A 72,089-nucleotide genomic window follows, 5' to 3' on the forward strand; every position below is an offset into this window, starting at 1 on the left:
TTTGTGAATCCCTTCTTCCTTAATAAATCAAAGTCAGTTGGATGAAGTAAGAACGATAGAAATTGCCTAAATTTTAAGCTTACTGTGAAACCCTCTTAAAGGTAAGTTATAAGCCTAGAGTAGAACACTTTCTACTAAACACTTAAAAATTAAGAGTGGCTGCCATTGATGCTAAAGGAAAAATGACACAGAAAGTAAGGACTAAAGGCAATAGGGATAACCATTTTGAGCTTAATTCTTTCGAACTCGCTGAACCTGCCTCATTGGAAAGGCACCCCTTAGTGAACTCTTTGGGCCTGTACTAAACTGTATCCATTTTTTGGAACCTTTAGCCTTCATGCCATGTGAACAAGGGGGCAGGGATGAAGTAGCTCGATGGCAGAGGATAGAAGAAGAAAATTGGGAATCAAGGGAAGTATGAAAAATAGAAGATGATAAACGGAAAAGGAAAGTTGTAACTTGACCCAAGAAAAAAAGTTAGAATATGGGCAGAAAAAAATATATACATGTTATCAGGCCCAAGAAAAAAGAAGAAGAAAATGGGCAGGAACAGTTGTTACCTGACCCAAGAAAAAAATACAGATATATGTATATAAAAAGAAAAAGAAAAGAAAAGAAGGGGCATAAAAAGTTTTATGACCCAATGGAAATAAAATAAGGCTAAGTAGCCAGGAAACATCTCCATAAGGTTGGGAAAGATAAAATCATACACGGGAGTTTGTTGCTAAGTTTTGTCCCTAAGTTCACATGTCCGCATCATGCCTTTACTTATATTTATTAACTTAGGTCCCTTAGGATTCTCATAGATATACACTATAATCCCCTTAGCTCCATTACAACCCATTGGAAGACCTTAAGGAACTATTTTGTGGTATCAATCTTAAGGCATCAATGGTATGGCAAAATGAAGAGTGAATTATTCCTTACGTCCCTGGTGAGAAATTAGCGATCGAGCGAATCCAACAAGAAGTAAAATTTTAGGCTATCTTGACGAACTGACAGCTCGACTAGATAGAAGAAGAGAGGGGGAAGAATCTGAGGCTGTAAATGCTTGGATTGACCTTAAACTTGTGGGGATGGCTGCTAATAAAAAAAATATACGAGTTTATGCACTTATGTATTTTCTCTTCTTTGTCTTGTGATTTCTGTGTGTTTCGTTTTTTTTTGTCTAGGTCTAGGAATTTACATTTTTTAGGACGGTTAAAAGGGGAGGATGCATCGAAACTTGCCTTATTTCATTTCTTTCTCTTGTCTTTCATACTTGGGGACAAGTATGGTTTAAGTGTGAGTAGTTTGATAAGACTCGTTTCATGCATCTATTTAGATATAATTCTGTGTTTTCTACAGTGCTAACGCGCATTTATAAGTCCAGGTGCGTGAAAAATCTGCTAGACCCAGGAAGGAAGAGCAATGACCAGGAGAGCAATCACAAGGGCAGATGAAATAGAAGAGAAAAAGTGAAGAAAAAGAGTGAAATCCTGATGGGCACAATTGTCAATTCACGAAGTCTGTTGCCCTAGGGATTTGAGCCACGTCTATAAATATAAGGAAGCTTGCGATAAGAAGGAGGCTCTTAGTTAGAAAATTTCCTTGGGTATTTCGGCCCGCTCTCTGAATTTACACACTTAGCTCGCGCACTTGGTTCCATAGGAGATCTGGGGTAGTATAGTGTGGTGTTTTGTTCAGCTTGGAAGTGTAACACCGCTCCGATAAGAAGCGAAGAAACAATTTACTTTTCGCACGTACTCTCTCTCGCCGATTTCCTTGCCGGAAATTCGGCGACTGTTTTGTGACTTGATTTGCAGTTTATGGTTAATCTAGTTTCGTTTTTAGTTTAGTTTTGGATCTGATGCTTACTGTTCTGTTTACTGAGTTGGATGCTTTTCGCAATTGAATTGTTGATCGAAGTTGAGATCGGAGTTGATCTATTGAATTGAGGTTGAATCGGAGTCAGAATGGTATAGAACGTTGTGGATCTAGTTTAGTTGGAGATGAATCTGATAGATCTAGCTTAGATTTTCTTCTGATTGTTCGAATCTGAGTACGTGAGTTTGGATCTACATGGAAATCTCTGTTGTTGCTGATTAACTTGGTCCAGTTGATTAGATCTAATAGTTCTTAGTTTAATCTTAGCGTTCATTGTTTGATTTGAAGTATGCTCTATTTTTATCTTCTGTTTTGTTCATTTCATGCCTGCTTGTTGAAGAAGATGAAGTCGATTAGTAGTTATAGTCGAGTTTGCTTTAGTTTGTTAATTGCAGCTTTCTGTCAGTACCCAGTTAGGGAAATATGTTTTGTCATTACTTTTGCATGTCTTGTGCCTAGCTATTTTAGGAAACTCATTTACTTGACCCAGGAAGTTTGGTGAATATTCTAAGTTGAATTTTGTTCAGAACCATGCATGCATATATATTCTACGTATTTTCAATTCTCCAGATCTGGTAGTTAGAATAGATTAGATTTAATTTCCCAGGCCTAGTAGTTAAAACTCAACTCTCATGTTGCGTGGCAGCATCCCAACCATCCAAAAGTTCCCTCAATGCATTCTAACCCTTTCGTCCTCGTGGATTCGATCCCGACTTCCCTATACTAGCCAATAGTGTAGAGGGTTGAGGTTTTGAAGCGAGGGTTGCTTCGACAACGACTGCATTCTGAAAGTTCATGATCTCCTAGACCCTGTGCTCTATCAAATCCTCTGGACCTAGGAATTTACCATCAAAAGAATCATACAGTCAGCAACACTCCGGACCCTTCAAGAACACATAGACAAAGTAGAACAAAAACTAGATATGCAAAACATACTATGTCAATAAAAACTTCTCACACTTAGACTATGCAATTGGCTAAGTGAGAGAACAACATTCAAGCACATAAATCATGCTCCCATGAAACAAAACATGCAAAAACATACTATATATAAAAAACTTCTCACACTTAGACTATGACATAGGCTAAGTGGGAGAAGGTATAGGACTCACAGACATAAATCACAATACAAAGACAAATTCTAAATATTCTAAACACATATAAACGTTGTAAAGCCCCATCTTCTCACACTTAGACTATGGAATAGGCTAAGTGTTATGAATTGGGTATACGCATGCTAAACACAAAACAATGGAACAACACAACTAAAAATAACTAAGTTTAATGAAAATAAAGAGAAAGCTGACTGGTTAGTTGGTAGGATCGGTCATATTCTCCTCTGGATCCTCCTTGGTCCGGAGCCTTGTGCAGTTTCCTTCTCGGGTTCATTTGTTAGTACATCATCAGGGGTGCCACTCTCCTCTTCTTATGATTCTTGAAAGTCCCCATGATTTTTCTCTTTTCCAAGGCCGCAGATGATGGTTGCAGGGACCCTTGCTCCCGATAAGATTGGGCACTCGTCCCAGCTTCCTGATGATAACGGCCGTTAAGACCACCCTGGGATTTTTGGTCTCCTTCTTTTGCTTTGCTACCCCCTTGCCTTTCCTCTTTCTTTCTTGGTTGTATCTTCTGTCTTTGTCTTGCTTTTCCTGTACGTCGGTTTCTGGTGCTGGTTTCTCTTCCTGGGCAGCAGAGGTGGAAGTAGATTGTCGATGTTAGCCTCCTGTACTGGCTCGGCAAAAGTTGCATCGGGTTCTTCCTCGGTTTTGTAGGAGAACTCCTTTCCTAGCCAGTAGGGGTTGGGGACGGATGTCCAGTAACATTAGGGATTTCTGACTTTGTTACAGCATGTTTTGGATCCTCCCCAAGTTTTGTAGGAGGTCTACTATCTTCATGGCCAACATTAGTGGCCTTGCTCTTCTTTTTGTTGTAAGCAGTCTTGTCTTCCTCGCTTGAGATCTCTACAGGATCAGAAACCTTGTTGGACCCCTTCTTCTTCTCAATCCTGCACCCGATGATTCACCTTGATGCGCGCTTCAGCCCTTGTTTTCTCTCCGCCTTCTTCTCGGCCAGTTGGTGAGCTCTAGTGGAATTTGAATTCTGACAAAACTCCTTGATAGAGTCTTCAAAACACCATCTTGGGTCACTCATCTTGGGTGGTAGCTTCTTCTGGACCGTAGCTGAAGCGTTGCCTTCTATCACAATCTTTTCTTCCTCCCTTGCCTTTCCAACTACGACCTCCTTTATATACTTACCGATTGGAGGTAGCGTTACGGCTTGGAGGCAAGGTATGGTCACTCCAAGCTTCCCAAAGATAGACATGTAGTCTATGGGTTCTTCCTTCTTCTTCTTTTGGAAAAAATGGTAAGGGAATGATTTTTCTCCCATCACACCTTCATTGGGTTCTTCAGTGGTTTCTCTTGAACTCTCCTTTGGGGCCTCATTAATTTGACGATCATTAGTCCATTATGCACAAGCCCAATCCCAATTTGAGTCCATTAGTCTCACACGGACAAAGGTCAAAGACAAGAGAATATGGCTCATGTCACAACAACTACTATACCGGGCCAAGGACCTCCCCACAGCTCAACCAAAAGTCACAAGATGAGCACCGTCAAACTCAAATAGTCAGAAACCCTAGATCTCACCGACTAACACCAGCTCCGGCCAACTCAATACATGGATAACCACCAAACTCACGGATCTTAAACTCAAAACACGGGAGCTCTCAAGAAAACTCCAAACACTGAAAAATTTAACTATAAAGTCAGACCTAACGCCAAATCTCGCAGGAAACCAAAGCGGTTACCTTAGCTCGAGAATATTATCGATTAAATCTCACTAAAGAAAAGAATAATCTGTCAGGAAAAAAGATCGGAGAAGAAGAATGGAGAAATCTCCTAAAGAGATAGTAGAGAGAAGGATGAGCGAAATTGATGGCATATAATTTTGATATTATAGACAGGAAGGAAAATGTTGCTGCACTTGCCCTCCGGCGAGTTCATAACCCTTCATAACTATGATATCCTATGTTATGATGTTACTTTAGTTTCATCTGATCTCTTTCCTAAAATAGTCCAAAGCGGGGATTTGATCTCTTTTTACAAGCCTTAATTACTCAATTGAAAAATGGTCTAGTACCCGATGAGAAATATACTTAGAATAGTGATTAGTTGAGAAGAAAAGGCATGTTGATTGTGGGGAATGAATCTACCACTGCAGTAACACATTATTAAGCTATTTCCTAACACATGTATGTGTGGACATTCTAGAATGATCACAACCGATAACAAGCTAACTTCTCTCTTTTATTGGAAAAAATATAGAAAAAAATTATAGAATATATTAGATGTTATATTATTCAAAGGTTTAAGTATGACCAAATTGCTTATCCTGATATTCTTCAGCAACTTCCAATTCCCACTAAAGCTTGGAAACAAGTCACCATGGATTTTATAGAGGGACTTCCTTTATCTGATGGGACTCGGTTATCTTTGTGGTGGTTGATAAACTCACCAAATATGCATACTTTGTTGGTATTAGGCATCCCTATATTTTTCTATCAGTTACCTAAGGCTTCATGCACTATATCTTCAAGCTGCATGGTTTACATGAGACCATTATCATTGATAATGATAGGAATACGGTTTTCTTAAGTGCTTTTTGACGGGAATTTTTCAAGTTAAAAGGAGTAGAGTTGAATTTATCCGTTGCTTACCATCCTCAATCAGATGGTCCTATTTGAGATGCGTATCTGTCACTCGCCTAAATTTGTGCAAGTAATATTCCGCAAGTATACAGAGCTGTTGTAATATTAAGCAAGCTAGAGTATCGTATTATAAGTTGTATTCTAGGCCTTGGTTACTGGTCAGTATGATGGGCATAATATATATATATATATATATATATATATATATATATATATATATAATAAACTCCTTTATGAATGAGGAAATTACAAATAAACTCCTATAGAAAGAAGGAAATAACAAATGAAGTCAAGAGGGCTCGAAACCTCATACAATAATGTCTAAGCTCCTTGCCGCTAGGACAAAGGCTCTGGACAATATATATTATGAGCAAGGAAGTTGCTGAAGTGTGCAGGAAAATGTTACAAGGCAGGATAAAAGGTGTCGAAGTAATTCAGGAAAAAAGGACGTTAGAAGGGTGCAATAGTGGTCAGGATGCATGCCATAGGGCTCGAGATGGAGAGGGAAGGATTTTCTAGGAAACGACCAACTATTTGAGGGGCAAAGATGACATTACCAACTATTTGAGGGGCAAAGATGACATTACACATAAAGAGGCAGCCCTAGAAACTAGGGCAAGCCACCCTATAAATAGAAGGTCACATGAAGAAAGTAGGGTCTCTCTCTCATTCTTGGAGGTTCTGGTGCCATACACTTGGAGACTAGCTCCACCACTTTTCGTTCCTCGCTCTCAGTCCACATCTGCCTGAAGACTTCGGCATTCTGCCGGAGGAGAGTTTATTGCCGTTCCAGTCGGCCGCTGTAGCTAAAAACAATTTGTTGTTCCATTGCTCCGAGAGCCCAAACAATCTTTACTCTTTTTGTCTTAAGTTTCCATAGCAAAACTCATTTTGTTTGAAGTTTGTTTGTTGATCGAAGTTATTTCCTTTGTTTTGAACAATTCGTGCTTGGATGTAGTGATAATGAAGTCGAAGTTGGTTCCCTTTTTGCATTTCGGTTATGAATAATTTCTTTCTGCCAAGATTAGTTAGATCTAGTAGTTTAGCATCGATTTTGTTATTTACTTGCATGGATTTCCCTTGTTAGATTAGATCTATTTTTTGAGCAATATTTTAAGTGCTCCGATCAATTGAACTCAAGGAAAATGCATGAAATCCATGGTTGTTTAGTTTCCGTCACCTTGCATGTTAGTCAGTTTGCGTAACTTAGGATTAGCATATTTAATCACTTCGGTTTAGGATTTAATTTAAGATCTAAATTGTTAGCAAGAGTAGATTCAAGCTGTTGTTCGTGGGGTTTTCATTTCTCTGCATTTTCACATACTTGTTAAGGAAGATAACATCTCCATCTGATTCGGGACAACTTTATGCTTTTAGCCACCTTTTACCTTTTGTCCTTTCTCTTTTTCAGCTTTTCTGCTGATCTGGCAGGCCGTTAGCTAGTTCAGTCTGATATTCGCTTTTGTCCGTGTTTGTCCATTTATAGTAAATTCTTACTTTCCACATGCACTCAAGCAATCTGGTTCCTATATTCACGCACACAATCACGTTTCGGTATGATAGCATCTCAACTGTCAGGATAGTATAGGTCCCCTTTCAGTTTCGTGTCTAGATAAAACTCAACCCAAGCGTGGTAGCAAACCATCCTTCCAAGATGTCACCTCAATCATATTACGCACACATCCATCTCTGTGGGATTCGACCCTTTACTCCATTATACTAGCCAGTAGAAGTAGGTTGAGGTTTTAATAACAGGTTTTAGGTTTCCGTGCCAATGACACGACTAGATCTGGGTTTCCTTCTGACTAGTTGAATATACGACCCTACTCTTTCAAATGGTGCCGCTGCAGGGGATGGATGGCGTTTTTATATATGATTATTCCATGAAAATTTGGTGTATATATTGTTAATAGTTTTTCTTTTCTTTTATTTTCCAGTTTATGAGAAGGAGCTCAACTTTCGAGCATTGGAGACCAAGGATACTCCCATGCGGAACCATACTTGTCACTACCTGTTCTGGCCTATCGACCGCATTGGCTGACCTAGGCACGAGCAGTGACGAGCACAAAGTTACACCAGAGGAGCATGAACCCGAATCACCGATCAAGTCAGAGGAATGCATAGCTAATATGGATGAACTTGTAGAAGATGACCCTGAAATCTGGTCGTTGAATGCTCATTCTGATGGCGAGCCTCCGCAAGCTATCGTTGTCACGGCCAGGCAAGCTGCATACGATGTAAAACCGCACATAATAGTCGTCTTACCCTCATTCCATTGGAAGAGTTATGAAGGCCCGTATGAGTTTATACATGAATTTTGCAAGATTTGTAAGGCGCAGAAGCGACCAACTGGGTCGAGTGAAGATGATTACCGATTGAAGGACCCCCCATTTGTTTTGAAAGGGGAGACAACACATGGTTTATAAGGCTGCCGCCCAACTCCATCAGAACGTAGGTCGATTTTAAGCTAACATTCTTGGATCAGTTCTTCCCTTCCACAAAGACAAGTGCACTAAAATACGAGATCTTAGGGGTTGCGCAAGATAATGACGAGTCCCTCAGTGAATATTGGGCAAGGTACATGAGTCTTCTAGACGCATGCCCCAACCATCGCATGTCGGAAGCTGAAATGTATAACACTTTCTATAATGGATGAACAGGAGACCAAGGATTTGGCCAATTCGTCAAGCGGAGGGGGATTCCCCCACCTACGAGTTTCCCATCTCTCGAGTGTAGATAAACATATGTGTTATTGATATGACCACAACTTCTGAGCCTCAAGAGTCGCTCGTATGCCATGAGCCATGCATAGATTGGGGTCCAAGAATGATGAAAGGCCATGACGAGGAGCTAAGATGTATCCGGAGTCTGATTCAAACAGTGATCTGGCAATTCAAACGAAGTCCAAATTCTCTTCCAAGGCTATCGATGTCTTCGTCTTTGAAAGAGCTTCGTGTGAGTACCTCACACACCTTAATTGGAGTCCGGTGGAGAGAGTTATGGCTAATTCACGAAAGTCGCGCACTGAAGAGCGGATTACTCCAGAGAGAACGCGCGGCGAGGGTTCTGAGATGCAGAAAACGCCCGGTCGGACGTTTTGGTCCGATTTTTGGAATTCACGCAGAAAGTTCGTACGGACGGGCGATTTTCCATATTCTAAAATATTCGGTCGGGCGTTGTCACTGTTTTGGCCGATTTTATCCATTTTTTAGGTTTTTCTTCGGTTTTCAACCCCAACTATATCTACTTATTTGTGAGACTTTAAACCCTAGTTGATTGATGAATGTTGAATGTTAAAAGGACTCTTATGGAGCATCTCCTTTGTGAGATTTTATCGAATTCCTACTTGTAGGTTGTTGGATTTTATCTTATAGATTATGACAAGTAAAGATATGCATTTATGGTGGCGTATCCATAAATTGCCTAGGGTTGCACTCATTTTCTTGTGGGAGGTCTTAGGTCCCTAGGAAGATTCCTCCCTCTTTACACCTTCTTTCTATTTCTATTATCTCCACCCAAATTCCTTTTTGAGTCTAGTTTTTGGGGCTAGGCCCACCCTATCTTTCATATTTTTATCAAAATTGAGGGTCAAACACGATTTGTGGCATATCTTGGGATTATAGAAGGGTTCAATCATAGGAATCCTTATCATTTGGTATCCAGAGCCTAGTTGCCTAGCAAGTGTTAGATTATTTGTCTCTATGAAATTTCTTTTTCCTTTTTTTTTTCTTGTTTTAGCCTATGTTTGTTTATTGGTATATTGTTGTTGGATTAAGCTAAATTTTGGTGTGTATGAATCTTGATATATGAACTATATACCTGCAAAATCTCAACCTAAAATTCAATCATTTGGTAGGTCAAATTAATGTGTGAAGTTGCTGCCCTGTTTTGTGCCCTAGTTGACAGATTTGGGGAAAACTTAAAACTGAGGGTCTTCTCAAAAACCTGCTATATTGGGAATATTTTTCTCTCATTCTAAACCCTTTAATCTTGTTATCTACCAAGTTTCATCAATTTTGGGGTTGGGTAGCCATATCAAAAAAAATTCTAAAGATCATCCAAGAGTTACATAAATTTTCAACTCAACTAAGTTTGTTTGCTAGCTTCCTTAGGCATTGAACCTTACTTTCACATGCTTGATTGACTTTACTTACTTGCTTATACTGCCTTCATGTATACCTTGATTGATTTTTCTTCGCACTTACATTTGGGAAGTTGGATATTAAGAATGAGTGAACCTAGCCCTCATTATATTCTAAGCTTTGTTCCAAGTGACATTGGTGAGTGATTTGGGGGTGGGAATTATCAATTGGGAAGTGAGCTCTTACTAAAATCTTCTCTTCTTGTGTGGGTGGGTGTGGATTTTACTAACCCCTAGGACTATATCCAAGTTTGTTTTATTTCTTGTTTGTAGGTACCGTTTAGAATGCCTCCTCGTATTAGATCTACGGCGATGGGGGATTCACAATTTGATGGAGATGAACCGGTTGCGAGCACGAGTCACAATATGGTGGGGGATGAGTTGACAATTTTGATGACCAAAATTATGGCGGACTTGAGGGATCTAAAAGAAGGCCAAACGACAATGCATGTCATTCAAGATGCTATGTTCGGGGACTTGAAGGAACTCAAGGAGAATCAAGTATCCCTACATGCCAACAAAAATTTTCTCCATGATGAGCTCAACACTTTGAAGACCGTGCGGCTATTAAGGTCAAACACTCCTAGGAGCAACTCCACACGTCACCATGTTTCTGATGGGAGCTAATGGAGGAATGAAAACTCATTGAGGAGTGAAAGGAGGATATCTTGTGATAAGTGGGGTCGAGGAGAGCAAGAGTTGGAGTATCAAGAAATACCTCATCAAGATTATAGGTGCTATGGAGGATATAGTAGAGAGAGGCATGATAGAGGTGATTATGGGTCAAGGGGCTATGATAATGTATTTCATAGAGGGATTAGAAGGGAACGAGTCTCAAGACTTTATGAGTAGCCTCCTCATAAAAGTAAAAATGGAAAGTATTGTAGAATTCTTGGGCTCGAGAGGGAAATTGAAGGAGAAGTTCCATGTATTGTACGGATGGGTCCTTTTGATCGACATGTGGTGGGGACATGGACCAAACATTCACCTCATCAAGTTGTAAGGGCAAATCCTCTTCTTTCCATACCCCGAAGGTGCCTCTTGGTTTATGTCCAGATGTCTCATCTTCAATGACTTTAGTTCAAAGTGGTAGAAGAAAGAATCAAGAGAGAGAGAGAGAGAGAGAAGGCTTGAGAGTGAAAGTGAGCCTAAAAAGCCAAGAGAGTTTAAAAAAAGACTCGAGTGTGAGGTGAAAAAGTCAAGAGAGAGTGGAGGGGGTGAGAGAAAAGATAAACACTAATTGAGAGAAAAAACATAAGCAAAAGTGAATGAATGGCGCTTGTTAGGTTCTAAGGCAAACCTTGGGTGGGCACTAGATAATCCTACCGACTAACACTTCTTGTATATCTTTTTACGATGATGAATTTGTAGGAAGCAAAAGTGAAGGCAAGGAAATGGAGCACCATGTTGCACTTGGCTTGGAGACTACGTTGCCGGTGATGGATCAAGAGGAACAAGGGCAAGTCGAGGAACTCATTTCCCAAGGTTCAAGGGCACTAACCTTGTCTCCTTTTGATTCCCCTTTGAATGCGGTTGGATTAGAGAAGCTTATTTGTGTTTATAGATTTGTCATTGTTGATGTGTGTGATCTGTGGCATCAAAAGCTTAAATTGTTAAATCATAAATTTATCTTTGCTTCATATGTTGATCCTTTCTTGATAAATCCAAGTATTGATAGACATGAGATTTTTCTTGTGGATTCTATATTGAATGTTGGAATGACTTCCTTTCATACTAAGATGACTAAGCTTTCGTTTGTTGGTAATTTTGTGCTTTATGAGTATGTGAATGAGAATAGTAGAACCCGAGGAGTGAAATTGTTGATGAGTTTAGAACTTGGTGTTTGCTTTGTTTTCATTGCAAAATGGTTAAACCCTTCAACGGGGTTGAAATGTTTTATGGCCGTTTTGTGAAGGATTTTTCCACTCACATGTCTCATGTGGATTGGATTGTGATTAATGGCATAACAATGTATCGTTCTCATATTTGTGCTCATGCTTTGAGATAGTTGGGGCAATTGAGTGAAATCGTTTTTGATAAAATTGGTTTGTTGATTGATATATCTTCTTGCAAGCTCGATTTGAATTGTCACGAACCTACTCTATATGTTGGACAAGAGTTTGTCAATTTGTGGAAGGGTATTCCTTATTTGAGCAAGAATGATGTGTTAATGGTTGTTGATGGTCTTCCCTTATATGATCTTGAGGTTAGAGATTTTGTGCTTAGGCTTTTCTTGGTGATATTCAACCATGCACAATATGAAGTCCCTTTCTTGTCTACCTTTAGCCCTAATGAGAAGGCCAAATCTTTTATAAAGATATTCAAGAATTTGGGCATAGATAGTGTGGGGATGATCGAGCCAAATGGAAACAAAGTGCTGGGGACATGTGTGTTTTGCCCTATTAATTTCTTTTATTGCATCTCAATCAAGCCTTTCAATGCAATTGGTATGTTTTATGGTTGTAGGGATCAGGTCACTCGGGATTCACTAATTATCGGGAACTCTTTTATTGATATTGATCTGAGATGGCTAATCTTAGAAGTACAAGCCAAGCTACAAAGGGAAATGCAAGATTACACGATTACTTTGTACAATCTATTCAAGTCAGAAACCCTAGCTACTAATCAGTCCTTAACTTAGACTAATTCTCAAGCTCTATCTGATTGTAACCTGCACACTAGGTAAAGCTGTTAGTAATCAACACAAGATCCCTTAGGATCTAAAACAAAACAGAAAGAGACTAAGGTAAAGCAAGTCAGAGAATGGCTCAGGTCGCAACAGTGACTACACCAGGCCAAGAACCTCCCCACACGCTACAATCACAAGTCACAAGGTGAGAAACCGTCGAACGCAAAATCCAGAAACCCAAGTCTCACCGACTACCACCAGTTCACAACCACAGTTCTCAAACATCACCAAACTCATAGATCTACCACAATCTACACAAGATCTCACACACCGAACACCCAAACTTGAAGGATCTCAAACCCTAGGTGAAGATCAACTCCAAACTCTTAAAGAAACCGAGAGAGTAACCTAACTCCAAAGCTTCACTGATAGAATCCACTAAAACTTAGATTCATCGGAGGAAAACTGAAGATTAGAGGAGAAAACCGGCTGTAACCGCCATGGGAGTAGTGAGAGAAAGTAGAGAGAAGGAATAGAGAAATCGCACTTCAGAGTGAGAGAGAGAATAGTGAATAGAATGAGAGAGAGATGAGGAGTCAGTTCCTCTATTATCTCACAAACAAACACAACCGCAGATCCAACGATTGTGGCTTGTGATCCGAGTGAGAAGGGACACGTGGCGGCCATCGGTGAGACAGGTATGTGACAGGCAAGAGTAAGCATTGGGCTGCCTACACATAATTGTCGGGCCTCACATTTAATTAAATTTGGATCAACCCAACATAATTAAATATATCAGTCCAAACCAATTAGTCCACAAATAATTCAACAATGGTCTTTTTGTTAAAGACTTTGTTTCTAATGGTCTTGTTTGGGATTTCATTGTTAAAGAATGTATAGGCTTATGTGCACCCACATCTTGTGCCTACTTTTTAAGATTATTTGAATATTGGCATGAAGCATATGTTGATGACTTTGTTTGGTTTTATTATGAGGATAGTAATTTGGAAAAATTCTATGGAAATCTTGTTATAGACTTTTCCCTCTATGGATTGGTTTTGGACATGAAAGAACTGATGAACTTATGCTCTCATACTTCTGGTGACTTGGTCTTAAACTTGATGGAGCATGAATTTGTTGGATTGACTTTTGGTTTTGTGCATGATCACACCCACCTTATTGGTGTGATACCATCTTTTGGAGTTTGTAGTTGTCCTAATCCCCTTCATACTATGATATTTGATTTGATCTTGCTTAATTTTATAGGTATGCGAGATCGGGATTTGAGGACAAATCATTTCCAAGGAGAGGAGGATGATATGACCACGTAGCATCAAGAGTCACTCCGACGACATGAGCCGTGGATTGATTGGGATCCAAGGATGAGAGGTAAGACACGCCCAGGATCCAACAAAGCTCGATGGCCTCCCGAGGATGTTAGGAAAGGAAAATGCTCGGATTTGAGGACAAATCCTTCTCAAGAAGGGGAGGATAATACGACCATAAGTTCTGAGCCTCAAGAGTCACTCGTACGCCATGAGCCATGCATAGATTGGGGTCCAAGAAGGATGAAAGACCATGACAAGGAGCTAAGATGTAGTTGGAGTATAATTCAAACAGTGATCTGACAATTCAAATCACTTCCAAATTCTCTTCCAATGCTACCAATGTCTTCGTCTTCGAAAGAGCTTCGCGTGAGTACCTCATACACCTCAATCGAAGTCTAGTGAGAGAGTTATGGCCAATTCACGAAAGTCTCGCACTGAAGAGTGGATGACTCCATAGAGAACGAGCGGTCGGGCGTTGTGAGATGCAGAAAATGCCTGGTCGGGCGTTTTGGTCCAATTTTTGGAATTCAGGCAGAAAGTTCGCTCGGCCGCGTAATTTTCCGTATTCTAAAATGCCCGGGCGGGCGTTGTAACTGTTTTGGCCGATTTTATCCATTTTTTAGCTTTTTTCTTCGGTTTTCAACCCTAACTTTATATACTTATTTGTGAGACTTTGAACCCTAGTCGATTGATGAATGTTGAATGTTAAAAGACTCCTAAAGAGCATCTCCTTTGTGAGATTTTATCCAATTCCTATTTGTAGGTTGCTTGATTTTATCTTATAGATTAGGTCAAGTAAATGTATGCATTTATGGTGGTGTATCCATAAATTGTGTAGCCAATGCAGTGTTTATTATGGTGAAAGTAGGCTAGGGTTGCCCTCCTTTTCTTTTGGGAGGTCTTAGGTCCGAAGGAGGATTCCTCCCTCTTTACACCTTCTTTCCGTTTCTATTATCTCCACCCAAATTCCTTTTTAAGTCTAATTTTTGTGGCTAGGTTCACCCTATCTTTCATATTTTTATCAAAACAATTGAGGGCCAAACACTATTTGTGGCATATCTTGGGATTATGGAAGGGTTCAATCATAGGAATCCTTATTAGTTGTACTCGTTTCCTTAACCATGTAAAACTAGTTATCTCTCGATTAATCTAGTTAAACTGACATAGTTCTAAAGTTGACCAGGAAAAAGAATAATAAAAGCACAAGATGAAACATAACAATCACAAGAGCTAGGTAAAAAGGTTTAGTTGCATAAATTAAAGCATAAACATGTAGTCTTCACCAAAAACCCTACGAAAGTATTTAGCTACTCGGTAGAAAACATTAAAAACATGAACAACAAGGAGAATGGATGTCATGAAGAAGAGATGGAAGGATGGGAGTCTTCTAATAGTTGATTGAAGTCTACCGGATGTCTTCCTCTTGCTCTAGGACGATTTTTGGGTGTTTTAGGCGTGAATGGTTGCGTTAGGAATCGTATTTGGTTCCCTTTTATAGGTAGAAGTTCAAAGTTGAGTTGAAATCGCCCGTGTAGGTTCCTGCGGGTCGCTGACTCGCCACTCGGTGAGTCGCCGAGATGATTCTGGAAAAACGACACTTTTCGGCGAGTCGATGAAATTGCGTTGGCTCATGCACAATCTTCGTAAAATGGATATAACTTTCTCTACCGAACTCCGATTGACACGTGCAAGGTACCCACGTGAAGATCTTTAGAAGAAGAAGAAAATGATATCCATGTGAGAGAATTTAGAGTTCATATTAGTAGTTAGATTACTATTTTCTTTCACTTGTCCACCTTGCCTTGAGTGATAAATGTGTTTTTGGCTTGTTTCACATGTTTTCTTGCATATCTCACACAAAATGGTCAAAATACTATAATATAGAGAAAGTGATATACTAATGCTCTTTTAACGGCCAAGTATATATAAATATCAATCAATTCATATCTCTAAACATATGCAAATTCCAAACTTATCAGTCTAGAGACGGTCTATTGGAGTGGAGTGAATGGCTGAACCTTGTTTAATGTAGGTGAAACACTAATCACCATTCGGCCATTGATTCTTTACCTTTTGAAGCCTTGTATGGCTATCCACCCCACTCTATATTCTACTATATTATAAAGACGATTCAATAGTGCATTTGGTTGACAACAACCTGCACTACAAAAAAACTCGCTATTTAGTGACGGATTAATCAACAAAATTTCTTCACTCACTAGGGTTAGTGAAGATTAAGTAGCAGCAGATCCGTCATTAAAAAGCTTGTCAATAAAAAAGTTTGCGCGACGAATTTATCTGTCACTAAAGTTACTAACTCACCCAATGACGGAAATCATAAGCTCTATCATGGTAAGTTCGTATTAGCGACGGACTAATCTGTCACTAATTAGTGACTGACACTTTTCAATCATTTATTCGTCACTAGTTCTTAAGCTATCGGCCACCACCACTAATTCTGTCACCAATTAACATTTTTTTGTAGAGCTAGTTGCAATAGAAGAAATGTACAAGTTCTTAATTATCATCTCCTAAGGGCTCAGAGGAGAATGGTACAGTAACACGATTCCCATCGATCTGAACGAGTTTTTTAAATTGGAGATCCTTGAGTGACCATTCAATCCAGAAACTCAGTCCTACCTGTTTTGGTCCCTTCAAGGTTTTGGATAAGAATGGAAAGGTAGGTTTTGGATAAGAATGGAAAGGTAGCATATAGATTGGTACTTCCATCTTCGGCTAAACTTCACCCGGTGTTCCATGTTTCTCAACTAAAGAAGTATGTGGGGATTGACAATCCTTCCCCTAGTTCTCTACCTATGCACTAAGGCACCAAGTGGAATTTCGGATAAATTATTACCTTTAAATAAATTGACATGACATTAAGTTAGCGATTAGATTTATATCTATTCAGACGATGAAGTGTAGCTTAGATGTAAAATGTTTCTCCTTCAACCATTAGGTTAAAAGTTCAAGTCAATAGAGAACCATTATTAATCCTTCTAAAAAAACCATCTCTATTCATCTAACCCTCACCAATAACTAGTTCTACTTACGTAGTTTCACTATATAAAATTAATTCGTCAATTCGTTCACGATCCTACGGACTTGAGGATCGTAGTCTATTTATTTGGACTTGCCATTTAATCCTCAAACGAACTTGGGCATGTCTTTGTCTCTGTTATTGTAGTTTATATCTTATTCTTTGAGAAATCTTTATTTGTTTTCAAACAAGTTATCTATTTCTTAATCTGTATATAATTATACAGAATCAAATAATCAATAGAAATCAAACAATTTAATTTGTAATATTTCAATATATTTCCCTTACCTTGCAATACTTGTATTAAAGTATATAAACCCTAAACTTGGAGCTCTCAGTAGTGTGGCTCAAGGAACCTAGCACCTTATTCTCTCCAGAGCACACTTTCCGTCCAACTTCGACCACCCTCCCTCCTTACTCTTAGCCTCATTTCAGTCACTAGAGATATGAGAATCTAAAACTGAAACGGGCGGTGTGGGACCGGTCGGTGTGTGACGTTGGTAGCACCCTGAAGCTCGCGCTAAGTCTGTCCGGCGAGGTTCACGAGTTCTTCACTGAGTTCGTGGCTGGTCTGTCCGGCGACCGCGTGTGGTGTGGCTGAATATCGCGACTGGTCTAGCCGGTGATACTCCACGATGAACAACAGCTTACGGCAGTGTGCAGTAAATTGAACAACAAACCGCGTCTGGTCTGGCCGTCGATTACATGGAGTTGCAAATAGATTATGCTGAACGGTACTTTTAAGGAATTACTTCCTGTTTTTCCGACTTTGACATGCTTTAAGATGAAACCTTGCTATTTTCATGGAACTTGAATCTGAGTATGTTGTCATAGTCATTTAGTGGTCTTCAAGTAGAATCAAACGTGCTCCTCCTTAGTGTTAAGTTCATCCTTGCATGAAGGAGCGCGTTAGATTTTTCAATTTGAAGTGTTTACATTGAAGTTGTGAGCTTGTTATCTCTTTGTTGTTGGATTTGGGTTGTTGCTGGTCTCTTAGTGTTAGCAGGGTCATTTTTAGACATAAACGGGCATTAGTTCAGTCTTTTTTTAATAATCCGGCGACCTGCTTCTGCACTATTACGGTCACCACCGAAAACGGTCACTTGAAACCTGAGCCTAGTCAACATAGATTAGTTGGGGCTGCAGCTGAGCGGAATTGTCACCATTTGGCGATTGGGATAAAAGTACACTGCACTTTCAAAAGAATCTTGGATACATTGCCAAAAATAGAACCCTCCTGCTGCATGGGTTGGTTAGATCCCTTTTCAAATCTGGCACATGTCACTCCACTTTGTTGGCTTTTGAAATTGCACAACCTGCCAAGCACTGGAGGCCATCCCCTTCCATGTTATCCAAGCACTGGAACCAACTTCGGGGGCTCTAAACCAACTGGAACAACAACTAGCTAGATTCTTCTGGGGCTCATCTATGGATAGAAAGCGCATACATTGGCTCAGCTGGGAGTAGATCTGCCTCCCAACGGCCGAGGGAGGGCTGGGAATTCGAAAACTGGAGGATGTGATTAAGGCATTTAGTCTCAAACTCTGGTGGAGGTTCCGGGAACAATCCTCCCTTTAGGCCACATACACTTTCAAAAAATACTGCAACAAGTCCTCCCCTTTAACCTCACATGTTACCAGAAGAAGCAGCCCCACTTGGAAGCGGCTCTCAAAATCCTGGCCACTGGTTCACCCCCACATTCGTTGGGTTGTGGGGAAAGGCTCCATCCTCTTTTGGGACGATATCTGGCTCGGCAATAGGGCCATCAGAGAGTTCTGCCTTGATGTTAGAGGTCCCCCCTTAGTCGCATTTCAGACTTCTGGTGTAATGGACAATGGGACGCTATTAAACTCCAAATGCTTCATATTCAAGTGGGCCTCCCTCAAGCCATCATCAATGATATCAGGAATGTTCCAATCCTTTCCGGAGAAGAGGATATCCCGAGATGGACCCTCTCTAATAATGGGAACTTCTCTCTGACCTCGGCATGGGAAGTGCAACGGACGCGGAACCAACTCATCCCCAGTCTCGAGGCCATCTGGAACAAAGGGCTTACAAACTCCATGTCGATCTTCATGTGGAGATTACTCTCAAATCGAATCCCAGTTGACGCCAAACTCCAATGGAGACTAATATCGCTGGCCTCCAAGTGTGAATGTTGTCGGACCTCACCGAGGATTGAGTCTCTCCACCATCTTTTTGTAGCGAGTGAGGCAGCCGTGGAGGTTTGGAAAGATTTTGATACCTGGTTCCCGGGGCCGCATAACCCACTTCAACCAGGGGACTCGATCCCGGATAGGATTATCGCCTGGGCCCGCTGAGTTCGACACATTGACAAGAACCACCTCAGCAACATCCTGCCAGGCCTTATCTGTTGGTTCCTTTGGACTGAAAGAAATAGTAGCAGACACAACAAAGGAGGCCTTAACCCTCAGAATGTGAAATGGCGAATCCACATGCATCTTCGGGGATTAGCAGTTAATGGCGCCCTCTAACTGCCACAGTGGATGAGTTGCTCTCCCTTGGATTTGCCTAACGTACAGGAGCAGCAGAGGAAAAAAGAACAGAGGCCAGCTCCCTTCAGATGGAAGCCACCATCAGCCTCGTGGCTAAAAATCAGCGTCTCATGTGTTTTCTCGACCCAGGATGAAAGAGCAGCAGGTGGCGGCGTGATTAGAGACCATCTCGGCAACCTCATCTTTGCATTCGGCATTCCTTACAACAATCTTCCGAGAGCAGTACCCGAAGCAACAGTTATACTTGACGGGGTACGCTCAGCCATGGGGACAGGACAACCGCTTTGGGTAGAGGTTGATGCCAAACAAATCATCTCCAATCTAACCAAAGGAAGCCTCGGAATGGCAGCTAACCGATACACAATGGCAAGCCATAAAATTCACCCATATCCCCCGGGGAGGGAACAAAGCAGCGACCTTCATGGCTCAACGAGCTCTCGACACACAGGAACCCCAATCCTTTGATGGGTTGTCTACGCCCCGACTCCTAAAGGCCTTGACACGGATGGACCAACTTGGTATCCCCAACTTCGATTGTGGAGAAGACGTCCCAGATGTTTCCTAGACTAGTTTGTGCCTCTATTTTGTTTTATTTTTGGGAGAGAGTAGGCTGGAGTCGTATCCACTGTTGGGATTCTGACCCCATGTTACTCTCTTTTTTATTGATTAAGCATGTCACTTTTGAGCATGGCTTTTATTTGTATTGATCCCTTCTTTTGATCTAAAATATAGGGATGAGGGACCCACAAACCCTCCACCGTGAAGGTGTTAAAAAAAACCTGCCAACTAGAGGAAAAAAGAACTCTTTGTCCTTGCCCCTTTAAGCAGAAATAAGTCAACCACTCCTACAGCCACGTGGAGAGAGGAGAGATTAAAAAAAGGGACGTTCCAAAGCCCAATTTGTTTGGGCCAACCCAGTGTCATTGTAAAAGAAAGTCCGTGAGATAAGCTATGTCCAATAAGACCGATGAAGGCCCATGGACACGACAATGGGCAAGAAAAGCAAGAAGCAAGCTAAGGATGAGGCAGCCTTGAAGAGAGCACAAGCCCATATGTCTGGATTCACAAGCAACAATAGAAAAGAAGGGGAGCTAAGCGAGCTTAGTGATAATGAACGCGAGGTGATACCAGACACTCCCACGGTTGACCTAATACAGCCACCAACCTCACAACAAGATTACGGCTCCCCTTGGATGAGAAGATCAAAATTCTTTAAGGAAGCACTAGAGTTTTCAGAAGGGGACCTCGCCCTCAAACGTATACCATCACTAAACTCAAGCAACGCGATCCTTGAACTAGATAAATCCGACCATGTTCCCGTCCACAAGAGTTGGGGAATCTGCATGCTTGGCATTTTTGCAGGAAGATTCCCTGGGAAGCAAGCTGTATATGATCTGATGCAACGTTGGCCGCATTAGGCTAGAGTATCGTTCCATTGGCGAGGTTGGATGGTGTTCCAGTTCGCAAACGAAGAAGATATGGAACTCGCAAGCAAAATGGCCACCATGCCATCTTTGGAATCCCACTAATCTTTGAGCCCATGTCTTCAGATTTCAACCCTAACAGAGACCCAGACATCAACATTCCGATTTGGGTACGATTGGTGGAACTTAGAGCAACATTGTGGAATGAATCGTCCATCAACAAGATTGCCTCATGTATTGGGGTCTCCCTTACGACAGACTACCGTACACTCCAAAGGGAGAATATTAATGGGCCAAGGATTCAAGTGATTGTCAATGCAGCCACCAAACCAAGGGAATCACTCACAATAAGACTTCATACCGGAGAATTCTACGATCTTAAGATGGAGTATGAGTGCTTGCCCAAATACTGCACTAAGTGCCGATCCTTTAGCCATTTAGAGAACAGATGCATGGGGCCTAAGGACACTATTCGCCAGCCACCAAGGCAAGGAACGACTGGGATGAAGAAAAAACCAAATGATCAGAGGAACAATGGGCCTATACCACAACATGATCTGAATAGGAAACCAGCAAAGCAACCCAAGGGAAAACCTCATTGGAAACCAACAGTCAACACTATAGGAGCGGAAAAAGGGCAACACCCTGATTCGGAGCTAGTCGGCACATTACTTGCCTATGCTTTGCCTAACAGATTTGATCCAATTGGGGACGAAGTGGAAGCTAACGAAGAACTGGACAAACAGAACGGACAATGTGGGAAGCCTAAGAAACAGAAGAACAACATTTGTCCCTCTAGCTCAATAGATAACAACATTGAAAAAAAAGTGGCAGACGCAGTGGCGGATGGCACTCTGCATGTAAATGCGGCTAAGAGAGGATCCGAACGTGGAAGGAGTCGTGGACGAAAACAAGGGGCAACCAACTCTTCCAATGTCACTTCACCAGCTCCAAATGGTGCGAATTTACAAAACGCTATTGTGGTTCAGGCCACTGATCAAACCAACAAGCCAAGTGTGGGACAAGCAATGGCCACAAACCGAGGAAGAAGAGCTCCTCTAGAACGCGGTCTAAATCAACATCACGACCCCTACGGATAGTTGGGAGGATGGGTTAGAAGAGAATGTCAATGGAGCGTTATGATTATCACCACTTGGAATATAAGGGGCTTGCAGCAGCCCTCTAAACAAGCTGCAATCGTCGACTTCGTTAAAGCATATGGAATCGACATTTTGGGGATCCTTGAAACAAAGATGGATCCTGACAATCTTAAATATTTCTTGCGGAATTACTTCCCTGATTGGAAATCTGCGAACAACTTCCAAGTTATTAGCAATGGCCGAATGTTGCTCATGTGGAACCCGGCCAAGGCAGACGTGGATCCCATCATGGTGGAAGCACAAACCATCAACGTCAAAATTAGGTGCATGCTTTCCAATAATTATTTCATTTTTTCTCTTGTATACGGGCTATATTCACCCACTGATAGATTGTCTATGTGGGATTCATTGATAGAGTTCATTTCTGAGGACCAACCAGCTCTGGTTAGTGGGAATCTCAACTGTGTAATGTCACCAGATGAAAGAATGGGGGACAGAGTGGCTACAGAATATGAGATGAAAGACTCAATTGACACATGCACTTTATTAGGCCTTGACGACGTGCCTTATTCGGGCTGCAAGTTCACTTGGACTAACGGAACAGGATTCAGCAAGATTGACCGTGTACTTGCAAACGAGGCATGGCATGACAACAGATTCATGGCTTCCACAATATTCAGACCCTCTGGTGCTCTCTCTGACCATTCGTCTGCCATCACAACACTCTTTGGAGACATGTTATCTTTTCCAAAATCCTTCAAGTTCTTCAACTTTTGGACTAACCATCCAGCGTATGATCCTTTGGTCAAGGAAAAGTGGCCTATAAATGTTAGCGGCACTGCTCAATTTGTGTGTGCTGAGAGAGGAAAGGCACTCAAATTCCACCTTAAGGAATTCAACTTTAAGGAAGCAAGCCTAATCTCCAAACGAGCAAAGGAAGCAGCTTTTGAGCTTGAGAAGATGCAGCTCCAATTAGATCCAGACACAGCCAACCTGCGGCTCCGTGAGGAGATCAAAATTTTGAGACAAGAGGCAGATGATTAGGGTCGATGGGAGAGGCAATTCTTCAGCCAGAAAGCCAAGCTCAAGCACCTTTTGTTGAGTGATCGGAACACCTCCTTCTATCACTCACTTGTCAACACGAATAATGCCCACAACTATATTACATTCATTTGTGAATAAAACGGCCAAGTACTCAGGGAACCGCGGGTGATCATTGATAAGTTTGTTGACTACTTCTCGGGCTTGTTGGAAGTGAGGAAAGAGACTAAGCAGATCCGCATGGAGACACTCCAAAATAGATACACTTTGAACAACGACGAAGCATGGGAGCTAATCAAAATCGTCACGGATGACGAAATTAAAGAGGCAGTCTTCTCCATTGGGAACGACAAGGCACCTGGTCCGGACGGTTATACCCCAACCTTCTATAAGAAATCTTGGGACACAGTTGGAAAAGATGTCATCGATGCCGTCAATGAATTCTTCAGAACACGCAAGCTATTGAAGAGGATAAACACTACTGTGGTTTCACTCATTCCAAAGACTTCATCAAACCCAAAAGTGGATGATTACCGACCCATTCTTGCTGCAACGTTATCTATAAAGTGACAACCAAGATAATTTCCAAGAAGATGTCTTCCCTACTTCCGAAAATTGTTAATCAAGCACAATTAGCTTTCATCCCAGGCCGGAGTATCATGGACAACATTTATTTAGCACAAGAGCTGGTCAGAGGCTACACGATTAAGAGGTCTACCCCTCGGTGTGCCTTGAGATCGGTCATGCTCGGACTTAAGTTCCATCCTATCTTCATCGAATGGGTAATGGAATGTGTCACAACACCATCGTTCTCTATTGCAATCAATGGCAGCACACATGGGTTCTTCTCAGGCAAAAGAGGGCTACGACAAGGGGATCCAATGTCACCGTACCTCTTCATCTTATGTATTGAATATCTCTCAAGACTCTTGTCAGAAAGAACAGCCGAGGACTTCAATTATCATGCCAAGTGTGCAGCACTAGGCATCACACACCTTGCCTTTGCGGACGACTTGATGTTATATTGTAGGGGGGATATGGGATCCATGACTATCCTTTACAAGACGCTGTAGGAATTTGCAAGGTGGTCAGGACTCGAGATTAATAAGGAGAAGTCTCATCTTTTCACAGCTAGTGTACACGGAGTCGAGCTCCAACAAATTAAGGAAATCTTGCGTTTTGCTGATGGGCAGTTACCCATTAGGTATCTGGGCGTACCGCTAAACTCAATGCAGCTCAAATCGGCCCATTACCCGCCCCTTGTCAACAAAATTGCTTCGCTGACAAAGAAATGGACGGACAAGAACCTTTCTTATGCTGGGTGAGCCGAACTTATTAGATCAGTTTTGCAAGGAATGGAGTGTTATTGGCTCTAGGTGTTCCCATTACCCGGGACTGTTATTGATAGGATTACCCGTGTGGCGCGTATTTTCCTATGAGGCACAAAACAAGCACCGGTAGCCTGGTGAGACCTTTGCCTACCGAAGGAAGAGGGAGACCTTGGATTCCGAAGCCTTAAATCATGGAATACGACGCTTACCTCGCGTGTCCTTTGGAATATCTTCTCCAAAAAAGATTCTTTTTAGATTAAATGGGTGCACAATGGGTATATTGGAAGCAGGGATTTTTTAGACTGGACCGCAAGGAAGAGAGACCCACCCCTCATCAAAGCTTTACTTGCCAATCGGGATTGTCTACTCCAAAACATGCCTTGAGACGAAGTGGAGAGATTGCTGGGGACTTGGTACTAGTCTACAGGGTCAGCAGAAGCATATAAATGGTTTCGGCCAAAGGGTGAGTGCAGATTTTGGCCCAAACATGTGTGGAAGGGGTATATTCCACCAAAGTACTCCTTTACCACCTGGCAGGCAATCAAGGGAAGACTCCAAACCCGAGACAGACTCACATACCTTGATATTGATCGGGTATGTCCACTATGTAATATGGAACCAGAAACGGCCGACCATCTTTTCTTCTCATGCAACACAAATAGAAGAACTTGGCATGATATTAAGATGTGGCTTGGTATCAGAAGTACCCCTTACAACAATACCATGTGCCATTAAATGGATTGGCGAGAGAATGTAGGATCATCCGTCAAGAAGAAAGCAAAATGGATAGCTCTCGCTGCAATGGTAAGTCTCACGTGGAAAGCCAGAAATGCGCTTATCTTTGATAGCAAGCCATTTGATATGGCACGATTGCTCTTTGAGGTAAAAAAGAGTAACTTACGCTACTCTTTACTCAATGTTTCCTGAAGACTCTGTTGTATTAGCCCTTGGGTGTTAATCTGCTTAAAATAAGATGGGTCCCAAGGTCTTTGCCTTGATTGTGTGTGTAGGCCACTGCCAAAGGAGGATGTACTCCGATAGGATGGTACTAATGTCTTTGAACGGCCTAATTCTTAATTCTGGGCCAGGGTGCAAGCACCACTGCAGTAGGGTTCGAACCCATGGTAGAATGGTCTGATTGACCCATTTCGATGGTTCCCTAAGCACAATTGACACTAGTTTTTCGAAACCATTGGCATAACATTATTTTTGGAACTATAAACTTAAGGCAGGGGATAAGGACTCATGTGCACAATTTTTTTCAACGTCGTCCCCTCCCCCACTCTTTAGGGTAATCTTTTTCCTCTTGGGGATTTTATCCCAATGGGTTTTGCCCCGAGAGGTTTTAACGAGGCCCGCCCTCCATTGCAGGAGGGTTCATGTTTGTGGTTTCGGGGGTAGACCCGGACTACCCCCACATAGGTATGCCTATGTTCCCTTGTAAACTTCTACTTGGCAAGGACGTTTGTCTAAGCCCTAGGCTTTCTAGGGATAAGCTCTTTGTTAGGTCTGTGATGTACACCGGCTTGATATAAGCCCTTGGGTATGCCTAAGTTTCGGTTGTATTGTGTTTTTTCCCCACCCCGGCTCGCTAGCTTGACTAGTTGGCTGTATCCCTCGGGTATACCCGAGTTATTATTGTACTTTCATTTATTTTATTTGATTTATTTAAACATAAAAAATTATATATCAGTTTCAATATTTATTAATAACTTATGTTTCAATGTTTTGATTTTCAGCATTACTTTTTTTGCATTGACAATGTCAACGTTATATATTCATTTGAGACATGAAATATGCCTAGAATCTGATATTTAAACTTTAAACATTTTTCTCGGATATAATGAACTTTGGTTATATGCAAAATTTGCAACCTGGCCAAACTCGAGTATTTTCGAACCATGTTAAGTCGGTGTAGCAGTCAACTTATCTACATGAATATACTGGACTTTAACTAAAATGATGTTGTTTTAAGGTTCTAAATGACATGGTTTTGATAATTAAAATTTTATAAAACCTATTAGTATCTCCCCTTCAAATTTTGCCATCAGTTTTTATTTGGCGATAAACTTATAACGAGGAAAATTAGTACGTAAGCTAAAACTATTATATGTTAGATGAAGTTTAATATTCATGAGAGATATCTTATTTCGATCAAAGTTCATGATTTTTATCACTATTACTTTTTTTACATTTTATTTTCATACGTTTTAAAGTGAAATGTAACTCTCATCTATGTGAGTTTGTGTATCGCTATGAGAATAGTATAAAATTTTATCATTATAGGACTGACATAAAATATACCACATGAAAGTCGGCAGTGTTTATCATCGTTTCCACATTCAATAAAGCTGAGTTCTATCATTTATTTCTCTCGCTTTTTGCACGTGTTATTTATCTCATTCGTTGGAGTTTATTTCTCCTTCGAAAGTCGTCAGCGAGCACCTCTCGTGCTCAACCTTGCCATATCACCTTCATTCTTAACAGAAAACCCTTATTTGTAGAGACAAAGCGAAGAAACGCTCGAAAAAGAGAGATCGAGTGAGAAATGAGTGAATAGTGGAAGTGAGTAATCAACGAGATAGTAAAAATTAGTCGATGAGCTCAAACCACCCAGCAAGTGACACGTGGCTAGGGTTACACAAATTGGGCCAACAATTAGGAAGTGGATATTGGGCCCGAGACATAATGTGATTGGGCTTCCTGAAAAGGGCCACAAATTCTATAGAACTCATTTAAAATATACTCTCTTTCCTAAAAAAAGAGACTAGTTTTATCATTTTGGGTCGTCCCCCGAATTTAGACTAAGTCTAAATATGAAAAGTTTTCAACAAATTATAATCATACTCATCATTTATAAAGTGGACCCCACAATCCACTACATTTTTCATGTATCTCTCTTACTTTTTCTCATCTCTCTTATTTTACCAATCACAAATTAAAACCTAGGTAATTTACAAGTTTGTCTATGTTTTGAAGACGAAGAAAATATAAAAATAAATAAATATATCATTACGCAATCTTGAAAGAAATGGGTTTTCTTGAAACTTAAACAAAAAGAGGTATTCTAACCCACCAAAATGGTGGATTAATTTTTCATGGTAAAACATAGGTTTCTTAGCCGCTAGATACATGATATGGGTCTTTTAAGACTAAAGTCCCAAAATAGTCCATAACATTTGGCATTTTTTTTATTTTGGTCCAAAATATTATCTTTTGAATTATTCGGTCCCTCACATTTGAAATCGGACCACATTTAGTCCTAAATTGACGGAATTTAACAGTCAACGCCATTGTAATCTATTTTGACCGGATTATGATTTATAACTATGTTTTATTAAGGGCTAATACCTAATTAATCTCAAACTTAAAAATGCAAAATGTAAAATAAGTTAAAATATTCAACCTGCAAATAAAAAAAACGTTCGACTCAAATGAGAAGCGACGCAGCCTTCAGCCACACTTTGAACAAACTCTTCATTCCCTAAACTCTTCACAACATTCGAATAGATTAGGGTTCTTTCAGCCCATAAATTCCAATCGACACTTGGTACCCTAGATTTCGCCGGCGATTCAACCCGTTTTTCGCCGGCGATTCCAAAGTAGTTCGCAATGAGTTGGTACGTGTATGACAAAATCACAACACTACGTAATTTCTCTATTGCCCTATTATTCTCCTCGATTGATGACAAAATCAAACCGGAACTCTCACTTTCGGTCTCCGACAGCGGCATTGCAGATGTCAAGGCGTCGTCGATTGGCTCACACCACTTGAAAAAACGGCAATCTTTTCTCTCACAAACAAAGTATAGCTTCCCCCTTGTTGGTTTTCCATGGGTGTTGACGATTCTCAACGAAGCCCGATTCTTGCAATGGCAAAATTCGTACCGGAATCGGAGGTCACGTCCACCGCTACTCTCGCCGGTCTCTCTGCTGTGGTTCGAACGGTCCATGGTTGGGGAGTTGGGGTTACTTGATGTTCTTCCGAGAACTAGGGTTTCTCGCGTTCTCAGACGAAGAAGATGAAAGGAAATGAGAGAGAGATTTAAAATTAGTGTTATATTTATTTTATTAAATCAATTTTGAACCAAATTTGCTTTAATTTCAAAAAGAAAAAAAATCAAATTTTTATAAAACTTAATTTGGTCAAAATAGATTACAATGGCGCTGATTGTTAAATTCCGTCACATTTTAACCCTTCCGTCAATTTAGGACTAAATGTGGTCCGATTTCAAATGTGAGGGACCGAATAATTCAAAAGATAATGTTTTGGACTAAAATAAAAAAAAAACGTCAAATGTTAGGGACCATTTTGGGACTTTAGTCGTCTTTTAAATAACCAAATTACTTATCGAACGTATGATAAACCCATAAAAACTCCTTATGTTGCTGACATAACTACTAAAATATTAATTATTTTAGACATGTTTTATGTAATTTGATTTAATTGGTAGAGACTGGGCTAAATTGGCCAGAATAAAACCAATCTGAAGCCCAATTTACAAGCCCAAAGCATGATTCCTTTTCAACAAATTAAATCAGAAATTTGTAGAGATGTTTATTGGTTCACTTGAACAGTAAAATTGTGAGGTGACTACTTTTCTCTTGATTTCTAACCTCAGACCTCACTTCCCATCTCTCTCTGCAAGAGCTTAACGGCGAGTTTGTGAAACCGGAGCTCTCCTTTGATCAGTCTCCGATCACAAGGTATATCATCTGATTTGTTGTTCTATCTTAATCGTAAATCGACTCGTTAATCGTCTTTATTTTCGTACCAATTCTTCTTCTCTAGGGTTTTAGACGCTCTTCTTAGATCTGCGATTTTTAACTTCTGGTTTAGGGTTTAACACTATGTAAATTTGCAACGATGATATTTTGCTATAATCCATGGTTAGATGTCGCAATTTTGTTTATTTATTTAGGAAGTCTGTGGAATGTGTCCAATGTAGAAACGTAATTCTATCTGCCGATCGATAACTGGAATTGCAGCGCGAGTGGGAACTATCATGATCCTTTCGTTTCCCCTAGAAACCTTTTTTCAACCTGAAAATTAGTCTATGCTCAATAGTAGTATTTCGTATTTTCTCTTGTTGAACAGAAGTTCTAGTTTTGAATCCTTTTAATTTCATCTTCACTGTCGTGAAGGATGTATTATTTTAGGTGGTTTGAGTTATAGGTGGTTTTATTCGCAAGTTACCTTCATTTTGCAAATTTCCAATTTGTGCTGGAAAAAAATGGTGCAAATGATGTAATGTGTTTATCGAATTTAGTGGGGAATTAATGGCCTTGTTATGGATAAGTTGTCCATAACATGCAGCCTGTGGAAAAGAATCATGTGCTACTTGCTGAATTGGTGCTTTGGTTTGTTGTGTTTGATATACTGTGTCATTTGTGTTTTTGGTACTTGTATTTCTTGGAGTAGTTTGACTAGGAAGTGGTCAGCGACTTTTTTGTATCTACTTTCTTCTGTCTATTTCAGTGTTGTTAGGGTCGCGGGGCGCACCGGGTCGATGGGGTGAAAATTCGGGTCGTGGGTCGACGAGTCGACGGGGTCGAGAGACCCACAAAGCTAGGTTAATTTTTTTGCCTTTTAATATTAAATAAAATAAATATATTGCTCTAATGTTTATAATATATCAAATAATATAAATGTTGACGCAATTCATGTGAATAGAGATAAAATGGAAAATAGAAATGATCAAAATATCAAAACAATTCATAAGTCATAACACAATAAATAATTGAAACCATTGTCTGAAAATATCAAAACAAAGGAATATATGAAGGGTGGCAGAAACAGATCTTTGAATTGTTTATTTGTTTAAAAGTGAAAAGGCCGAATTCTAAAGTGTAGAAAGTAGGTTTGAAAAGTTTGATGTGGTGCATGCATATATATAGAGAATTGTGATTAAGAGAGTCAGAAAACATGTGAGAGATTTGAGAAAATCAGAGATAGCATGTGTTTAGGGCGACCCAGGCGACTCACTCGACCCACTCGACCCAGGCGACCCACTCGACCCAGCCGACCCAGCGGCGACCCTGTATCTCGATCGACCCACCCATGTTGGGGCGGTGATGGTCTCGACCCAGGAGACCCGGGCGACCCGAGTGACCCGAACGACATTTTGACAACACTGGTCTATTTTCATCTTATGCTGGCATTCTCAAACAAATTATTGGAAACTGTGTTTTGTTTTTTTGGTTGCATAGTCATCTACCATATATCAGCTGAATAAGGATGAGCATTAGTGCAGTGTTAAGCTATTTGAGGGAACTTTGGATTCTAATTAGCTAGAAAACAGATAAGGATTGAGTGCTACAGTGCTACTTAAAGTATCTTTATACATGTTGATATGCTTGCTTTGTGCCTCTGTTATCTTTTATCTCTGGAAGACCCTCTTATGAAACTTTTATTGTTCTCGGCAACACATTAAAACATGATCATTGGAAATGGCAGCATAAAAATATTGCATTCAAGGATGAAAATGGTTAGTTAAATGCAATCTTGTTGTTGTACAGGATATACTTAGGGTTTAATGGCTGCAAGATTACAGCAATTGCAAAGCACGGCTTGCCAAGCCAAGCAATATGTGACCAAGCATGGAAGTACCTACTATAAGCAGTTATTGGAGCAGAACAAACAATATGTAAAAGAACCTGCAACTGTGGAAACATGTAGTGAATTATCCAAACAGCTGTTTTACACTAATCTTGCCAGGTTACTTTTTTTCTTCCTCTGTTTCTCATAAGTCCTTTTCAGCATTTTGTACAGAATGATTTTATATTGACAGCTAGCCATCTATGCAATTGTTAATATCAGTAATATGAAGCTCTACCCATTGTCAAGCTAAATACTTGAGACGGATCACAAAGCTAAATGATGATGCTCACTGTGTCATGGTTTCACTGGATTGCTTCTATGATTGACACTCTTAACTCTTACCAGGAAACTCATTTGCTTGATTCTTCTTTACTCCTGGTGAAATTCGTTGAATCTTGTGATGTTTTTAGAGTTGTTATAGGAATTTGAAATGCATTTTTTGTTCTCCTTGGTGTAGTTTTGAAGGTTTATTTGTTTATGTGCTATAGCCTGCCTTAACTGTTACTCAGTGAGTTGGATAATGTCAAGCTGCGTCTTTTCATTATGTAATCTCTCCTTGGTACGCAATTGCAGCATTCCCCGTCGCACTGAGACCTTCTGGAAGGAAATTGACTATGTGAAGAATATGTGGAGGCAGAGGCAGGATGTGAAGGTTGAGGATGTTGGAATCGCTGCTCTGTTTGGGCTTGAATGCTTTGCCTGGTTTTGTGCCGGTGAAATTGTGGGAAGGGGATTTACGTTTACTGGCTACTATCCCTGAAAACACAACGGGAAATAATTGTGGAATGATTTGAAGTACTCATGGTCGGGAAGGTTGTCATCACACAAGTTTTTTGATTTAAAAGAGAGTTTCAGATGCTGATAAATCAGTATTAAAATTGAAGTCCTCAATAATCAGTACATCGGTCTTTGAATTTTCCCTGTTTTGAACTTCACATTGCTTCCATTTTACGTTTGTGATACTGCTATGTGATGGATGTAGCTTAGAGCATCCACAGCGGAGAGCACACCGCTGTCCGTCCGTCCGTCCGTGCCGCTGGCAAGGACACCCTGTCCGCCGCTGCGCTTTTGCCATTGGCACGGCGCTGCTCTTAGCTAAGAGCACGTCCGTGCCAGCGAGCAGGGCTGTAACGCCCCACTTTTTGAACCCTAATTTGTGAACCCTAAAGTACTGGTTTTAATGCTATTGTTTTGCGAAGATCCGTGATTTAATTGTGGTGAATTAATTGGTGTTGGACTGAGATTTGTGAAATAAATGGCTGCGCGAATCCAATTAATTCCTGTCCGTGAGGAATATTTATTGGACTCAATTCCGTGTTGGATCCGATAAACTAAATAATTAATATAAAAGTCCAGTCCGTGATTAATAAATTGTGTACTGCACAATTTAAAATAAAATACAATGGGCCGTGAATTAAATTAAACTAATTAAAATAAAATATCTTTAATTAAATATTCTACGCAGATTTTCCTCCTCCGTGAGTAGATATTTCTCCTCCGTAATCTGCAAATAAAATACCAAATAAATTCAAATAAGAAAAAGGGGAATTTCGAAATTTACTCTCCTTTCCCACTACTAAAAAACCGTCCCTCCATCTCTCCCACAAATCTCTCCCGTATCTCAACCTCCTTTCCCCTGTATTAAATCTTCAACCATTACTTTTTTCCTCACCTATCGTCTCTGCAAGCAAGAATCATCCTTCAACTTCTACTCAAGGTAAACTAAATCCTATCGATTTATATCTAAACTTTCTCCTGCTTCAAAATCTAACATCAAATTGTGCTACTGGCAGTAACCAAAATCCTCCAGCTTCAAGAACCATTTTTTTCCTTCCTCAACAACCGTCCGCAATTGAAGGTAAACACCTCTCCCATCCAAATTTCAATTTCATTCTACTGCATCCATACACATTACACCCTACAATTACCACAATCTGCAATATACCTTGAATCGAAGCAAAACAATCTAAAGAAACAAATTTTAATCAAATAAAGAACTTACCTTCGGGGAGGAAATCGGGGCTGCGCGGCATTGATTCGGGTCGATTCGGGGCTGTTCGGAGTTGTTCGGGGTTGTGCGGTGGGGTAAGTAGGGACTGCCCCGATTGAATGACGGCGACGGTGGTTTGCGGCACGGGCGAACGGCGCTGCGCCTCCTGCTGCGGCCTGACCGTGCGACGGCGGCTTCCGGCTGGGAGCACAGCAGCGACGGCAGCAGCAGCGACCTTCCGGCGTCGAGCTTCTGCAATTTTGGGCGAGAGAGAAAGAAGAGAGAAAGAAGAAGAGGGAGAGAGAGAGAACCGAGAGTGTGAATGTGAGGGGGGGAGTACATTTTGATTTTGGGCCTCAGTAATTAGAAATAAATGGTATGGGCCTTTTGTTTTTTTTTTTTGTTTTGGGCATTGTTAATTGATTGAGGAAAAATAAGAATTAGCTTTGGGCCTTTTTAATTTAAATGGTAGGATTTGGTTAGTTGGGCTCCAATTTAATTTGTTGGGGCTTCCTAATTTAATTGGAGACATAAAGTGGGGGAAATAATTAAGTTTTGGGGCTTTTAAATAAATCTTTGGGCCGATAATTAATTGTGTCGAATTATCTAATTAATTTCGGAATATTTCAACGAACGAATAATTATATCCTAAGTCCGAAATAAATATAGTTCGAGGGGAAAATGCTTGCGATAATTTAATTACTTTTATTAATTTTGGGGATTTTAATTCGATATCAAGAGGGAAATTACGAGGAGCCATCGGAGCGATTATTGGCGTAAGCGGCCGAATAAGCGAAAAATTGAGAGAACAAGATAAAAGACTTCAAGTAGAGCGCATGCATTTTATTGATTTAATTGGAAAGTATTGTTGATATATGTATTATTTAAATTCTAAAGGTGAGACTTCGCAAGGGAATCGAGATACCAAAGGGAAGGAAGTGTAGAGAATTATTCAATTGAGGTGGGCTTTCTTTTAAATAAGGACAACGTCCTAAATATTTTGTCGATGGAAATGAAACTGTATTTATCATGCTATGATTTGATTTTTGCGTGTCTATCTGATGTGGCTTTATGCCATTATTATATAAATCGACTTCGTGTCCTTGTAGGGCCGCAAACCCTACTTGGGCTAGTGTACACCTATGGTAGATCGTGTGCTAGAGTACGGGCTGGCCGGTCTAGTGGCTTGGTTTGTGGCCACATTCCAAGTCATGTATTGGCAGATATGGTAAACGTCTATGGGAAAATGACTGATCAGTCGATGTTTGAAATGGAAATGATTTTGAGTGCCTCGGGCATTTCTAAAGCTAAACCCCGATGGTTACTTGTGAATGGCATGATAAATTACTTTTTATGGAAATTGTTTTCGGCATGAGCCCATTGAGTATTCTTATAGTACTCAGCCCTGCATGTGTTTTCCTTATGTGCAGGTTGAGCGGCGACGAGAGTACGGTGGTGTTGAGCAAGTAAATTGGTAAATAAACTGTTGTTTTTGAATTATGAGTGTCGTTGTGTCTTCACACATGACGTCACTCTTACTCTTGGTCGTTTCCGCTGTGACATTTCTTTCACTTATCGTTTATTGGGCTTGCAACCTAAATTATTTGGATATTGAATATTTGGGATTTTACTAATTTATGTCAAATTCTTGGTCGTTTTATTTGAATATTAATTGTTGGTCAAGCTCGTTATTAAAACCCTAGTTCTTTTCGTCTTTTTATTAAATTCTCTTAATCACGATCGCCCATATTTATTAACCCTAAAGGGCGGTCGTGACAAGGGCGATGTGACGCGTTTCTATTGGTCGTTGGCATTTTTTTTTAAAAAATAAAAAATAATACCAAAAATTAAAAAACAAAATTGGATTCCCAAAAATATATAGATTTTATTACCGTTTGTTGAATTTTTTTTTGAAATTTAAAAAAAAAAAATTAATTTCAAAATCATCTATAAATACACACATTCATCATCCATTTGGGTGAAATTCGGTCACGAGTAGTGAGTTTTTTTAATTTTATAAATTTAATTATGTAATTTTTAATTTTTAAGACTTTAATTATGAAAATTTTAATTTTTAGGATTTTAATTATGTAATTTTTAATTTTTTTGTAATTTGTAATATTATTCCGGTTATTTTTAATGCATTTTAATATTGTGAAAATGTTTTTATTTAAATTGAATAATAGAATGGTGAGACCCTTGAGCATGTCCTTGCGGAAGAGCACAGATGTGGGTGTTTTGCTCTTGCATAAGAGCAGAGAGTAAAAGTGGGTCTGGGCTCACATCCGTGCTTATTGGCAAGAGCACGAATGTGGATGCTCTTAGCTCCTTATAATAGTATTGGTGTTACCATAATAATTACCTCTGTTTGCATCCATAATGGCTAAATTAATTAGTATAATTAATATGTTTATGATGTGATTAAAAAAATTGTATGATTTATTCACTTAATTTAATTTCGAATTTAAATTTTATTATCAGTTAAAATATAAATAATAGTAATAATATTTGTAAATAAACAAATAATATTACATAAGGAATAAAAATGTCAAGAAAATAAGTTTTTAAAATAAAACAAGACTTAAAATAAACCAAACAAGACTTAAAACTGAACAAGGATATATTAAGTTTCTACTTCCTCTGTTTCATAATAGTGCAGTCATTTCGGTACGTTCCATACTAGTAGAGTCATTTCCCTTTTTAGTAAAAGTCAACATATTTCTTTTTACTTACTTTACTCTCTCTTACTTTATTATCTCTTAATCTATCTACCATTTACATTTCCTACTTTAATCTTCCTTTACTTAACTCACTTAACACAATTTTTCTTAAATCGCGGGCCGAAAAGAAACATCTTCACTACTATGGAACGAAGAGAATATGATTTTTAAAATAAAACAAACACCAAAACATTGGAAAAGTCTATTTTATTTTACATCCAAACAATCATACCCATACTGTATTTCAAAACTTAGAGAGAATCACTTTGTGGTGTAGCTTCAATTAAAAACTCAAACTCAATCAACAGGTCATAGTGCAGTTGGCAGTGTGGAGGTATAGTGATCTTTAGGTCATGGGTTCAAACCCCGCCACTCGCTGTGAAACTTTTGACCTTAATTCGCAAACTCGTTTGAACAGCATTAGTCGGATTCCGCCAAAGGTGGGTTCGGTACACATGTAGTTAAACTAAAAAAAAAGAACCCATTGGATCTGGAAAAATTTTAGAATCTGAGATTAAATTCGTAATTCGTTGACCTTTCATAATAGCATATGAATTAACCAAATTATCCCACATAAAATTTCTTTCTTAATCAATTTTTTTTCATCTTTTCTAGTTTACAAATGCTAGTCCGATAACTTGAAACACCAATTTGAAATCCTCATCACTTGCATATTTTCATCTGACTCATCTCCGGCACTGAACTGAAGCCTGACGGACTTTTGTCCATGCTGCACCCTCCAACTCGCCTGACTTATGTCCCTGCTGCTATCGAAGCCACAAAGACCGGTCTTATCTTATTGAAGTATGATTTTTCGTGCTTCTAAGCTTATATTTTTTATATATATTTTTTTCAATATATATAACGCTTTTTGGTATGTGTCGAGGATTCGGTATACCAAATATACGGTATATACCAAAAATTCGGTATGTTAACGGTATACCGCGGTATAGGAAAGTTGATACGATTACCCTACCAAAATTGCAATACACGGAAAAATAGATATTTTTGGTATTTTTTCCCCACTCATAGTTGCACGTGCAAATTGTAGAGAAACAGACACTTCTCACATGTTGGGATCATCATTTGTCGTTGTCTCCATTAATAACAAATTTCATAGTCTCGCTTCCCAAAACTAGAGGTGTCAAGCGAGGAGGGACAGCCCGACCTAGGCCCATGTCTAGAGCGGTCCGGGCTGGACCTGGGTTCTGGTATAGATAATGGGCCCAGCCCGAGCCCAAGCCCTGTTGGTAAGTGGGCCGGGCCGGGCCAAGTTTGCTAAATGATGGAAAGAGTGCATGCACAATCAGTTATGGAACTATTAAAATAAAACAACTATGGAACTATTAAAATAATTAGACACATTTTATGTTTAAATCAGTTTTACCCTTCCCATATTATATGATCCCTCGATTCCCACAAAATTAGGAGTTATGATATACTACTATAATTATGGAACTATTTAAAATAGAAATAAATCAATTAATTACTACTATCTATAATTATGTATCAATTAAGGATTAATATCTACAATTATGAAAATCAAATGTAATTGAGTTTTGATTTAGGTTAAGTAATTGAATTAATTGATTATTTTTGCATAATATATTAATAAAATTTATGATTATTTTTTAAATATATAAATATAAAATAACATGTAATCTAATAATAAATTAATAAAAAAAATATGAATATGTAGGAATAATATACACGCAAGAAAATAAAAGGCATAATACATAAGACTAGCCATGGTGAGTTCTCTATGACTTCAGCCTGGGAGAGTACCCGGACGAGATTGCCGAAGCACAAGATTTTTGTATTGATTTGGAATGGAGGGGTGACCCCTACCATGTCGGTATTCATTTGGAGTTTGTTGTTTGGTAGCCTACCGGTGGATGAGAAGTTGCAGACACGAGGTATTGAGTTAGCGTCTAGGTGTCAGTGTTGCCAGTCTCCTTCTGTCGAGTCCTTCAGTCATGTCTTTCTTTCGAGTCGGTCGGTGATTTCTGTATGGGAGTATTTCGATGCCTGGTTCCCTTGCTCGCACAGACAGATTCACATGAGCACTAATATTGCACTTAGATTAGGTCGCTGGCGGAGGTCCTTCACTAGGGCTCCCGCCATGCATATTAGTTTTATAGTCGCTTGTTTGATCGTTTGGTTCCTTTGGACGGAGAGGAACGACTGTAAGCATCGCGGTCGTCCTTTCCGTCACTCTCATGTTATTTGACAGGTCACTCATCATCTGCATACTTTTGTGCTAGCCGGTAGGATCACCCTGGTTCACTAGAAGGGATGTTCGTCGTCAGTTGATTTCATGCCTTCTTCTCCCAGACAGCGTGTTCTGCGTTCTCTCGTGGTCCTTTGCATCCCCCTGATGCCCTTGGGTGAAGCTGAACACTGATGGAGCATTCTTTACATCGACAATGGAGGCGGGAGAGGGAGGATTGGTTCATGGTTCTGATGGAGGTCTTCTGCGGGCCTTCTGTTCTCCGGTTGCTGCATCTTCAAGCTTTGAAGCGGAGCTTAAGGCTCTTATTCTAGGTTTAGAGATGGCTATAGAGTTTTCTACACACATCTGGATAGAGCTGGACTCAGTGGCTCTAGTTATCTTATTTTCATCTGGACAGCTTGGCTCTGCGGATCATAGACATCAGATGGTTTTGATTCGGAGTATGACTTCTCAGCGGCAGTGATGCAGGGACGACACAATCAATTTAATGTGTTTTTAAAATTTTTATTTTATTTTGTGCAATTATGGTATTATTTCCTTTCTATGTCTCCAGGGTTTTGGACCACTTATAAATAGTGGGAAAAGTCATTTTTTGGCGCAATTTCTTGATATTGAATAATTAAGGTTTCTTGAAACTAGGCTTTCTTGAATTCTATCGTGTGTTTGTTCTTTCTCGTGGTCGATTGTCATCAAGTGGTATCGGTGATCCAGGTTGATAATCCATGGCCAAACGTGCTCGTGGACGTGGTCGTGGCGGTCGTGGCGAAAGGGGTCGTGGAGAGGAACCCCAAGCTGATGACGGGAACCGACGACGAGATCTGCGTGACGTCGAGAACGACGATCTGCGACAGCAACTGAGAGCTCTCCAAGAATGCTTGGATAAATTGGCGACCTCGACAGATGCAAATTCGGATACAGATGTATCCATCCATAACGACGGAGAAAACGTCAATCCGTTCGCTCATCTGGACGGCCCCCGCCGTGGCAAATACGGGCTTGATCCGGCACAAGATATCGGCATGAGGGTTAAGATTCCAGAATTTGAAGGTCGAGCCTTGCCTGACTAATTCATCGATTGGCTGAATACAGTTGAATGAGTGCTTGATATTAAAACATCAGTTATAGCAATAAGGTGAAATTGGTCACCATTAAGTTGAAGAAACATACTTCAATATGGTGGGAGCTCACAAAAAAGTAGCGATCAAGGTAGGGAAAAGGGAAAATTCAATCATGGGAAAAGATGAAGAAATTATTGCGTCGAAAATTTCTTCCAGCTCATTTTAGGCAGGAGGCTTTCATTGAATATCATGGTTGTAAGCAAGGAGATCTGTCTGTAGAGGATTTCATGAATGAATTTGATCGTTTGAAGATGCGTTGCGATGTTGATGCGGAGGATGAGCAAACAATTGCTAGATATTTTGGGGCACTCCGACCTGAAATCGCTGATGTTGTACAATTACAACAATATTGGAATTATGAGGACGTGTGCAAGCTCACTTTGAAAGTGGAGAAACAGTTGACCTTGAAAAAGCCAGTTAGTCGTTGGTTAGGGAGAGATGCAACATCTTTCCGTGGCACGGGTCAAACTAAGCCATCAGCTCCGACAGCAAAACAACCTGTGGTTAAACCGATTGAAACGGGGTAGCGGTCAAGAACACCAGTGCGTTGTTTTAAGTGTCAAGGCTTTGGACATGTACAAGCTGATTGCCCTAATCAACAGATGGCAACGTTTGTTGGTGACGATGGTATTCCTCTGTTTGATAACACAGACAACGAGGTGAACTATCAGATGGGAGTGCGGAGTTGGTGTATGCGGACCAGGGGGCTACTTTGGTGGTTAGACATGTGTTGAATGCGACAGCGGCGGAGGACGAGCAATGGTTACGTCACAATATTTTTCAGACCAAGTGTACTGCGAAAGGAAAGGTATGCAACGTAATTATTGATGGAGGTAATTGTGAGAATGTGGTTTCTTCGATCATGGTGGAAAAGTTGGGATTAAAAATAGTTGCTCATCCACAACCTTACAAGTTGTCATGGTTGATCAAAGGTAGTGAATTGAAGGTCAGTAAGAGATTTCTAGTTCAATTTTCTATTGGGAAGCAATATGAAGATGAGGTTTGGTGTGATGTAATTCCTATGGATGCATGTCATATTTTGCTTGGTCGTCCTTGGCAATTTGATCGCAGGGGGGTCAGGGATGATGGGTTTAAGAATACGTACACATTCAGGAAAGACGGTGCTACTATCACCTTGTGCCCTTGTCCGGATAAGAACTGTGATCATGTTGTCAACAAAATAGGCAACGAGAATAGCAACCTGTTGACAAGGTCAACTTTCATGGCAGCAGCAGCAGAGACACCAACTTGCTACGTTTTAGTCGTGATCGAGAGTAACAGCCCGGAGATGAATATCTCCCACCAGTAGTGCAGCCGCTTGTGAAATTGTATGCAGATGTTTTATCGGCAGCAGTTCCGTCTGGTTTACCTCCTATGCGAGAGATACAACACTGTATTGATCTAATTCCAGGTTCCTCTATCCCTAACAAGGTTGTGTACCGTTTGCGGCTAAAGGAACATGAGGAGTTGCAGAAACAGGTGCTAGAGTTGCTGGAGAAAGGTGTTATTCGAGAGAGCATGAGTCCATGTGTTGTTCCGGCTTTAATGGTTCTGAAAGCAGATGGATCAATGAGAATGTGTATGGATTGTAGGGCGATCAACAAGATCACGATCAAATACAGATTTCCCATCCCTCGGTTTGATGATTTATTGGATCAGCTTCATGGTTTGCAAGTATTTTTAGAAATTGATTTGCGCAGTGGTTACCATCAGATTCGTCTCAGACCGGGAGACGAGAGGAAGACAGCCTTCAAGACGCGAGATGAGTTGTATGAGTGGATGGTTATGCCATTCGGGTTGTCGAATGCACCGAGCACATTTATGCGGTTCCCGAACCTGGTTTTTCGACCATTTATTGGCAAGTTCGTTGTAGTTTACTTCGATGACATCCTAGTTTTTAGTCGTTCAGTAGCACAACAACTGGAGCACTGACAGGGCTCGTTACAAGCATGGTTTTGTAGAGTTTATTACACTAACATAATGTGCGAAAAGAATGGTGAATTTGAGTGTGCAGGGGGGCTATACAGTGTAAAAGCGGCAAGTGCAGGATCAACTTGATCAACTCGGGAAAGAAGTGAAAAATAACCAGAAAAGAAGCCAAGTAGATCAGTTACGTACAAAAAGTGAAGCATACCCAACCGACGAGTTGATCAAGTGGAGTTTACCACATGAAGTAATGAGTCACATGAGAGAGATGAAAGGATGTCACCTCAAGGGCTTAAATGTCAAGACAAGATGGGCTTACCTAGGGATTTGGGCACAACATCATCCTATAAATATGGAAAGAGTGCACACAAGAAGGTGTTCGACATCATCATCACCTTCTGTCACCTCACTTTCACCTCACAGCATGGAGTAAGGAGTTAGTAGCAGAAGTCGTCGTTTCCACCTTTGTTTTCATCTCTTCTCCCTCGTCAAGGAAGGAGGGACCTGGATCTGCTTAGAAGTCTTCGTAGTTGCAGTTTTTGTTGCACCCCGAGGGGTTTAAAATAATTTCTATTCTGTTTTTAGTTCATTGTTTCTGTAGCTTAGTTGTTTTTAATATTTTTCTTCCAGTTGCTACCCTAGTTTCCTCTCCATTGTTAATCATTCTTTAAATCCTGGTTTGGAATTCAGTTTTAGTTACGTTTACCGAAGATCGTTTATGAAATGGAGTTTTTATTTCAAGTTGTGTTGGATCTGATGTTCTCTGTTTTTTATTGCTTTCGTTCACTTTAGTTCTACCTTGTTTATGCTTTCTCGTAGGTAGATTTGTATTTTAGTTCGTCAACTTGCATGAGAATAGGTTAGATATTTTAGATCTGCTTTTCTTTACGTTGATTTCATATGGATCTGTGTTAGTTTTATTTGATTTTTGTTTTTATGTTTGTTGCTCTTTCTGGATCTACTTTCGTTGTTTTATTTAGCTGCTTAGCGAAGAAGAATGTAGTAGTTTGTTAGTATCGCAGTCTTTGTCACCTTTTCAATGTTTACAGCTTTTTAGTAGTCCGCTTATTTTGTGTCCGTGGTCCCAAGTTGCTTTTACCTTTCCGTCGTTAGCTTAATTGATCAATTTACCTTTCTTTAGTTATGATGTCTCTAGTCTAGCTTGATCAGTTTAGTTTAGTTAGTTGATCAGTTCCCTTTTCCGTAGTTTAAACTTAACCCACTAAAAAGCATGGCCGGAGCCGAACCTCCCTGAATGTCTCAATCCCAACTCCACTCGCATCTGTCCCTGAGGGATTCGACCCTTACTTTCCTTTACTAGTTTATAGTATTGTGGGTTAAGGTCTTGAAAGCCCCGAGTCTCTCGTTCACACACCCAGCGGCCAGTAGTCATCAACTAGCTTGAAACGTCTATTGTCTGACCTAATCAAGTTGCGCATGCTCTACGTGTTTTTAATTACATGTGAACTCTGAGTACTTCAGTTTAGAAATCAGCAACTTTCAAATGGCGCCGTTGCCGGGGATGGATGGCGTTATATGTGCTTGTGTTTTAGATACTTGGCGTACATATTGCTAATCCTTTTATTTTCTTTTTCAGTTTATGAACCGAGGCCTGAACTTTAGGCACTGGAATAATACAACCAATTGGAGAGATACGGAATCCAACTGGAGGATCAGAGAAGCAACCAACCCGGTCGTCACAAGATCTGGATTGAACACAGGATGTCCATCTAATACGAGCTTAGAAGGGGAAGAAGATCAGAACCCGTTTGCTCAGTTGAAAGAGGAGACCATTATAGAAGAAGGACTGTTATAGATAACGATCCCGAGATTGGGTCTCTCAACGCTCACTTGCTTGGAGAACCAGCTCAGGCAATAGTGGTGCCCCAGAGCAGGCGAATATAGATGTGAAGAACAACATACTGGCCGTCATGCCACAATATTATTGGAGACTAACCGAGAGCCCATATGAATTCTTACATGACTTCTGCAAGATTTGTGGGATTAAAAAACGTCCAGTTGGATCGACCGAGGATGACTACAGGCTTAGGGTGATCCCTTTTGCTTTAAAAGCAGAAGCCGATACGTGGTTCATGAGGCTACCGCCCAACTCTATCAGAACGTGGGCCGATTTTAGATCTCAGTTCATGGAGTACTTCTTCCCTTCCACAAAGACTAATGCGCTGAAGAAGGAGATCCAAAGAACCCATCAAGATTGCAATGAGCCTTTGACTCAGTATTGGAATAGGTTCAAGGGAATGTTGGACGCCTGCCCAAACATCCATATGATGGAGGCAGAAATCTTCAATAATTTCTTTGAAGGGATGACACCCGAGAGCAAGGATCTGATGAATTCTTCTAATGGGGGTGATTTCTCGAAACTAAGGGTAAGTGAAGCCTAGAGGGTATTGGATAGGCTGGTAAATGCTAAGAAAGCGTATGACTCTCCCAGAGCCCTGATAATGAGACGGACGGCAGCAAACACCACTGTGGACATAAAAGAGGATAGGATGGAGGCACAAATGGATCGCTTGGAAAAGGTTATACCGTCTGCCATGGAGAAAAATACACAACCTGCTCCTGTGGAGAAGGTGAAGGTTGCGTCCAATCAAGAGGAGGTGTATCCTAGTTATGGGCATTCAGGAGAACAAGATTTCCGAGCGCAGGAGAATGTAGCTGGGAATTGGAATCAGAACCCTAATTAGAATCCGTAGAATATCAAGAATGCCCCATGGAGGGATCACCCCAATTTCAGGTGGTCAGATCCGAACACAGCTCAACAACCACCAGCAATGTGTTATCAGCAGCCACCAACTATCAGCTATCCACCACAGTCAGAAGAGCAACCTCATTGGCAGAACCAAACCAAGATGGCCAGAACAATTGGAACAACAACAGGGGACAAGGGAACCAATCTAATTGGCCGAACCGGAATCAAAACAATCAAATGGTTTCCTATGTTCCACCACATCAGAGAGGATACCAGAACAACAACCAGAACACTCAGTCACAACAGCATGACAATCAAGGGCCACACGAGAATTTCCATCAAGGACAGGGGTCTTTTTCGAATCACCCGTCAGGAATGAATGCGAGCCAACCAAATTCTAAATTACCGAGGCAAATTGATGATGTAGTAGGGGATTTGTTGAATTCTCAACAACACATTCAAGGAAACATGCAAGCCAATAATGACTTGGTGCATAAGATACAGGATGCCCAGTAAGAGCAGAAAGCGGCTATGGATATGCTGACTAAACAACTATCCCAGATGGCCACGACGTTGAATGAAATACGTGGATATGATGGTAAGATACCCGCGACTATCAAGATGCCGGACAAGGCTAACGTTAGCAAATTCACTCTAGGGTCGGGTAAAGATTATGATGAGCCTCTGGGCAGAACAAAGGAGGAAGATGGAGAAGAGAACAATGAGGATACCCCCTAAAAGGAGGCAAGAGAGCCATTTCCTCAGTTTGCCAAACCACAACCTCTTGACCTGGAACCAGAGGAGTTGATCAAGGAATTTAAGAAACATGAGAGGGATGACCCGGGTGAAGGAACGAGCAATGCAGTCAAGCGCCTGAAACCTTACACATACAGGGGAGAGACCAAAAGGCAGAAGGAGGATCCGACCGATTTCATGGAGATTTTTGGCAAGCTTGAGATCAACCTGCCATTTCTACAAGCATTGAAACTACCCCCTTTTAGCAGGTTTATCAAGGACTTTATAGCTGGAAAAGCTAAGGTCGATGAGAAGATTGCGATTGGGGAAAGTGTGTCTGCTGTAATCCAGAAGAAGAGACTTCTTTCTAAGAGGACTAATCCTGGGATGTTTACTCTACCCATCATTATTGGGGATGTTAAAATTGAGCATGCTATGTGTGATCTGGGAGCGTCTATTAATGTGCTGCCTTTCTCAGTTTACAAGAGATTGAGGGAGACAACCTAGTGGACACAAAGGAGGTTATCCAACTTGCAGATAGATCATGCATTAATCCTGAAGGAGTACTGGAAAATGTGATTGTGAGGGTACATGACTTCCTATACTCTGCAGATTTTCACGTGATCGTATGAATGAGTCTGAAGCTGGTGAATCTAGTGGAGTATTGTTGGGGAGGTCATTCTTGCGAACGGCCAAAACTATAATTGATGTGAGTGACGATACGATTTGCTTGGATTATCGTGTGGAGAAATTCACTTTCAGTATTGATGAAACAATGAAAAAACCTTTGGATACTGAAAATCTACATTCGTTAGATGGGATTTACCCTAGTCCAAGAATGTCTTGAGACTAAACTCTTGCAAGAGCAGCTGCTTGAGACTGAACTCTTGCAAGAGTAGCTTGCAGCTACTGAATTGAACGACTCTATTGAGGAAGAGGTTTCCGGATGGTGTGAGACACTTTTGACACTGAATATGACCGATGAAGAGATCAATGTTGAATCATGGGATTCTGCCAGAAGCCAACTTCAACTGGATCAACTGGTCTTGCTCAACTAAGCAGTTTGGAAAAGGTGCCCGATTTTGGGGAGTTAGCAGCGAAGAATATGGAGAAAAACCCATTACCCCAAGAGGCGGTCACGCCTAAGAAGGAGTTGAAGACTTTACTCTCAGGATTAAAGTATGCCTACCTCGGGGATGAGGAAACCTTTCCAGTCATCATCAACAGCCAGTTGATAGAAAAGCAAGTGGAAGAGTTATTGGGAGTGCTGAGGAGAAACCAGAAGGCCAATGGATGGACTTTGTCGGACTAGGTTGGGATCAGCCCTGACCTCTACATGCATCACATACGCCTCAAAGATGGTGCGAAAGCTCACAGAGAGCAACAAAGGAAGCTGAACCCCAACATGAGAGAAGAGGTTCTGAAAGAAGTGCTAAAGCTACTAGCATTGGGGATCATTTACTCCATTACTGACAGCAAATGGGTCAGTCCAGTACACATGGTACCAAAGAAGTCTGGAATTCAAGTGGTTAAAAGCGACAAGAATGGGATGGTGCCTACGAGGTTGGTTACATGATGGAGGATGTGTATTGATTATCGGAAATTAAATGATGCTACTAGGAAATATCATTTTCCACTACCTTTCATTGACCAGATGCTGGAGAGATTTGCCGGTAAGCAGTATTTTTGCTTTCTAGATGGCTACAGTGTGTATTTTCAAATTTATGTGGACCCCGAAGATCAAGAAAAGACAACTTTCACATGCCCTTTTGGGACGTATGCATATAGGAGAATTTCCTTTGGTCTCTGTGATGCACAAGGGACGTTCCAGAGGTGCATGATGAGTATCTTCTCCGACTTGCTCGAAGATTGTATTGAGATCTTCATAGATGATTTCACAGTATATGGGAATTCTTTTGAGTCGTGCCTTGGTAATCTGGATCGAGTGTTAAGAAGATGTCAAGAGAAGAATCTAGCATTGAATTTCGAGAAGTGTCATTTCATGGTCCCTGAAGGAATTGTTCTGGGGCATATTGTGTCAGAGAAGGGGATACAAGTTGATAAAGCAAAGGTGGAGATGATAAACAAATTGTCGTTCCCTACCAATCAGAAAGAGATAAGGGCATTTCTGGGACATGCTGGGTTTTATAGGAGGTTCATCAGAGATATGCAAAGATCGCTCAGCCATTAACCCACCTTCTAAAAAATGATATGGAGTTTGTTTTTGATGAACCATGTCAGAAGGCATTCCAGCTCTTGAAAGATCGACTTGTTTCAGCCCCAATCACCAGAGTTCCTGATTGGAATCATCCATTTGAGGTGATGTGCGACGCCAACGACTTTGCAGTGGGAGCAGTCCTTGAATAGAAGATTGATGGGAAATGTTATGTCATATTCTATGCTTCTAAAACTCTCAACCAGGCTCAGAAGAATTATGATACAACGGAGAAGGAGATACTGGCTATAGTGTACTCTTTTGAAAAGTTTCGTCCTTACTTACTTGGGTCCAAAGTTATTGTTTATACTGACCATGCAGCAATCAAATACCTCTTGGCGAAAAAAGAGTCGAAGCCCAGATTGATCCGTTGGGTGTTACTACTGCAAGAATTTCATTGGGAGGCGAAGGACAAAGCTGGAACAGAGAATAGAATGGTTGATTAGGCTCATTTCATGCATTGGTTTAAGGGTGAAATACATGCTACTTGATCGGTTTATCGCGCAAAACAAGTGTTAAATGTGCAGAAATACCACTTAACCAAGGCAGCAAGGCCGAACTGATCAAGCAAGTACAAAAGGCGATAAAAGGCCAAGAATCGGGAGAGTTGATCAAGGGGGAGCGATCAAGCAGTTAGGTGGGGACCGCTGGCTTTTAGAAGAAGAACACGTGAGGAAATGAGCTGGATATAGCGCACCATTCTGTTATCAAGGACGACGTTCTAGAAGGGGACACGTGCTGGAATATGAGACGCAAGGACGTAGCTGAGTCACGAATCTGTTACCAAAAAGTGTCGTCATTCTAGAAGAACAGCACGTAGCAATCAATGAGTCCATCACTCTCAGAATGAGCGAATATTCCCTGTCAAGATCGTTATCCAGCTGGCAGCCGAATCGAGCTTATAAATAGAGGGTGTGCCACCACAAGAAGGCATCCGAGACTTTACTTTCCGTCTAGTTTAGCTTAACTTAGTTATTTAGTTTAGTTCAGCTCTCTAGCTTAGTTTAGTTCAGTTCTCTAGCTTAGTTAGATAGCTTAGTTTAAAGGACGACCGAAAGGGAGCGCTGCAGAATACTCATTTCTGTTAGCGTTATCTTAAGTTTCCCGCTGAGATTTTTCTCAGTTTTTACCGCTTTCTTAGATTCCAAAGTGTTAGCTTAGTTTAAATTTCACGTTGTACTCAGCTTTTAGTTTAATCAAAGTTATTTTCACTTTTAATCCCCGCATTTACTCTTCTGTTATTACCTGCAATTCACTTGATCCAGTAGTTAAATTTCCATTGATCAAGCTAGCTAGTTTAATTCTTTCTAGATTAAAACCAGTAGTTAAAAACTCCCAAGTTAAAGCGTGGCCGCAGCTAACCCCCTGTTCACTACTCACACACTCGACACACCAACTTCTCTGTGGGATCGACCCCGAACTTGCTATTTTACTGTTAAAGTTGTGCAAAAAGCTAGATTGCATTGATTAAGTGGCAACTAGGGGTGAGCAAAAAAACCGGAAACTGAATATCCGAACCAAACCAAACCGAAATTTTGAAATTCGGTTCGGTTTTTCGGTTTATCGGTTCGGTTCGGTTTTAAAAATAAAAAAATTTCAGTTTTTCGGTTCGGTTCGGTTCGGGCGAAGAAAAAAATCGAAAAACCAAAAAACTGAATTATATATATATTCTATTAATTTAATATATTATATTATATATAATATATTCTACTATGTAATATATATTATATGTATTATTAATTTTATATTATATATAAATATTCTATTAGTATATATAAAATAAAATAAAATACACATATATAAATATATATTTATATTATATTTATTTTTTTCAGGTTTTTCGGTTTTTTTCTAGTTTTTCGGTTTTGTTCGGGTTTTTCGGTTTTTTAAGTTCAGTTTTCAGTTTTTCGGTTTCGGTTTTTCGGGTTCGGTTCGGTTTGGATTTTGAACTAAATTCGGTTTTTCGATTTTGGTTCGGTTTTGGCAAAAAATCGAACCGAAACCCGAATGCACACCCCTAGTGGCAACGACATTTGCTAACTGATCCAATCGGTTCGGTTATCATTCCATATAACTTGATCCGCATTCTATTCGTGTTTTCGACCTCTTTCCAAGCCCCTCCAAAATGGCGTCGTTGCCTGGGAAGCATGGTGTTACTTTATGTTTGTGCGTAGTGCGTAGGTGTATATAATTTTGTTTCTCATTTTTTTTTGTTTTTCCCGCTGTTGATGAGAAGGAACCACCAAGGCGATTACTGGAATCATCCCTTGATATACAGAAGAACTAACACTCAGTGGAGAGTCCAGGAAGCCGGCGTTGTCATCACTCGTCGCAGAGCCACATTAGAAGCAGCAGCAGCCACCGAGCAGAAAAAACAACCACCACTACTAGAACGAACGGAAGCAGAGATGGTCGTTGTCGCTGACGACTCGGGAATCAGCTTTCTACACGCTCATGATGAGAGAAAGCCCACACATGCCATCGCCGCTACTCTTGGAATGCGGACCATCGCAATCAAATCAGGAGTACTGGCCGTTTTGTCCCATTTCTATGGCCTTTCGAAGGAATGTCCGTATGCTTTCCTGGAAGAATTCTGCAGATACTGTGATATTCAGCCCGTGCCAGCTAGATCCACGTCTGAAGATTACAGGCTTAAGGCTATTCCCTTCATTTTCAAGGGCGATGCGGGTGTCTGGCTGTTAAGGCTGCCGGAAGGATCCATCAGGACGTGGGCTGAGTTCCGTATGATATTCCTCGATCGTTTCTTTCCAACATCAAAAACAAGTGCCCTAAAAAGGGAAATTACAGAAGCCAGACAGGAGTATGACGAGCCCCTTGGCCAGTACTGGGATAGGTTCCAAGGGCTACTTCAAGCATGCCCTAACCACAAGCTGGGAGAGAAGGAGATCTACTCAATCTTCTATGGCGGACTCACGGTGGACAGCAAGAACGACCTCAACCTCGCAGCACAAGGGGATTTCTCAAAAACCCTTATTAGCCAAGCTAAGAATATTTTGGAGAGGCTGATTGAGGCTAAGCGGTCATACGAAACATCTCGAGGGCAGTACAGAAGAGGAGCAGTGCACGCAGCTGAGGCGTGCAACGAAGAAAAGCTGGAGGCTCGATTTGAGCAGATGGAGAAGAAACTGCTGGAAGCAGTAGAAAAAGCGAGACCGCCGCCACCGCCTGCACCGAAGGAGACACAGTATGTGCCGCAGCCGCCACCGCCAGAAGAGCATCATTACTATTACTGCGAGTTTCCCCCTAAGGTAGAGCAAGTAAACGCCGTAGGCCACTGGAACACAAATGGCAACTGGATCCAGGGGAAGCAGAGAGATGCTCCGTGGAGGGACCACCCCAACTTCAGATGGACTGATCAGAATCAAAGCCAACCACAACAGGTACAGCCCTCTGACGGGCAGTCTAACTGGCCAGCTCGAATCTTGGATAGACCAAACACTGGAGGGAATAGAATGCAAGGAGGTCAGGCAGGTTGGTCAAGTGGACCTCAAGGGAACTGGTCAAGTGGAGGACAGCCTAACTGGTCAAGCCGACAACAGGAAGGAGAATGGGGGTACCAACACCAAGACACTCAGTTTATCAACCAGGGAAGGCAGCCGAACAACCAGATGGTCATGTACATCCCACCACACCTACGGGGAAATCAGCACCCGGGAAATCGACAGTACAACTAGCCGCGGTATCAGCAAGAACACTACGGGCAATCTGACCTGCAGCCCAACTATATTGGAGGACCGCCGAATCAAAGATACAACAGACACCCCAACGAAAGCCACGTATACATATCGGTACCACACCATCCAAATGATGCAATGCGGGAAAACCAGGAGGCTCAAAAAGAGCAACGGGCGGCGTTAGAACTGCTGACGAAACAACTCTCTCAAGTTGCAGTATCGTTGGGAAAGTTAAAGGGAAATGAAGCCACTATGCAACCACCTGGTCATGAGAATATTAGTGAAGTATCCCTGCGGCCAGGGAAGGTCTACCAAGGCCCCAGCCATCCTGCGATATCTCCACCAACTGATTCTGGACCACGCCGTGAGGAAGAGAGAGAATCCAGTAGAGGTGGTCAAGTGGAAGAAAGAGGCAAGGAAAAGGTGGTAGGAGAGGCCTCGGAAGGAGGTCAGAAGGAAGAAACTGAAAGGGTTAAGCCTTATCCGTACCGTGGAATGGTGACAAGAAAAAAAGATGTCACAATCGATGTGGCAAGCATGTTCAAGGACGTGGATGTAAAGGTACCGCTCTTAATGGCGTTAAAAATGCCCCTGATCAGTAAGTTCATTAAAAACTACCTGGCAGGAAAGGTCAATGAGGAAGGGAGACTGATTACAGATGAGAACGTCTCTGCCGTAATCTAGAGAAGTGACCTCCCCTCCAGGAAAACTGATCCAGGAATGTTCACACTCCCAATTTCAATCGGAGACATTCAGGTAGAGCACGCCATGTGCGACTAGGGGGCATCTATCAACGTTCTGCCATACTCCATATATAGGAAGCTGGGAGAGGCCAAGCTAGTCGACACGGATATAATGATACAGTTGGCCGACAGATCATGTATTCACCCCGAAGGAATTCTGGAAGATGTTATTGTAAAGGTGAATAACTTTCTATACCCAGCTGATTTTTTCGTAATCAAGAAGACAGAACCCACGGCAAAAGAGTCGAGTGGAGTCCTACTGGGACGACCATTCTTGTCCACAGCCAGCACTATCATAGACGTCTGCAATGGGACTATAAGTCTGGACTTCAAGGGAGAGCAGTATACATTCAATATCGATGAGGCCATGAAAAGGCCTGCCAACAGAGAGAACGTGTATTCCATGGATGTAACTGAGCCCTTGGTACAAGAGTTTTTGGAAGAAGAATTTTTAAATAGGTAGTTCACGGACTCCGCTGTAGATGAAGAGGTCGAAAAGGAAGTAGAAGAGTGATTTGAGACAAATAAGGTTGGAGAAATGAACGACCAAGCCGCCGCAGAAGCAATAACAGAATTTTGCGAACGTCCAAGGCCAACTGGGTCGGGTAAGACAACTCAAGTATCCAGCCTAGCAAAGCAGCTTGATCAAGGAAAGCCACTGGGTGATGAAGCTGCAGAAAACCCTCTGCCCACCGAAGAGCCAAAACCCGCGAAGGAGTTAAAACCCCTTCCAGCGCATCTAAAGTACGCCTTCCTGGGAGAAGACAAAACTATGCCCGTCATTATAAACAGTCGATTGAACCAAGGGCAAGAAGACAAGTTACTGGAAGTATTACGAAGGAATCAGAAGGCTATCAGCTGGAAGCTGATAGACTTGGTGGGACTTAGCCCGGATTTGTGTATGCATCACATCCGGCTGGAGGAAGGAGCCAAGCCACACCGCGACCAACAACGGAAACTTAACCCCAACATGAGGGAAGAGGTGCTGAAAGAAATTGTCAAGCTGGTTTCAATCGGAATTATCTATTCTATTCCCGAAAGTAATTGGGTCAGCCCAGTACACATGGTGCCTAAGAAAGGAGGGATTGAAGTGGTGAAAAATGAGAAAAATGAATTAATCCCGACTAGGCCAGTTACTGGGTGGAGAATGTGCATAGACTATAGGAAGCTGAACCAAGCCACAAAGAAAGATCACTTTCCTCTGCCGTTCATTGATCAAATGCTGGAGAAGTTGGCAAGGAAACAGTACTTCAGTTTCCTGGATAGTTATAGTGGTTATTTCCAGATCGCTGTAAACCCAGATGACCAAGAAAAGACGACGTTCACCTGCCCCTTTGGCACTTACGCTTACAGGAGGATGCCATTTGGCCTCTGCAATGCTCCGGGCACTTTCTAAAGATGTATGATGAGCATTTTCTCGGATCTGTTGGAAGATTATATTGAGATCTTCATGGACGATTTCACTGTCTATGGGGATGATTTTGATCAAGGGCTGCATAGTCTGAACAGGGTATTGGAAAGATGCCGCCGGAAGGATTTAGTTCTGAACTTCGAGAAATGCCATTTTATGGTTACTGAAGGAATAGTTCTGGGCCACGTAGTATCAAGCAGGGGAATAGAGGTCGACCCAGCAAATGTAGCAGTCATTGCAAAACTCCCATATCCTACCAAACAGAAGGAGATCCGAGCCTTTTTAGGGCACGCTGGGTTCTACAGGAGATTCATCAAAGATTTCGCAAAGATAGCCCAGCCTTTAATAAGACTTCTCCAAAACGATGTAGAATTTGAATTCTCAGATGCCTGCAAGGCCGCATTCCAGTTTCTGAAGGACCGATTAATAAGCTCTCCAATAATACGCGCTCTCGACTGGAATCACCCCTTTGAGGTGATGTGCGATGCTAGTGACTATGCTGTGGGGGCGGTATTAGGCCAAAAAATCGAAGGGAAAAGTTACATCATTTTTTACGCCTCCAAAACTCTAAATCAGGCACAAAAGAACTATGATGTGACCGAAAAGGAGATGCTATCAGCAGTCTTCGCATTTGAGAAGTTCAGGCCTTACGTGCTTGGGTCTAAGGTGATTGTCTATACAGATCATGTGGCCATCAAATACCTCTTGGCAAAGAAAGAGTCAAAGCCGTGGTTGATCAGATGGATACTCCTTCTACAGGAGTTTGATTGGGAAGTAGTGGATAAGAAAGGATGTGAGAACAAGGTGGTAGATCACCTAAGTCGAATTCTGCAAGAAGATAATGGTGAAGCCATTCCAGAGGCTTTCCCTGAAGAGCATCTCTGCCTGATCAAGTCAATACCTGAGCGCCAGTGGATCAACCAAGCGGAAGAAATTGCTCAAGCCAACCAAGGAAGCAAAGGACAGAACACGAGGAAGGAGCCATGGTTTGAGGACATGGCTAATTACTTGGTAACGGGGGGGGGGGGGTTACCTAGAAGTGACGAAATTTCAAGAGTACAGAAGTTAAAGCTTAAAACCGATTCCCGATACTTCTATTGGGATGATCCTTACCTATGGAAAATGGGGGCAGATCAAGTAATCCGACGCTGTATACCAGAATGGGAGCAGGAAGACGTAATGATCCACTGTCACACACTAGCTTGTGGGGGTCATTTTGGGCCAAAGAAAAGAACAAGGATAATACTTGATAGTGGGTTTTATTGGCCATCTATCCATAGAGATGCTTATGAATTCTGCAAGAAGTGCCCTCGATGTCAACTTACTGGAGGAATATCTACTAGAGACGAGATGCCTCAGATCCTCATTATTGTCTGTGAAATATTCAATGTATGGGGAATGGACTTCATGGGACCCTTTCCCGCATCTGAAGGTAATCTCTACATACTGGTGACAGTGGACTATGTGTCCAAATGGATCGAGGCGAAGGCAACTAGGACGTGTGAGTCTAGAGAAGTGGCAAAGTTTTTGAAATCTAACATATTTACCCGATATGGAGTGCCACGGGCTATTATCTCTGGCCAAGGGACTCATTTCGTCAACAGAACTATCGAAGCTCTGATGCAAAAATATGGAGTCCACCACCGCCTATCCACACCTTATCACCCACAATCCAATGGCCAGGCTGAAATCTCTAATAGAGAAATCAAGGTGATTCTAGAGAAGACGGTCAATCCCACGAGGAAAGGCTGGAGCCGTTGACTGGAGGACGCACTCTGGGCCTACAGGACAACGTTCAAAATGCCTATTGGAATGTCCCCATACCGAATGGTATTTGGGAAGATGTGCCATCTGCCGGTGGGGGTTGAGCATCAAGCATACTGGGCGATCAAGGAAATGAATATGAATACCGAGGTTGGAGCTGCAGAAAGGAGAAAGCAGTTACAGGAGCTGGAATAGCTTCGCCTGGACGCCTATGACTCTGCCATGTGGTACAAAGAAAAGACGAAAATGTGGCATGATAAGAACCTTCGCAAGAAGGAACTAAAGACAGGCCAGAAAGTTTTGCTGTTTCAATCCAGACTGAAATTGATGCCACGAAAGCTCAGATCTAGGTGGATAGGTCCTTATACCATTATCGTCATCCGAGCGAATGGAGCAATCGAACTCCAAGGAGGCGATCCTGATTCACTTTCTTTCATAGCGAATGGACATAGGATTAAACCATACAGAGAAGGAATTGAGGCATTTGTAGTGGACAACATTCCACTACTAATGCCTAACTTTCTCCAGTAGACATGTAAAAAGGGTTGACAGGGCACTTATGGGAAGTCTGCTTGATCAGGCTACAAAGACTTAATCAAGTGACATCCTGAGAGAGCCTGGTCAACTTCTTACGTAGCTAGTGTGTCACGACCGCCCATACCAGGGGTATCACAAACGCGGCGATCGTGACCGACATGCATGGACAACAGTTTAAAAGAACAACTTAAGACTTAAAGAAGAAAAACAACTTAGTTTAAAGAAGTTTAAGGTCATTTTTTTTAAAAGACGTAAAGAAATATACTTTTATAAAGGGCACCGGAAAAAATTGACTTAAGAAATACAACTATATATATAAAAAAACTAAGGTAAAACGAACATTTAACTTAAATCTCGGAAAACACCATTTTCAGAAAGACAACGTAAACACTCGTTTAAACCTAACACCGCCATACATGTTCAAACACAACACGAAAAGATTAAGGTCTTAAGATATAATTTAAAACATAGCAGCGGATAAATAAGGTTCAGGGAGAGTCAAGGATCACGCCTATGTATGACGACACAACGTATCCTAGGGTCTTTAGCCAGCTCAATATCCACCGCAACATCCCGCTCAACCTGCACATAAGAAAAAGAATATGCAGGGCTGAGTACTTGTTGTACTCAATGGGCTCATGCCGAAAATATTTTAATAAGTTATGACATCCATACCAGTGATCTCGAGTTTTATATAGTAAGAAATATCACGAGAACACAAAAAATCCAAGTCTTGCCAGACAATTTATCTCCTCATTTTCCACATCAATCAATCAATCACATCCTCTTACCATAGTGCGACGAAAGTGTGGCCACACTATTCGCCCACGAGACCGGCCGACTAGCAAGGACGGCTCACGATCCCCTCTGTGTACACAGCCTGATAGGGTTTGCGGCCCTACTCAGACCCGAATTCGTTTATCATAGCCCTATAGCCTAATGGAGCGAACTCACAAACTAGGCATCAAGCACAATCTCAACATAGCCCTATAGCCTAACGGAGCAAGCTCAAACGAACTAGGCATCAGGCAAAAATCTCAACATCAAAACAATCACGGCATGACATAACACTTTAAACCACCCTTATAACACCACATCATATTTTCGGAAAAATAAAGAGGTTTGAAAAGAAAGCCCACCTCGATCGCTTAACAAATTCACAACCTAACTTATACCAACTCTCGATCCTCGAGTTCACAAGTACACAACACCCTTGTCAATGACAACACAAGTCAGCCTTCCACAACAACATTTTACTATGCATGTCCTATCGTTTTCTCTCTCATCGTTTTTCTCAAATTCCCCAACCCAACATACGTCACAAAGGTGTAAAGACACACGTAACACATTCCAACTTATCACAAGTGATTTCAACATTTAAACACGTTCCTTGGACATACATGCATCATATAATACTTTTAAACTTGAAACTAGGTGTCATTTTAACAAGGCAGAAAACTGGCAGAACTGCGCGACCGTGTTGTAAAAATCACTAAAAATTCACCCGACCTCATATGAAGCTAAATTTTGGTCACAATACAGAGGGCACATTCAAGTTCATCCATGCAGATTTTCACACCGAAATCACGTCATTTAGTCAGTCATATCACATATTAAACTCTCTGGTCGGAACATACAATTTTTGACAGCACTGTGCAGTTCATTTGAAAATTTTACCATAAATTCATCCAATGCCCAAAAAGGCTGAAAATTTAACACGACTCAGAAGACACTTCAAATTTTCATCTAGTTCAAAATCACATCAATCGGAGGTCATTTGGTCAGTCAAACAGAAAACGAAACATTCTTGGCGAGAACACGAGTTTCTGGCATATTTACGCAGTCAACTTCAAAAATTTATTAAAAATTCATTTTTTGATAAAAAGGGCTGACATTCACACGAGACACAGGTAACACCTTGAAGTTTACTCAGTAAAATTTTCATATCAAAATTCGGCCGTTTGATAGGTCAATTACTCATCAGAAGCTACTGGTCGAACATCACAGATAACAGATACACAATTTCTAAATTAGGGTTTCCTTCTCAATCATCCAAACACCAATTCTCATGCTTATAACACACAATCATGCTTGATAAGACTCTCTTAATCATGTTTGCACATAAACTTACATCATTCACCAAAGATTCCAATCAAACTTCACACAATTCAATTGAAACGCATATTTATCAAGGTTTTCAAGCAAACTCACTTTCCCTCCCCGATTAAACTTGCGATCTGCGATTTCTACACCCACTACATGCATGTAGGATTCAAGAACGTGGTTCAAATGAAAAGAATGAGGAAAAGTGAAGCCAATATACCTTCTTTGACAAAACGAATCGGTAGAACCAAGAAACGAGGTGATTCGTCGGAGATTCTTGAAAATAAACTTCAATGGATGCAAGAAACAATGGTGGAAGAAGTTTTTTTGGAGAGAATGTGGAGAGGGAGGAGGGAGGCATGAAAATTGAGGGAGAATGGGGGCTAGGGTTTAGTTTAGGTGTTTTTATAGGATTAGGGTTAGGTTTAAAATCAATTAATTAATTAATTGTGGGGAAAAATATAATTAAATAAATCCCACAATTAAAAGAATAAAATAAGGATGTGGGAAGGGGAGGAAATTTTTGAAAATTACATGTAGGAATAGCAAGGAATTTATTTGGTATTTACTTGGAGAGAATATATTCACAACTTAGGAAATAAAATTGAATATTTCATAAACAAGGGAACAAAATAAATTAAATCTCAAAGTATGAAAATAATGGTGGGGGCCGAAAATTTCCATAAGGAATTGCACAAGGAAATTATTTAAATCCCCAATTAAAAGAATAGGATTTAAATTAGGCAATTTATTTATAGAAAAAAGGCTCCCATAAAATAGGCAACAATTAATTAAATTCCCACAAGGAAAATATTGCATAGGGGCCGTGTGATATGGAAGAAAAGTAGGAGAAAAATATTCACATCCCCAATTAATTAGACATATGAATTTATTTGAATAGAAAGGGATTCCGCAAATTAGGAAACAAATAAAATATCCTCCAAAATTTAGTGGAGGGGCCGAAAATTCCAATGAATTGGCTCGAAAAAAATAAATGCATGATCCTATTAATTATTTCCCCACATTGGAAAACATAAAACATCAAGCTCATCATTCCACATTAACCACGAAAATTTATTTCACGCAAAACACTTAATCACATAGAAACGAAAGTTTCATAATTCCAAGAATCCAAAATTCGAATAACATATAAGAAGAGTCACAAAATTTTGGGATGTTACATAGTGTAAATAGTTTTTATCATGTTAATTTATTTTCTTAATTTAAAATTAAAAGTCGGAAGTAAGGAAAGAAACTGATCAAGCGAAACTATTGGAGTTTTTCATAAAAAAATTATTGTCTACTTGATCAGTACAATTCGAACTTAATTGGTGGTACAGTGATTGAGTTGATCATGGTAGGTGATGAAAGGGAGTGCGCAGTCACTTAAGAGGTGCCAGGAAGCGCCAACTACTGCATTAAAAGGACGAAACGTATCAGAAAAGCTTTACCAGCTGGCACTCTGAAAAGGCGTGCCCGTACGTGAAGAGTCGCAAAGATCTGAACAGCCGATAGGATCTCAACAGTAGAAGATCCCAACAGCCGCGATTTCATTATAAAAAGCAGATTTCAGATTCGTATATCACTTTTACCCAAGCCGCCTACATATCAGTCCTTTTGTTCTCATCAAGAATTCTCCCCAATTTTAAAATCCCTTTTTCAAGAACATCATCTTCTCTACCAAGACCTACCCACATTACCAGTGACAATGTTACTTAAACAACTCTCGACTTCATCCTCCTCTTCTAGTACCCGTGCTGATAGTGATAACCAATAAACCTCCTCACAAGCCCATATAGAAAACCCTAGCCCACCTACACCAACCACCGCTCCACCCCCAACAAGCGACGCCACTCCACTACCCGAGGTGGACGAAGAAGCTCAACGGGGCTTGACAAGAATCCTCCGGAGTTTCCCCTCCGACGTGGATGTTGCGACGGTTTACGCCGCTGTAAAAGCCCAAATGGGAGTGATCCTGTCAATGGACAAGGTCGTTGCCTCCATATCCCGAAACCCCACATCCACCACCCAAACACAAGCCCCACTTCGCACCACAGAACCTACACCCGTCGCTCCCTTAGTACAATACAGTGAGGATGGGACTCCATACCGAGGCCCAGGTAGCCAGTGGAGAGTGGTTTGGGCGCGACATTGGCCTTCCTCAGAGGGGGCCGGATTTTGATCAGCAGGCAGCCTGGCAAAGCCTGTGCAACGGACGTGCCCCCAAGTTTAAAGCTTCTGAGTCCAGAGGGGACCATATTGCTGATCCGGCCCTCCGCCTTGCCCAAGCCTACCTAGCCTGCAATCTCCTTGGCCAAGCCAATACATTGGCAATCCTTACTCTAGCCGAGCTCTACTTTATGTGGTGCATGAAGGAGCAAAGGAGGGTGCACCTGGGGTATTGGATTTCCTACTCGATAAGTCAGATTACCAGTCACCCTGCCCGCCGCCTCAACGTCTGCCACCTTCTCGGAGCATATCTAAGGCGAAACTGGACCCTGTAATTCCAGGAGGGTGTGGAGCTTCCCAGTCGCTGCCCAAAACCTGAACTGTTTAACATTGATTTCTTTGTAAGAATTCAGGTGCTTGAACGACTGCGTGATGGGAGACTTCGCTTCATCTCGAAGGCTCGGAAGGAGAAGCAGGCAGAGCAATAAGAGATCAGGCAGGCGGAGACAGAGGAGGCCGGACGTGGGAACTGGAGGATTACGACAGACCAACCGGCAAGCCCCAACAGACAACCACGGCAGAGGTTGGAGCTAACAACCATAGCAGAACCAGAGGCGACTGCACGCGCTATCAACGAATGGAGGCTCCGTATGGAGCAGTTGCTAATGCAGCTGGTGGAGAATTCGAATGCCCAGCTGGTCGCTCAATCCAGGGTCTTGCAAGCTATTCGCCAACTGACCCTTGCTATGCAACCACCTCCCTCTACAAGCTCTCCTCCACCTCGGCGCCCGATGTCCTCCAGGCCACCTTCAGCGTCTGCGAGTCGACCCCCCAGGGAACTTTGAAGTAAACCCCCCCCCATATCTCTGCTCGTTTTAAGTTTACAAACAATTTTTTTTGTTGGTCTGTATATACTCTTGCTCTTTTGTTCTTACACTTAGCCCAATGTCTGGTCTAAGTGTGAGAACTATGCATGATATTTTTGCTATCTCTGTTTGACTGCGTTTACGTATTTAAGTTCTATTTTTCTATTTTGATTAGCATGTTTTGATTGCTGGCACTGCCTCACACTTAGCCCAGTGTCTGGTCTAAGTGTGAGAAGTTCCCTTGATTGTTGTTATGCCATCGCCTGTGCCTAACCCTTTCTTTCCACTACATCCAGTCCCTCGAGGACGAGTTCATATGCAGTGGGGAGGGGGAACGGGTTAGTTACAATAAAATCATACATGCTAAAATTTTTTCTCAAAAATAACAAATTCCAGGTAGTAATAAATAGACAATATGCATGAAATTGGATAAATGGAAGACTTGATTACTTTTTGGGAGAGTTAGAAAAAGGATTCAGTATGCTCACATGTAAAACTTGATTGAAAAAACTTGATTGCAAAAACTTGATCAATTTGAATTACGCAAGTATGATGGAAACGCTCATTTCTAAACCAATTGTGAAACCTCTCTATATGTGAGTTATAAGCCAAAAGTAGAACACTTTCAACTATTTTTACAAAAGAAAAAAATTACGAGAGGCTGACTTTTAATATTGAGATGAAAATTGCACAAGTAGTAATGACTAAAGGCATTAGGACTTAACCATTTGAGCCGTGTTCTTCTTTCGTTCCACAAACCCGCCTCATTAGTCAAGGCACCCCCTAGTAGCCAATTCGAGCCCATACACTCTTTCCTTTTCTTTGAAGCCTTAAAACCAAATTCAAAGTTTCATATCACATGAGGAAAGATGGTCAAAGAAATGAAATTTGTCAAGGGAAACAAAAGGGGGATGGCAATAAGAATGGTCGGAATAAAGGGTAGCTGGGTTGATCAAGTTAGACAATCAGGTTGATCATATGAAAAGAATGAAAAGGTTTGAAAAAAAATTGGGGGAGGGGGGCAGGAAATAGTTGTAACCTGACCCATGAAATCAAAAGTAAAAATAATAATAAGCCGAAGGTTATAAGACTAAAGGTCGAAATCTGACCCAGAGGGAGCGCCAAGAAATAAATATCCCAATTCTAATCCAGCGAGTTTAGTCAAATCTTTGGCCTTTCGACTCATGTGATTTTTCTTTAAAAATTTTATATTTAAACTTAGAACCCCTAGGACCCTAACCTAACACGTTACTACCCTTGAGCCCCGTTACAACCCAAAACAAAGACCTTAAGGAACTATCTTGTGTAGTCCGATTCAAAGTATTAAATTTGTGGCAACACCGAGTGAACAATCCTAACATCTCTGGAGAGAAAGAAGTGACTGAGTGAATCCAACAGTGGTTTTTAAATTGAGCAATCTTGACAAACTGACACCTTGATCAAGCAAAGGCAAAAGAGAAGGAACACAAGCTACTGACAAATGGATTGACCTCGACCTCAGGTATGATTGTTGGAAAATTATTCGGTCTAATGCATACATGCGAATACGTGTTTTTATCTTAAAGTTTTGTTTTTCTTTTCGTTTTCCTTTACTAGTGAAATAAGTAAACCATGCATGAAATCTGCCTTACCTTTTTCTTTTATTTTTCTTTGTACTTGAGGACAAGTATGTTTTAAGTGTGAGCAGTTTGATAAGGCTCATTTCATGCATTGGTTTAAGGGTGAAATACATGCTACTTGATCGGTTTATCGCGCAAAATAAGTGTTAAATGTGCAGAAATACCACTTAACCAAGGCAGCAAGGCCGAACTGATCAAGCAAGTACAAAATGCGATAAAAGGCCAAGAATCGGGAGATTTGATCAAGGGGGAGCGATCAAGCAATTAGGTGGGGACCGCTGGCTTCTAGAAGAAGAACACGTGAGGAAATGAGCTGGATATAGCGCACCATTCTGTTATCAAGTACGACGTTCTAGAAGGGGACACGTGCTGGAATATGAGACGCAAGGACGGAGCTGAGTCACGAATCTGTTACCAAAAAGCGTCGTCATTCTAGAAGAACAGCACGTAGCAGTCAATGAGTCGCTCACTCTCAGAATGAGCGAATATTCCCTGTCAATATCGTTATCCAGCTGGCGGCCGAATCGAGCTTATAAATAGAGGTGTGCCACCACAAGAAGGCATCCGAGACTTTACTTTCCGTCTAGTTTAGCTTAGCTTAGTTATTTAGTTTAGTTCAGCTCTCTAGCTTAGTTTAGTTCAGTTCTCTAGCTTAGTTAGATAGCTTAGTTTAAAGGGCGACCGAAAGGGAGCGCTGCAGAATACTCATTTCTGTTAGCGTTATCTTAAGTTTCCCGCTGAGATTTTTCTCAGTTTTTACCGCTTTCTTAGATTCCAAAGTGTTAGCTTAGTTTAAATTTCACGTTGTACTCAGCTTTTAGTTTAATCAAAGTTATTTTCGCTTTTAATTCACGCATTTACTTTTCTGTTATTACCTGCAATTCACTTGATCCAGTTGTTAAATTTCCATTAATCAAGCTAGCTAGTTTAATTCTGTCTAGATTAAAACCAGTAGTTAAAAACTCCCAAGTTAAAGCGTGGCCGCAGCAAACCCCTTGTTCACTACTCACACACTCGACACACCAACTTCTCTGTGGGATCGACCCCAAACTTGCCGCTTTACTGTTAAAGTTGTGCAAAATTGGGAATTATAAATTACTTTGGCAAGGCGGAAAGGGCGAGAGCTAGATTGCATTGATTAAGTGGCAACGACATTTGCTAACTGATCCAATCGGTTCGGTTATCATTCCATATAACTTGATCCGCATTCTATTCGTGTTTTCGACCTCTTTCCAAGCCCCTCCAATGGCTGACCACTTAAGCAGGATAAATCAAGGAGATGATAAAGAAGATGTCCCCGGCGCTTTCCCAGATGAGCACCTGTATTTTACCCAAGGATCGAATGTCTTGATCAGCTGGAAGGATGTGCTCGACGCAACTGATCCAGTAGTCTTTTTAAATAAATTAAACAGAAGGCAAGTTGAGCTTTAGTTCGTTGATATAGCGAATTATTTGGTAACTGGAGAATTTCCTTCTACACCCGAAGTGACTAGTGCCAAGAGATTAAAGATCAAAAGTAAAGCAAAATACTACTTCTGGCATGACCCTTACCTATGGAAAATGGGAGTTGATCAAGTCATTAGAAGGTGCATCCCTGAGTGGGGTCAAGAAGATATATTGGTTCATTGTCACTCTCTCACCGGTGGTGGTCACTTCGGCCCAAAAAAGACAGTCAGGAAAGTTCTGGATAGTGGTTCTATTGGCCAGACTTGCACAAAGATGCCTATGAGTTTTGCAGGAGGTGTAGTCGTTGTCAGCTGACCGGGGGGATTTCTGCTAGAGATAAGATGCCGCAAGTACCCATCGTGGTTTGCAAGATATTTGATGTTTGGGGAATGGATGTCATGCGCCCCTTCCCACCGTCATACGTGAACACTTATATATTGGTTGCGGTAGATTATGTGTCCAAATGGATAGAGGCTAAAGCTACAAGCTCATGTAAGTCAAAAGAAGTCGTGAAATTCATGAAGGCCAATATTTTCAACTGATATGGTGTACCCCGAGCTATTATATCTGATCAGGGGACCCATTTCTGCAACTGGACTATCGAAGCATTGATGAGGAAGTATGAGGCTCATCACATGCTATCTACTCCTTACCACCCTCAAGCAAATAGGCAAGCAGAGATCTCAAACAGGGAGATCAAGGCTATTCTGGAAAAAACAGTAAACCCTTCTATGAAAGATTGGAGCAACATACTCGACGATGCTTTATGGGTGCTTATCGAACTGCTTTCAATTACCATTGGAATGTCACCCTATAGGCTTGTATTTGGCAAGATGTGCCATCTCCCTGTCGGGATTGAACATAAGGCTTATTGGGTGGTAAAGGAGATGAATATGAAGCCCCAAGTATGTGAGCAGGAAATGAAGTTTCAGCTGCAAGAACTGGAGGAACTTATTGGGCGGTAAAGGAGATGAATATGAAGCCCCAAAATGTGGCATGACAAAAACCTCCGGGTCAAGGAATTGCAGGTGGGACAAAAAGTTATTTTGTTTCAATCAAGACTCAAGCTGATGCCAGGAAAGTTAAAATCTAAGTGGACGGGACCATATACCATCGTCACCCTGAGAGCGAATGGGGCTATGGAACTTCAAATGAGTGATCCTAACTCTACTCCTTTTGTGGTTAATGGTCACCGGGTTAAACCCTTTGGGACAACTCAGAAGTGCGTATAGTGGAAGAAATTCCACTGTGCACAACTGATGTTCTCCCCTGAGTCAATCAGCTTGCAACTGTTCTAGGTGATTCATTTGATCAGTTGGACGAAGCACGTCGAATAGAACAGTTGCAAGGTTTGTACATAGTTGTGAATAGTGTCTTTTTAAGTTTTAAAATGAAAATCCAAACAAAGTAAAATGTTCAAAAATAGAAAAACAAAAATATTTTCGGGATTCAAATCGGGTGGATCAAGATGCACTCGTTGAAAAAATATTTAAATCTAACTTGATCCTTCTGGTCCGAATTCCCAAGTTTTAGATAAAATTTTCTATTTTTCGCTAAGTGTTAAAAATAGGGGATGACCGGCACGTGTAGGGAAAAAATGGGGGAAAGCGGAGATTTTAGGAGGGAAACTGAAGAGTCGCGACTAGGATAGTGATATTTGATACCTTCATACTCCACTCCCCCAACTACTCCCTAAATTTCTCACCACGATTTCTCTCTGCAGATTCCGGTGAAGGCAAACTCTAGCTCTTAAATCCACCAAAATCCACCGAGGTAAATGGAAGGAAAGTCGCAAAACGCTTCAGGAAGTGCCTCCGCACCCAAATCTGCCGGAAGTTCGAAACCCCTACAGCAAGGAGTTGGAGGGTCGGGAATGATTCCGACCAACACAGCACCTCAAGTCTCTGGAGGCAGTAGTCAAGCCACCGTTACATTTTCACTGGAGGTATTGAAGATGTTTGTCCAGACAATGAAGCCCTACACTGATGCTAATCTTTTGCTGGCTCAAATGGGAGTCATACTTACCCCAGCACGTAGCCCAAGGAGCAGGTAGCAGACATCCGGCTGGACAAGACGATTCCCACCCCAGAACAGCTGACTCCAGAATGAATCATCCAAGGAGATGAACCCCCCCCATTGACCAAGTAATTTTAGTTTTGTTTTTAATTCTTGTATACATGTGTCTGTCTTGCCTTCATCGCACTTAGCCTGGTGCTCAGGCTAAGTGTGAGAAGTTTGTGTCTTGTTTGTATGTTTTCTGTGTTTGGTTTGCTGATTTCTCCCACTTAGCCCAATGCTCGATCTAAGTGTGAGATGTTTTTATCTGATAATAGGTTTTCTAGGTTTTTAGAGTGTTTGTTATTGCAACACTTACTATTCTTTTCCACTTTATCATGCTTGCTTGAGGGCAAGCTGTGATAAAGTGAGAGGGGTGAGTAGTGTGGAGTATTTGGACATAAGCATGACTTGACTTATCTATGTTTAACTTTTCTATCTATTAAATCATCTGAATTACCTGAGCGAAGCATGTCGAATTATAACCTGCTCAGTTGATAGGTCCGTTGGTAGGATAGTGAGTCATTTGAGCGAAGCATGTCGAATCAGTCCTTATGTGCTTGTCCAAGTTGTCTTATGAAAACATGAATAAGCTGGCAAAAACAGATGGCATAAAACCCTTAGTGAGAGTGAATGAAGAAGAAAAATGCATGTTTAACTTTGAGACCCCTCTTTCTAAAAGTAAGTCGAAGTCAGTCTGGACGAAGTAAGAACGATGGAAGAGCCCAGATTTTTTGCCAACTGAGAAGCCCTCTAAAAGTGAGTTATAATCCAGAGTAGAACACTTTCTACTAAATCAAAAAAATAGAGCGGCTGCCACTTGATGATGAGAGGGAAATGACATAGGCTAGTGAGTACTAAAGGCAATAGGAAATAACCAGTTGGGCCTCTTTCTTTTCGAACCAGAAGAACCCGTCTCATTGTAAGGGCACCCCCTAGTACCTAATTTGAGCCTACATTATGAATTCACCTTCTGTTGAAACCATGAACCTCCATGCCATGTGAGTAAGGGGATAGAATGGAGCAGCCAACCAATTGGGGGGTAGAAGGGATAGGAAAGAAAGAGTTATAGTCAAGATGGTAGGAAGAGAAAAGGGCAGACAATTATAACATGACCCAGAAAAAAAGAGAGAAATAGTTGAGTAAAGGGCAGGAGAAAATGTAACCTGACCTTGAAAAAAAAAGTTATTTACAGGGCAGGAAATGATGTAACCTGACCCTGTAGTAGAAAAAGTTAGATAAATAAGGCCAAAATGGCCAAGGGACGTTGTCCAATTTTGGGAAGTTTGAAGATGTAATAGAGAGGTTGCTCCACTTTTGTTCCTGAACTCACTTGTCCTTAGTCGTTTTTCAAGATCTTTATGAACTTAGGACCTATAGGACCCTACCTATTTACATCTAACCCCTGGCCATGTTACAAACTTAATAACAGACCTTAAGGAACTAGTTTGTGCCTATGGAACTCAAGCATCAGTGGTATGACAAAATGAATGAGAGAATGGTCCTAACATCTCTGGTGAGAAATGAGTGACCGAGTAAATCCAACAGTTGGCTAGAGTAGGGGCTATCTTGATGAACTGATAGGCTGATCAGACTGAACAAAAGGAGAGGGAGGAATTTGAGACTGCAAAATATTTGGAATGACCTTAAACTTGTGGGGAATATTGCCAGAAGTCGAGCCAGTTTCAAACATGGAGTTGTAAATATTTGTTTAAGTGTTGTTTTTTGGAGTCAGTCATATGAATATATGTGAGTCTGTTTAGTTTTTAGGAGTCGGTCAGGGACCCATGCATGTAACTTGCCCCTTTTCTTGTTGTTCTTTCATACTTGAGGACAAGCATGGTTTAAGTGTAAGCAGTTTGATAGGGCTCGTTACAAGCATGGTTTTGTAGGGTTTATTACACTAACATGGCTGATAATGTGCGAAAAGAATTGTGAATTTGAGTGTGCAAGGGGGCTATAAAGTGTAAAAACGGCAAATAGAGGATCAACTTGATCAACTCAGGAAAGAAGTGAAAAATGACCAGAAAAGAAGCCACGTAGATCAGTTACGTGCAAATAGTGAAGCCTACCCAGCCGACGAGTTGATCAAGTGGAGTTTACCACATGAAGTAATGAGTCACATGAGAGAGATGAAAGGATGCCACCTCAAGGGCATAAATGTCAAGACAGGATGGGCTTACCTTAGGGATTTGGGCACAACATCATCCTATAAATATGGAAAGAGTGCACACAAGAAGGTGTTTGACACCATCATCACCTTCAGACACCTCACTTTCACCTCACAGCATGGACTAAGGACTTAGCAGCAGAAGTCATCATTTCCACCTCTGTTTTCATCTCTTCTTCCTCGTCAAGGAAGGAGGGACCTGGATTGATGAGCATACAGGATTGCAGGTGTCGTGTTAAGCAAGGATGTATCCCACTGATCTAGATAGAAACCCCGGCTATGCCTGAACCTGGTATCAAAGAAATTCCTCAACCCACTTCTACTAATTAGTATAGTGGAGGTAAGTGTCGAATCCCACAGAGATGGATGCGCTTTGGTAATTGTGGTGATAATCTGGAGAGGTTTGGTTAGCTACCACGCTTGGGTTGAGATTCTACCTAGACAGGAATTAAATGTGGTACTCTACTGACTGGGGGGTGTGAAGGTGATTGACATGTGGCTGTGTACGTGAGAGTGGGGGACAAGGTGTTTTGGAAACATGTGGAAAGTTAACGGTTGCTAAAAATGGAAAAAAATGGAATAACAGAGAATATGTGGTGGTTGGTTAGGATTTCTGACAGGTCTGTAGGGTACCAGGGCAAAAGCAAAGGACAAAACCAAAAGGTAACTAAAAAGTAAAAGTGGTCCCAAACTTAGATGTTGATGTTATCTTCTCCAACAACTATGCACCCCAAATCAAACAAACTCAGATTCCATGGACTGGAATTCAGATTAACAACTTCACGATTCGGATCCACAAATTAAAACAATAAGATTCGAAGATTAACACACGATACTAGACGACATGCAAGGTGACAGAACTTACATAAACTCAAATTTCGCACTTAAACACTTCAGGAATTAGATCTAAACAACAAACTTAACTACAAACTCAGATCGAACAACTCCAAATGAAATCATGCTTCCAACACTTAGAAATTACTGCAACACTAGATCTGAGCTACCTAGGTAGAATGAAACAGATTCAAACAGAAAGAGATGCATAAAAACAACTTCATTGCATAAAACGTTTGGATCTCAACAAAACACTTCATAAGATGATACGTACTGAAAATGCAGCAGATCCAACGAAAGAAAATAAGTAAAGGTTAACTAAGAATGCGAATAAAGATTGTTTTGCCACTCCGGGCGATAAAACTGCTACGACTACGAAATAGACTGGCTGGAACGATAGAAGGCGAATCTCCGACGAACTGATGGAACTTCAGGTGACCATGGTTGTGGCGAGGAACGAGAAGATGTAAGACATTGCTGAAGAAAACTGATCTACCGAGAGAAAATATTCTAACTAAGAGTGGAGTGTGTTGATGATCCTCATTTTCTCTCTCCAAGTGGCTTCCCTTTATAGGGAGGCTTGCCCTTGATTTTTAGGGTAGACTCTTTTCATGAAATGACTCTTTTGCCCTCGCTTGTGGTTGATCCTTCCCAGCAATCCTTCTTCTCCATCTCGAGCCTTTTTTGGCATGCATCCTGATCAGTATTGCACCCTTCTGGCGCTCTTTTCACCTGAGTTATCTGAAACCCTTCCTACTGACTGGAACCGTTTCCCTGCATACTTTAGCAACTGTTTTGCAGATATAATCCATTATGCACGTATACTGAGCAGTAACCAAGGCCTAGAATGAGACTTATCAAACTGCTCACACTTACCACATGCTTGTCCTCAAGCGTGAAGAACAAACAAAAACAAATAAGTCAAATTCTAGCCTGGTTACACCCCTGACCGACTCTATCCTAAACTAGACTCTAAACTTTGACGCAAAGAAAAAACACATAAGCGACGGACAAAAACATATAAACAGACACACAAAACACTTAAACACATTGATCGGACTATATTTTCAACCATCCCTCCCCTTGGGATCAGGTGCAATCCTGCCTTAGACAGTCTTGAACTTCTGCCGCCCCCCCTTTTCTTTCCCAGTCAGTATATGTGCTCGTCAAGATCACCCACACTCTCGGCCAAACACCAGATTCGCTCAGTCGCTCATTCCTCACCAGGGATGTTAGGACTATTTTCTCTCAAAATGCTGAACCACAGATGCTTCGGACTCAGATCTCACGTGCGGCTCCTGATGAGCTTTAAGGCTTGTAATGGGGCTATTGGTTTGTAGTGTTTGGGGTGGATGTTCCTAAGGCTCTAAGGTTACAAAAACTACTACTTTATTTTGATGTGGGGGAACTGTGTGTATTTGGGCTCTTAGCTGTTGCTTCTTTTCGGCTGGACGTTTCCTGATATTGGACTCCAACTGGTCAACAGCTACTTTGTGGCTTCGCCACCCTTATTCCTTCTTCCTTCTTTTGTGGTCAAGTGTTTTCGACCATTTTCTTCAACATTTCTTCATGTGGCTTCGCCACCCTTATTCCTTCTTTTTTTATTTTTTTATTTTTTTGGGCCTGAGATTTTTCATAGTCGATTTTCTCATTTCCTCTCGATTTCTTTCTCCAATTGGTTTTCCTTGTATGTCCTCCTGGCCAGTCGCCTTCGTGCCTTATGCCTCGCGCACACACAGTCCCAGTGGCTAGTGGGTTATATTTGGATAGAGATTTGGCTAGAAAGAGAGGTTCTAAGGGATGGTTTTTTTTTGTGTTTCGGATGGGGGTTTCCTACTGCCTTCAGGACTTGCTACACGCGGTCACCTTACCCTAGGCATCATGTGGCAACCATTCTTTTCTTTTCTAAATTGGTGGAAAGTGGTTCCACTTAGGCTTATAACTCACCATTTAAGAGGGCTTTTGTATCTGGCTCTAAGGATGAGTTTTTCTCTCATACTTGCATCATCTATACTGACTAGGAGATACTAAGGGGGGTGGTTTCCATTGTCCAGCATGCCTTATCTCCCTCAATTCCCCTCACCGTCGTTCGAGGTAGTTGAGTTTTAAGCCCAATCAACACGTATATACAAACCTAGACCTAGACAACACTGATACATACAAAAAAACACAGACCATGAATATATACATGTCATACTGGCCATTGTATCCCCCTCCCACTTCACAAGTGTCTGCCCTCGGATACGACTGTGAAGTAGAAAATTGGAATGGCTAGTATGGGCGACATACAGACACAAAAACAAACAAGGACAAAACAAACTTAGGCTAAAAACTTCTCACACTTAGACTATGCAATAGGCTAAGTGGGAGAGTTGAAAACCTAAACATAATTAAACAAACACAAACACATACATACCCAAACTCCTCACACTTAGACTATGCAATAGGCTAAGTGTGAGTTAACATGCATACGAAAAGAAAACGAACACATACACAAGCACAAAAGTTGCAAACCATGTACTTCTCACACTTAGACTATTGAATAGGCTAAGTGCTGTGAATGGGGCAGGGCTGGGTGCAAGTGGTTCTTCTGGTTCATCTTCCTCGGTATCGGACTGATTCTCCTCAAATTCTTCCGGTTCATTTACACCTTCCTCTTCTGGCTCTTCTGCTTCCTTCTCGGTTACCTGTGGTTCATCATTCCGGCCTCAATGGCCGCTTGTTCCAGCTCCCTTAACTGTCTTCCCTTTCGCTAACTCTTTCAGAATACTCTTCATCACATTTGTCAAACGGGTCAACTCAGCTCTGGCTTGCCTGTTCTCCTCTGCTAGCTCTGCCACTGCCCTCTCCAGGTTCGCTTGCCTCTGAGCTTGAACCTGCGTGCCCTGGCAAGCTGCAACTCGTCCAGCCGGAATAGCCTCTTCACCCATGGCGTAAAAACACGGGGCTCCTTCTCTGATGTAGACAGTGTTTGTGCGGACGAAGAAGGGCGTATCAAACGGGCCAGGAGGGTCCACCATGTATAAGGGAGATAAACCTTAGGCCTCCAAGATATTTATGTTGTTTCTCACGAAGGCTCCCAAGATGTGGCAGAGGAAAAGATTTCTTGCGGGATGGGTGGCAATGAGGTGGTATTGATAAGCGGTCCAGAAACCCAGATGGAATCTCCTCCCGCGCTTGGCGCACCAAAGGAGGTAAAGTTCTGTCATTGACGTCCGGACGGCTGAATTTGACTGCCCTAGTAGGTTGAAGTCTAGGTAGAGTTGGACCAGGAGCAAGATGGTGTTGTTGAAATGAATGGAGCGGGATATAGTAGATGAAAACTGCCCAGTAGCTGGGTGAGTGAGTTCCTCCCATGCCTCCTGGGGTTCAATGTCAATGTGCCTGCGGGGAATCCCCCTTTCCCTACCTCTCCATTCCGGCCCTATGGCCTCCTCTAAACTACACATCCCCAATCTGACCGTCCACTCAATCAAGCTCATGCGCACCTCTCTCCCGAATACCCTAAAGGTTATGCACTCTTCGTCCAAGTCCGTGGTGACCCTGAATCTAAAGGTCGTGAAAAACTCATTTGCCAACCTTATAGGTATAATCGGATCCTTGTTCTCTAACATCCAATCAAAACCCAACGCACACAAATGCAACAAGAAAAGCTCACGGGCATTCAATTCATCAAGGGAAGGGAAATAAAGTACCTTCCCGCTCTTGATTTGCTTGATGCCGTCGTCCTTGTCATCAAACGCATCCTGTAGCTTTTTCGTGCTAAAGTGCTTCATGTCCTCAATTAGCTAGTCAGTGAGCTCCACCTTCCAACGTCGGTACTTCAATCTCTCCACCGGAGGATGTATCAGCTCCCGATGGTTGTGTGGAAGCTATTGTTCACCATACTCTTCATCCTCTAGGGAGACGTTGCTGTCGGATCCTGACTCTTCACTGGCAGTATATTCGTTGTCGCTCGGCTCCCTTCAGCGCGGTGGGGCTCTCTGATCTGGTTCCGTAATGATGACGCATGTATTGACTGTGCGTTGCTTCTTGCGGCTTGGCTTCTTTGTAACAGGGGCTTTCCCATTCTGTTTTATCTCCTCGCGGTACCTGTCCTTATCTCCATCTTCATATTCTTCCGGTCTCTTCTCTGTTTGTGTTGAAGGCTTTTCCTGGGCAGTAGGCTGGGTCTCCACGTGGATATGGGTATTGTCATCTCTTGGCTAGTCGTGACCTACTGACTCAAATTCGAGGTCCAGACCTTCAGCCATCTTATCAGTCTCCTCTCTCTGGTCACTCGGCGTGGGGTGACCACTTCGGTT

The 72,089-nt window shown here is 41.4% G+C and overlaps 3 protein-coding genes and 2 long non-coding RNA genes across 5 annotated transcripts; 4 read left to right on the plus strand and 1 right to left on the minus strand.

Moving 5' to 3' along the window:
* The first annotated feature begins 20,769 nt into the window (after positions 1–20,769).
* LOC121749389 lies at positions 20,770–21,753 on the plus strand. The gene has a single exon (XM_042143961.1). The coding sequence runs from the start codon at positions 20,770–20,772 to the stop codon at positions 21,751–21,753; it is 984 nt and encodes a 327-aa protein (XP_041999895.1).
* A 39-nt stretch (positions 21,754–21,792) lies between these two features.
* LOC121749390 lies at positions 21,793–22,797 on the plus strand. The gene has a single exon (XM_042143962.1). It carries the CDS (start codon positions 21,793–21,795, stop codon positions 22,795–22,797), a length of 1,005 nt encoding a protein of 334 aa, XP_041999896.1.
* Positions 22,798–28,694: 5,897 nt separating this feature from the next.
* Positions 28,695–31,656, plus strand: LOC121747533. Its single transcript, XM_042141584.1, has 3 exons — positions 28,695–28,832; positions 30,645–30,843; positions 31,300–31,656. The coding sequence occupies exons 2-3, from the start codon at positions 30,662–30,664 to the stop codon at positions 31,484–31,486; spliced, it is 369 nt and encodes a 122-aa protein (XP_041997518.1). The 5' UTR covers positions 28,695–28,832; positions 30,645–30,661; the 3' UTR covers positions 31,487–31,656.
* A 409-nt stretch (positions 31,657–32,065) lies between these two features.
* LOC121747534 lies at positions 32,066–33,449 on the minus strand. Its single transcript, XR_006039217.1, has 2 exons — positions 32,729–33,449; positions 32,066–32,230 (listed from the first exon to the last, which is right to left on the minus strand). It is a non-coding gene; the product is annotated as an uncharacterized LOC121747534 (long non-coding RNA).
* A 456-nt stretch (positions 33,450–33,905) lies between these two features.
* LOC121747535 lies at positions 33,906–34,350 on the plus strand. Its single transcript, XR_006039218.1, has 2 exons — positions 33,906–33,944; positions 34,147–34,350. It is a non-coding gene; the product is annotated as an uncharacterized LOC121747535 (long non-coding RNA).
* Positions 34,351–72,089: the final 37,739 nt, after the last annotated feature.

Source organism: Salvia splendens, chromosome 9, assembly GCF_004379255.2.
Source record: "Salvia splendens isolate huo1 chromosome 9, SspV2, whole genome shotgun sequence".
In the NCBI taxonomy this organism is placed as follows: domain Eukaryota; kingdom Viridiplantae; phylum Streptophyta; class Magnoliopsida; order Lamiales; family Lamiaceae; genus Salvia; species Salvia splendens.

What these genes read in the sequence shown, in the direction of transcription:
- LOC121749389 (XM_042143961.1), top strand. Translation starts at nt 20,770, where the DNA reads ATGTCTTCAGATTTCAACCCTAACAGAGACCCAGACATCAACATTCCG.
- LOC121749390 (XM_042143962.1), top strand. Translation starts at nt 21,793, where the DNA reads ATGATTATCACCACTTGGAATATAAGGGGCTTGCAGCAGCCCTCTAAA.
- LOC121747533 (XM_042141584.1), top strand. Translation starts at nt 30,662, where the DNA reads ATGGCTGCAAGATTACAGCAATTGCAAAGCACGGCTTGCCAAGCCAAG. An exon ending in TTTTACACTAATCTTGCCAG is followed by an intron (nt 30,844 to 31,299) that starts GTTACTTTTTTT and finishes ACGCAATTGCAG; the next exon opens with CATTCCCCGTCGCACTGAGA.